Below are 72089 nucleotides of genomic sequence, written 5' to 3'. Positions count from 1 at the left end.
TCCTCAAAAAGAAGCGCTTTTCGGGAGGCAACCCATAATTTTAAGAGTTTGCATTTCCTTTTCCTTTTAATTTCTTTTTATTTTTTGTTTTTAGTTTTTAGTGTTTATTTTTAGTTTAACCACATGATCATTTGTTTCTCTAATCTTCTGATTTTGTGATGTTAATAGAAAAATACATGAAGCAGTAAATGAGCGTAATGGATTAAGAAGTCGTGCATTGTGAATAAGTGTGGGGTTTCCAACATGAAGAAGAGAAGAATTTTGAAGAATTTTACAGAAAGAAAGATCGAGAATGTTTGTAAACATTACGAAGAGTCGATGCATTACTTTGGATCTTATAAAGTGCTCTGAGAAGACACCACAGCATGGCCATCATCACCACGTCGTGGCAATTGATTTTATCGCGACTGCATCCGACCAGACACCACGACGTGGCGTCAATAGACCACGTTGTGACAATTTTAAAATTTACGATCATTACGACCTCAAGCTCTACACTAAGTCATGGCGTTGCTATACCATGTTGTGGCCAAGGTTAAGAACGCTTTTTTTGAAGATGGTTCTTCGGTTTATTTCGATCCGGCACATTTGCATTCACAAGCGAAGAGGCCAGAAGTATTGTTTCTGGTAATTGTATGAGAAGTCCAAGCTATACCGCACAAGTTTAGAATTCGATCTCGCCACTACTACCCAATGGGAGTCTGTTCCAATTCTTCCTATTTTAATTATATATTCTTTAATTGTTTAAGTATGAAATGGGGACATTTCATCATTTTAGTGTGGGGTAGGGAGTTGAATATATGAATGCAAGCTTATTGATTAAAATTTTGAAAAATGACTAGCATTTTTAAAAAATTATTAGAAAGATTTGAAATAAAATTCTAAAATTAAATCTAGTTAAAAAAATTGTTATGTTGAGATATCGGTTGCTACTGTTGTGTGGGACGATCCGATGCGAGTTTCAATGTTTAGTTGAGCCAGTATATGTTATAGTGTATTTGTATCTTCCCTATCCTATTGAAATCATGGAACAAAAACATGACCTTGCTTAGTTTGAGTGAAAAAAAAAAGTGAGAAAAGAAAAAAATAGAAAAAGTATTTAAAAAATAGTTGCAAAAGTTTGGGGGAAACAATAGTCTACAAAAGGTATGAAGATCAAGAAATATCATGAAGAAAAGCTCCAAATTATCGAAGACTTAAGAATAAGGCAATTTGCCAAGTTAGTATTTATTGTATTTTATTTTCTAGGTTATTTTCCATATGTATGGTTGGGGATTTAACCAAAACTTACCTTGAGGTTAAGAAAGATTTATGAGGATATATTTGGAGGGATGCATAAAATGAGTGTTGTTAATAAGTGGGGAAGTGTTTATGAAGATTATGAGTATTTAGGTTTGGGGAAGTTCTTAGAAAAATATATACACAAATACATGCATTGCGGTCTTTGAGTAATGGAGAGGCTCGAAATGGATTGTCGTGTGCGATGTTGGTAGCTAAAGTTTTGATATGATAATAATAAAACCAGTTTTGCTTGAGGGCAAGCAAAAGCCAAATGTGGGGTATTTTGATATGTGTATATTTAACTATGTATTCAATGAATATTTCTAATATTTTTAGCTTCAATTATGTTTATTTTGGGACAAAAGATGCTTATTATGTTTAAAATATTTTTTGTAGCAGCAAAGACTTGCTCGGAATGAAAAGGGAGAAAACGAGGAGTTGGAAGCATGAAATGGGAGCTAAAACAAAAGAAGAAGAAAAGAAGACTGAAGACCATGTCGTGGCGATCTCCAACACGATGTGGTGATAAAAATATTCGCGACCAATTAAATGACTTGGAGGATACGGGATTTACTCGAGGACCACGTCATTGTGGCGATCAACCACGACGTGGTGATCAGATTTTGGAAAATATAAAATCCCGAACATTAGGTCAAATTTAGGTGGATGCAATCGGTTTTCTGAGGAGAATAACGACCAAAAACCCTTAGAAACCCAGAAGAAGATCGAAAATTTAGTGGAGCTCAAAGATTGAAGAAGATTTAGAAGAATTCCACATTGATCTAGTTGGTTTGCTAATTATTACTTATGTCTAGCTTATTTTACATGGATATTATGTGTTTTTTCTGCTACAATGAGAGGCTAAATACCTTTTACTTATGTTTGGTGAAGATGAACTAGATCAATATGTGTTGATTTTGATATTTGGATGATTATATTTGATTTTACTTGTGTTTGACGATTTTAAACCCTAGCATGTTTAATTCTATTTTATATTGCTTATAAATCAGATTTTGTGTGTTAATTGATCATATTAATTGCATGAATTTGTCTTCTAATTGTTTATTATCATTAAATAATTAGATTTAGGATTAATCACATCTTAGATTAAGTAATTAAAGCTAGTAACTTTAATTGTGTTAGAGAGCATAACTAGTCTTAATTTGTGCTTGGTTTCTTAACTTGATCATAGGAAAGTAACTACTACCATTCATAGTCCAATTTGTGCTTATTATCGATTTGGTTTTTAACTTGTGCATGATGATTGCTTGGTAATTCATAAAATGGTAGGCCTAGATATTTGATCATAATAGCTAGAAAATTGGTAATCAATATATTTCATCCACTAGAAATCAACCATACAAGAAGGTGCAATCGGATCTAAGTAGAAGTATTCTTTTAATTCTTGAAGTTAACTTGTTTTCTTTGCTTGTTTTATTGTTAGTTGATATTAAGTTCTTCTGATCGACACCCGACTTACCTGAGTTATAATATAATCTGAGTAGGTGCACTGCCTATAAGTGCATAGTTAGCAAATTAAGTTAGGTGATAAATTTAAAATGAGTAGGTACTATTGTGCACATCAGGCTCCGTACTGCTCGGCAGCCAACTTGGCTCTGAAATCCCGAAAGCGCTCCTCCATCAACTCAATGATACCCTCATTAATCGTCCCGAACATCACCGGGGTCGCATCAAGGATGCCTCTCATAATATCAAACGCAATGAAATCGTGTAGTCCTTCGTCAATTGGTTCGTTGCCAATGCCCAAACTAGGCCCAGATCTTAAACCTCCTGCTCCACCGTCTGTCATCACCATGCTAAAACACAATACATAAACAATCAGAACAAGCACGAATAGGTTCACACTCCCGAAGTTTCTCGAAATTATCAAGGTCTTCCTTGTCTCAGGTATAGATCATGTGCTTTCAGTATTACATGCCCAGTACTATCTTCCACACCTATCTATACCTTCCTTAAGGATTGTCTCAAATCCTCCAAGTCACTTCCCTACTATCAATTACTTCACTCGCACTATAGAGCGCCCTACGCGCATACATTTCCTACTCTTTCTTAGGATTACTTTTTCCACCACCCTCTGCCATCAGCTACAGAAGAGACTCCCTCCAATACCTTCTAACTGCCTCACAAATACAATTACATGCTACCGGCACCAGATAATTTTTTACTGCTAGATCCCACCCTACAACGGTAGGACTCAAATAAGAGATGTGCAATAGGGTTGAACCTAACCTTCGAAAATTATCTAATCCCTACAACATGTAATTTAATGTATTCGCTCAATAATTAACTGGCACTAGTGGAGTCCCTAGAAGCACAAAGCAAGCAGCATTCGAGCATTGACTTCTAAACCAGTACACTGCCTAATCGGGCCACTCTTTCCAATCATCTGAAATCTATACTAGCATACAATTCTAAAGGCTCATACATCCGGCATACAAAGGTGTCTCTCCTAGCATCCTATCATGTGATTTTGAGCAGGTCATTTGTCCTAATCTAGCATGCTATACACATATACATATACTAAACAAAAAACATGTATGAGTATTTTGGGAAAAAATTACTTGAGATCGAATGATTGCACGCATCACACCCCCTTTTATTTATAAAAATCTATTTAGAAAATTTATTTTCTTTTGAAAATATTACCAATTCTTAAATTTGAGTTCAGACACACCCGAGAGTGTGCCTGAATCCCTCAAACCAAGGTTCTGATACCAACTTGTAACATCCCAAAAATACTATGTAAAGGTTTTATTTTCACAACTATCAAAAACATCATGCATTCATTCCAAAATCCATCAAGATGTGATAATGTATAAAATAGTCATCATAATACAAATCATAGCATAAAATACGGAATACTGGTGTATGCAGTGTGATCATGTTGGGCCCTTCCCTTTCGAACCAGAAGTACCTGAAACCATAAACACAAAACTGTAAGTACAAAGCTTAGTGAGTTTCCCCAAAATACCTCATACATAACAGCCAGAAACTAAATTGGGTCTATTTCAACCCCCCCCCCCCTTTGAGTCCATTTTACCTCCTTCGGTATCATTCAACCGGTGTTGGGTCTATTTCACCCCCAGAGTCTATTTCAACTCCTTCGGTATCTTTGAATCGGTATTGGGTCTATTTCACCCCATGAGTGTATTTCAACTCCTTCAGTATCTTTCAACCGGTATTGGGTCTATTTCACCCCCTACAACTAAGCATATATAAACATCAGCAAGAGTCATAAAGACAACAAGTGTATACAGGAATATTAGCAAGTGTCACAAACATAACTATCATCCTACAAACATAATCCAGTGGGTTGGCATTGGTGCCTTTGACCCACGAGTACAGTGAAGAGACTCACCTCTCAGTCGATACTCAGTTGTAACCACTCTCACTGTCGAAATATAGGTGCTACACCCCACCTAGACAATAATACAAGGCACACCCTCAATCCACTATCCAAAAACTAAGAATTGGCCAAAAGTCGACTCAGGTCAAAAATCAACGGTCAAATATAAAGTCAACGACATCAGCACTCCTCCACGTCGTGGCCTTTCTTGGCCCTGTCGTGGGCACAAAATGACAAGACAGTCGACTGGCCTCTGGTCTCCACGTCGTGGCGACCTAGTACCATGTCGTAGGGACCATCCTAAATGGCTTATTTGAGTTAAGTTGGTCTTAGCTCATTATCAAGGGCTCAAAAGCCCAGATCTACTCATTTCCAACATCTTGATGGATAAAGTTTCCAACTTTATCCATTAAGATAATATCTCAAAACCTAGGTTCTAGAGACCATTTAAGATGTACAACCTATCCATTAAGTCCTTAATCACATGAGATGCAAGTCTAAACTTTCCAGAAGCTTTTAAGGGTCCTATAGATCTCTAAAAATGTAAAGTTTGTTGACATGAATGCCTCATGCATGTCCTTACTCAAATTTATGTCAAAAGAGTATAAAGGGGCCCAAAATCTCATGCAAGATTTGCAAAGCACAACAAATTCTCAAATCTATGAGATATAAGGTCCTTGGGACCCCTAAGATTCATAAAGTTGCAAACTTTATCTCTTTTCTCCACTCAAAATCCATTGAAAGAGTTTATTAAGCAAAATCACTCTATATCTATAAGGAAAAAGTTAAAATACTAGATCAAGATCCATACAAATGGTCCAACAAGATGCCTTCGGAGGTTGGGGAGTTTTGCTTGATGGTCTCTTGCACAAAATCTTCCTCTACTTCCTTCAAAAATCCCCAAAAGCTAGCAAATGAGCTCCAAAAGTTTCAAAGAAGATAAGGGTTAGGGTTTCTGAGGGTTTGAGAGTGATGGAGGTTAAGGATGAATAAACCCTAGCCTCCTCGTTCCTTTAAATAGGGCGCAAAGCTCGGAAATTAGGGTTTAAATAAAAATAGTTGTCACGTCGTGGAACATATGGCCATGTCGTGGCGGGTCCTTTTAAATCCTCGATCATTGAAAACATCGTCCTGTCGTGGTGAGGTCTCACAACACCGTGGCCACCCAGAATGAAGACTTACAATATGATGGTTTAGTGCATACTTGAAATGGGTGTCACACCAAACCCTAGTTTGTGGTCCTTGAGACTTATTTAATGCCTCTAACTTCTAAGGTTTCATCATTTGGCAGCCCCTATTCTTTAGAAAATCATAGCCTCTATCCTCTATTCATGAAGCTTTTTCTGCCTTGAGAGAAAAGTTTGAAAAAGACGAAGATGATGATGAAGATGATGAAGAAGGTGTATTTTGTGTAAGGAAGCAATATCCAGTGAAGTTCCAACCTTCTTGTCACTTTTTATGCTTTGTAAGTAATAATGCTTCTTCCGTTTTGTATATCATTCATGGATCTAGTATGTAGAAGTGTTTTGGGGCATTTTGGTCAAGTTTGGTCCCTTTTGCTTAGATTTTGGAAAACTATAGACTTTTGAGTTGTTGAATGGTCGTTTCTAGACTTGATGGGATGAAATGAGAGTAAGCTTGAAATCTCTTAGAACCATGCCATTTTTAGGCTCACTTTAGATCTAGGGTTTGTGTTAATGACTTGTAGATAAGTTGGAAACTCAATGCATTAAGATCCTTAGTATATGGTTTTTCGAAAGTTTGAGCCCTTTTCTTTAAGGATTAAGCACTTATCAAAAGAGATGAAGTTAGCAATGCTACATTGTGCATGTAGCTACCCTACACATTATCATGACTATTTTGTCTTTCAGTGGACACGGTGCATCTTGTGAAGTTCATGGCGCGGCTGGCCATTGACTATTGACTGTTGACATTTTTACCAGTTTGACTTTTGGTTAAACATTGATATATCTGATTATTAGATTGAGGTTTGGCCTCTGTTTGGTATTAGGTGGTTCATGCTAGCCATTTTGTTGTGTAGACTGATGTGGAGTTGTGATTTCTTGATTCAAGTGATATTTCCCACTATATCTTAGAGGTGATAGTATTATTTTAGTATAAATGTATGCTTGGAGTAGTATAGTCTTTTTTATGTTGATTGATAGTCGTATGATATGTTCTTATGACTGGTACGCAATGATGGTTGATCGGAGAAAGGTTGTGAGTCTACAAGCGATCACTGATCGGCAAAAGGTTGTGAGTCTATAGGTGATGACAGACTGACGATAGACTGTAAGTCTATAAGTGATGACGGATCGGTGATAGACTGTGAGTCTAGCATATCGATGAAAGGTCGTGAGTCATCAGGTGGTATGTGTTGTATGTGTTGCATTGTATGTGTAATGAAATGTATGGTATACTAGAAAACTCATTAAGTTTTGTGCTTACATTTCAAAATTAAATATTTTATGATTTTTCCACCGACAGAGAGTTAATGTACAGGCATCAGGATTTATATGTTTTGGATTTCCGCAAACTTTGATTTATGTTTTTGACTTGAGAGTTGGTGTTTGAAACAATTTGATACGTATGATCTTTTTATGAATATTGTTTTGAGTTGTTTACTAATATTTTAAAAAGAAATAATCAGTGGTGTTAAAATTGCAATACAAAGACTAAAAGTGTTAAAAGGACAACCACGAGGACCAAAATTTTAACTTACTCTTGAGTTTATAAATAGTTCACTCCAAATATATCGTTTACTATTCATAAAGTTAGGATTAAATATCAATTATAAATGTATATATCACTTCTTATCCATTTCATTCAAATAATGAAATGTTGCGATATTAGTATATATGTTATTAAATGAGATAACATTTACTATATAATTACACTTAATTAATTAATTAATTGTAAATATAAATTAGTTAAATTGCTTAACAATAATTTATGAAAAATGAGTATAGAAAGGGATGTAATTTAAATTATATTTCAAAAAATAAAATTATATATTTCTTTTTAAATTGATTATTGTATCTTTTAATTCGATTATTTCAAAAAATAAAATTATATATTTTACTTTTTAAATTGATTATTGTATGTTTTAATACGATTAGAAACCGTTTGAAATTTAAAAAATAAAAAATAAAAATAAAAAAAGTTTGATTACTATTCATACATTCTTTTACAATATAGTATAATAAATTTGCATATTGAAAATTTTTTAAGAATACATTCATTCTTTTGGATAATTGTGTTGATTATTATATGTGTATTCTTTAAAATATGATATTTTACAATATATTGGAAATTTTTTAAGAATACTTTCATTGTTTTCGTTTATTGTCACTTCTATTTTGAAATTAACTATCTTCCAAAAATATCTTAGTTTCTTCGTATTGTCAACCCAGTCGTGTACACAACTACTCCTCGAGACTCTTGGATATTTAAATGAAGTTCTAAGTAGAATATATATATATATATATATATATATATATATATATATATATATATATATATATATATATCCTCTCTAATAAATGAAGGTTTTTTTTGTCACATGTCATCTTCTCCTTCATTTTGACACTTGTCATTTTGTGAGAGTTTTAGAATTTTTATTTTCCACTTGTCATTTTTTAGGGATTTCCATTTTCTTAAAATAAAATTTCATAAAATTGCAATGGGTTTTATAAGGAAATAAAATCATCCTATTGATCTTCTCTAATAAATGAATGTTTTTTTTGCCACATGTCATATTTTCCTTCATTTTGGCACTTGTCATTTTGTGAGAGTTTTAGAATTTTTATTTTCCACTTGTCATTTTTTAGGGATTTCCATTTTCTTAAAATAAAATTTCATAAAATTGCAATGGGTTTTATAAGGAAATAAAATCATCATATTGATTTGATAATAAATTCTCATAAATCCTCCAAATGATTTAATTTCTTTTGCAAATGTTCCAAAAGATTACATTCTGTTATGTAAATTATTACTTTATAAAATATTTCATGTTTATATATTGATATTAAAGTTTTATTTTTAATAAACACGTGTAATACACGGGTCTCACACCTAGTATATATATATACTAGGTGTGAGACCCATGTATTACATGGGTTTAATTAAAATATATATATATATATATATATATATATATATATATATATATATATATGAAATTTTAACAATTTGAAAATGTTTGAATTTATAAGAAAAATTAGAAAAGTTTTGAATTATTAAAATTAATGAGGCTTTAATGTATTGAATATATTACATATATAAACCCTTTCTAATAAATACCTTACATATATATTACCTTACAAATTTAATGTGGAATTTTAATTTAATAAAATGAAAAATACAATAAAATGACAAGTGGAAAATAGAAAATTCAAAAATTCTAGAAAATGTCATGTGTCCAAATGAAGGAGAAGAGGACATGTGGCAAAAGTTCTTTATTTATTAGGGAGGATATATATATATATATATATATATATATATATATATATATATATATATATATATATATATATATATTCCATTCGGTTCTTAAAAAACCTATAATTTTTCACTTATAATCTCTATTATGTGCTTCAATATAGATTGAGCTCCAACCTCTCATATTCAATTTAATGCTATTAACCTCTTATTTAATCCCCATTTTGGATGCCCTTGAAACAAAGTTACTCTTTTTTTTGTTTATATTGGTAAACCATTGATATGTATATATAGTTTTTTAAATTATTCAGTTAATAAATTTTTAAACCAAGGGAGTACTGAGAATTTGTTTAGAACGGTATTTTAATGATGGCAGTGTTCGTGACTATTGATATGCATATATAGTTTTTAAAATTATTCGGTTAATAAATTTTTAAACCAAGGGAGTACTGAGAATTTGTTTAAAACAGTATTTTAAAGATGGCTGTGTTCGTGACTATTTTTCATTTGGCAGTAATATAATCGAAAAGTTATATAAGAGATTTATACTTTTGTAACACAGTATCTCAGTCGCTAAGTCATAATTCTTGTAGTGCCCATTTTGATCCCAACACATAAAATTCACTATTTCTAGCATTTGCTTTTCCAAGGTACAATCAAAACATCTAAGGTAGATGGGACATGAATGACCACCCCATGTGATATGTTATCATATTGCTTGTTGTCGACATTATTCTATATTCCATTCCTCCATTATCGATTAGGCACTGTAACCAACAGTCGCAGGATTCCATTGCCCCATGTTAAACGAACTACATGTTGCTTTTGAAGCTTCATCCATGGCTTCCTTCGTAACACCATTGTTACACATGTTGGCAAATGTTCTTGAATGTTTCAAGCCATATTGTGTCAACGATCCGCAGTGTGTCTCGAATGTTCGAATCTGAATCAATCAAATTTTTCTAAAAGTTAACAACCAACGAAAAACAATTAGCAAAATGAATGCGAAAAATATCAAGTTTCTTTGTCACCATCGATTTAAGACACTCCCAATCGTCCACAAGGACAGATCCTGCAGGTCTGACTGATCCGTGGTCTTGGTCACCTAACTTGCCTTTGATCGTTTCGACACTACTGTCCAAATGCGCCCTATGCGTTGTTATTTCTTTGATGTTCTTGAGTAGTTCAATCTTCTCTTGTGGTTCTCCTGTCGATTTCTCATACTGTAGAATACGATATTATATATATGTCAATTTGTTAATAGAAAATGCATAAGTTCAAGTGTCGATCGTGTGTTTTTCTTTAATTAAGTGTACATACCGTTTGCCACATTGAATAAAGATCTGCAGCTCTTTGGTCGACAACACCCATGGAGCCTAGAGATATGATTGAATTCGCAGTGGTGTTCCACGTGCTAGAACCTTGATAAGCAGAAACAGTCTCTTTGCTTATGTGTTGTGTACCATATTGCATCACATGCGATCCCTCTTCCGTGTTGTTATTTAAAGTCCTTATCTTTACCTACAAACATTTAATTTATGCAATTTTGCATCCCAAAAATATATCATGAATACTTGTATCTTAACTAAATGAAGGGAACCCCATATATCAATTACCTTCGAATATTGTTGTTCCAAGGTTTCAATCGTCAAGTCTTCTAAGTCGCTAAAAGAACACAGTCGCAAGAATTGTTAATGACCATATCCAACGACATAATATCAAATCCTTGTGACATGCATGCTAAAGTATTACTAAGTAAAGCTACACCGAATGAAAATGTACCTGTCTTCCATCCATGAGATGCTGTATAAGTCACCTAAACATGTTTGGAACTCTGGAGGTGGGGGAGGTGTCATGCTAGGGCAATATGTACCCCAACTACTTTCGTTTGCATTCGATGCAGTTGTCACATAAATATTCATATCTTCAGGCAACAAACCTTCAAAAATACTTCCACTTTCACATGATTCGATATATATCACCTATTTTCAACGCTCAAACGATTAGTTGATCAACATTCAAATGTAAATCAAGAAGAAAATCAAAATGCATCTTATTATATACCATTTTATCGTAGGTACCACTCGCGTTCTTCATTTTCAAAACTTCAATGAAATCATTCGCATATAGGTGAGGCACAGTCGGCATACCTATATATGTTGATTAATTAACCCGGGAATTATGTTGGTAGTTCAAGAACAAAAGCAAAGTGTGATCAAACGCATACCGAGAATTCCAGGGGCGCCATGATCAGAGTAGAAAACAAAGATCTTATCTCCAGGTTTACTCGCTAAAACTTTCCCGCTTCCACCTGTCAATCCCGAAGCATTGCCCAGAAGCACAGCATAAAAATTGGCCACTGTCACGTGTCCTCCAGTGTAATCCTACAAAAGTGTATCAAATTTAGCAACAGAATTATTAAATATTGTCGTTATAACAGTTTGCGACACTTTGCAACGTTATAGTGAGCTAGTTATAAGGGTACCTTTGGGACACCAGCATAAACATCTGAGCCGTTCGGACTGTTAATAATGACACCGGGTCTTGGGTTCATTATGTTACTCGCAATGTCATCGTACATGAACACAATTATATTTTCATCTTTCAATCCACCCTTTTTCAGTATTTGATATGCATGACAAACATCCGCCTGAAATCAATTGCTATTTTCATTACATGTCTCGCTTTTTACAAGTAAAGGTAACTAGTAAATGAAAACTTAAGGAAATTAAACACAAACCTGATGACGATAGTTGTAGTACCCACTTGAACCAGCTACAAGAACAGCCCATTTTGTGCTATTGACATCGTTAGTGGAAGCGAACAGACTACGGGTAGCTTCTGAGAGTTGCACTGTGAGTAGAGTTAGTAGTAACAAGGCAAAATGGAAGGCAGACATGTTGACAGAATGGATTGGATTCGTTCGAATGGTTCATGTATATATACTAGAAATGCTAATGGAATCTCTGTGTATAGATTGGTTACTGGAGCAAGAAATTTCACTTGTCGCTAACTTGTTTGGCATTTCTCATAGACCACGCATTACGTGACAAGAATGCAATAAGAAACATTATATGAAAGAGCGTATGATTTATAATTTATTGACGTTCATTTGTTGCGATGCTAATGATTTATAATTTATTGAAGTCCACATGTTTGATCCGAGAGATAGTACAATTGTAATGGGGTCGTTTTGAACCCAAACACTGTGTCTTATTCATTCGGTGAATGCGAAGAATTTTGTGAGTTTATGTTGTCCTCCATAAGACGGCCATTTTGTATAGTGTACACTGTACAAAAGCAAAAATGGGATAAATAAATGGTTAGTCATGAAAGCAATATGGTTGAAATAGAAAATAGGTGTTGAGAGAAACTTGTCCCCCTATATACTAGAAAGAGAAAAGAAATTGATTTTATATAGTTTTCCTAGTAATTCAAGTCATTCTTATTTATAGAAGGCTCTCCATCTTCAGATATAGAGTGTTAACAAAGTATTTTCTTATGAATCCTCCAATATTGCATTCCACCAAATATCTTTCCTAATAAATAAAGATCTTATTGACACATGTCATCTTCTCCTTTAATTTGCCACATGTAATTTTCTCATAATTTTTGATTTATTTGTTTTCCACATGTAATTTATTTATTGGTTCCATTTTATTTTTAGTGAAAATCATTGACTTAATTAATTCAATTCATTCTTAAAATAAATTATAATAAATTTCATCAAAGTTACGTCTCAACATATTTGTTTTCCTTTTTTATTTTCATTATTTACATAAAAGTAACTTTTTTCAATTTAAACTTATTTTTACATAAATTTGTATTACTTTGTATTCATTTATATACTTATTCATCAAAGCTTTTTATACATAAAAAATTATTACTTTTTAAATTACCTAAGGTTTACAAGTTAATATTTTTTTTAATAAACTCGTGTAATACACGGGTCTCACACCTAGTAAGTATAATACAATACGTACTAAAACGCTAAATACAAAACGGGTACTATACATTGGGCCACACTTATACAAAAATACAAGATCGCACAAATATGAATCCTCCAATATTGCATTCCATCAAATTTAAGTACAGTACAAGACTAATGGGCTAAATACAAAGTGGGCTCACCATACATTGGAGTTTGGACCACATTTAATATAAAAAATACAAGTGCAAAAATATTATACAATTCATACAATATGTCTAACATATAGTTTTGATGTATATTCTAGAACCTTTTATAAATAGATTTGTTCCATATTAACAATTTTAGAGTCGGGTTGGATATAGGGTTTGGTGAAAAATGAAGGAATTGGGTAACAAATATGTTTTGTCGGCCTTTGCTTTAGTTGTTACTAATGGCTACCAAGTTAAGTATTTGTGTTAAGTATTTTCTCATAACTCAATATAAATGATTACAAGGTGCTAAATATGTACAGAAAGGGCCATGGGTTGAATGCTATCTTCATACTAACTATATACATACGAAATACATAAATTACATATTGACTAACATACTCTTCTAGTTTTATCTGGAATAGACTTCTGAAGTTCAAACTCAATTTGAAGTCATATAAGAGGTATGGAGAGGCCCTTAGTGAATATTTTAGTGTATAAAGAACTAAATGGCATGTTGAGAACATGAACAAGGCTCAGCTCAACTTGATCCTGGACAAAACAAATGTCAATCTCGATATGTTTTGCTACGTTCCAAATTTTCAAACAAAATTTTCTTTTCAAAACATAAATGAAACATCCAAAAACCCTTTTCTCATAAAACACAAGTATCAATTTGTTCCAAAACCATATATTCAAATCAGAAATTGTATCAAAATAATAAAAACAACGAAAATCCAAATAATAAAATCATCAACGATGCGCGTACGGTACAATCAAGCTGGACTCTCCCCTTAACAATAGAACCAATTGAAAACATTGAATCAACAACTATAAGCAAAAAGATTAGTGAATTTCAGAATATATCACACGCCACAATACACATACAACGCATATAAACCGGTCTCTCGGATCTCGTGTCGATCCACATACAAACAAGTCTCTTGGCTTTCATTTGATCTATATACATACAAGTCTCTCAACTCTTGTGTTGATCCACATACAAACAAGTCTCTTGGATCACGTGTTGATCCGCATACAAACAAGTCTCTTGGCTCCAATGTCAATTTGCATACAAACAAGTCTCTCAGCTCTTGTGTCGATGCATCTAGTGACACATGGTTCTAGTGCCAATCTATTCATCAATAGTGGGTATTTAGGCTCACAACTATTGTGCTTATCTACCATCAACTCTGAGTAATCTAGGCTCACATCTCTCATGTCGTTCCACCATCAACCCCTCTATATAACATATCCACATACCATACAATCAAGCAACCAAACCTGCATAATAAAAATCTTCCATACATTTACATCCTACCATAGCCAAATACACAATCCCGCAAGAAACAGTCTCACGAACCGCCTAAACACCAAATAGAGGCCAAACCTCAGTGTAAAGATTTAAATCCACCAATTAAACCAAAAGTCAAATTGGTCAAGAGGTCAAGGGTCAAAGTCAAGGTCAACAGCCCCAAAAACCAAATATGTGTGTCACACCAGCATACTAGCGTGCCACATGGAATACGAAAAAATAAACGATCTTCTGAAACAGAAGACACGTCACGCCCATAAACACGCACGTCGCGCCCTAGCTGATATTCACCCATTTCAAAAACCTCTTAAACCCTTTAAGACAAAGGTAATACTTTCATATCTAGTTCCAAACAATGCCTTAAGGGATAAAGTTTCCAAATTTATCCATACACTAGCCACATACCAACTAAAACTCAAACCTTATATCATAAAAGTATCCAATATCGTCATTTCATCAAGCATGGAGTAAAGAGAGCTCTTGCGTGCACTCTCTACTCCACCATAATCTCAGATCTAGACCCAAACACCAATTCCAAGCTTTGGGGTTCTCCAAACTCCACGGAAAAGACACCAAAGGGACCAAAACTCACTAGAAATCTATAAAAACTCATCGCACTCATATATCTATGGGTGAAACCTTAAAAAGCAAGGGTCTTTGACACTTATAAAGGTCCATACGTGTATAGAAGGTTGGAATCTTTAGTCTTCTTGCTTCATTGCACTTACATTCTTGAATCATGTACCAGGAACACTCAAAAATGGACAAAAATTGAATCAAGAAGATAAAGTAAGCTCAAAACATTTGACGGAGACTAGGGCTTCTCTCGTAAGGTCACTCTGGAGATGGAGAGTGGGAAATTGTAACGCCCTAATTTTCACAACAAAATTTTCAATTTTAATTTCATATAAAAGGAACCATTTTTTAAGTAATATCATAAAAACCATTTTTTCCAAAAGTTTACATTCCAAAATCTAAGTATGGTCATGAGAGCAAAATCACAAATTATGGTAGTTGCCAATGTGCGTACAATCACACCTTCACCTTCCGCGATCATCTGAAGTACCTGAAACATTTAATCCACAAATGTAAGTCAAACCTTAGTGATTTCCCCCAAATACCACACACCATAAAATACATACAAGCATGCAAACAATGGCCTTCAGTCCATGACTGGTCCGCCCCACTTTCCTTCAGCATACAGTTAGCTCGCACCTAGCCTTCAGCACATCCTGGCTTGACCGGGTATCTTGGCGTACTATACAAAGACAGACCGTCTAAACACACCACAAGATATGTCGACATATATAACAAACAGATAATCAACAATCCAACAGCACAGACAACTATCTACAGTAGTTTACTTGTCTCACTACTCACTACAACATACAAGGCCTCATACAGCATACTACGCTACATTTGGCAAATCACCAAATGAATGTATAGTTGTATATAATCAAAGGTAGCATAGACAGTCTAACAGGTGATCCTATTCTAAATCCACAACCAAACAAGGAACAGGAAAGAAAGCCTAGATCAAGAGTTCTCAAGCTATCCTACATGACTACATACAACCCCTAGGACACTAAATCTGATGACCACTGACCTACTGCTACTCTAACCAGCATATCACTACCCATTTATATCCATTATACAAGGATATACATTTTAACACATAGTAAAGTGAGACTTACATGAATCGCAGAACCGGAGGAACACATCAACCCACTCCTCTCCTTGCACTTATCTGAACCGCGAATCGACTATCACCGAATAAAGATCAAACCTCAATCAACAACCCAAATCCTTTCAGTTTTACCCCATGTTAACTAGCCAAATTCAATGGTCAACAAGTCAACGGCCACCACATCTTGATCATGTTCGGACAAAACAGTCGACTGCAGAGCACCACCACGTCTAAGAAAACCTTTGGCCACAACGTGGTTTCGATCAGGATGTTATTTCTTCATTAAGAGCTTAATTTGTTCAGATCAAGGCTCATAACTTCAGATATGGTCCTTCTCAATGAATTAATGGATAAAATTTCCAACTTTATCTAATAAGACATCACCATAAAGAAAGATCTTGAATCCTAAGTCCACTAAGCTCTCTAAAGGCTAAGACTTTGTGCATGTGTCCAAGAGAATCCAAGCAAGGAACTTTTTCTCACTTATCAAAAGTCCAAAGGCCTAGAAAGTTGCATAACAAGCTCTGGAGTTCCTCAACTCCAAGAACATCCATGAAAGGGACCAACATAAACCATAATGAGCTTAAACTTGCATCTAGAAGAACAAAAGTCAAGGTATGAAATTTATACCTCAAATAACTCAGAAATATGAAGAAGATGATGGATCTAAGCTAGCTCATTGTTCCCTTGCAAATATAGAGCCCCTTCTTCCTCAAGATTTACTAAAGCCCAAAGAATAAACTCTCTATCAAGCAAACAAGCTCACAATCATGCATGGAGGCTAGGGTTTCGAGTTGGAGGATGGGGTTGAAGAGGATGCCCTAATCCATGAGTTTAAATATAGAAGAAACCCTAATTTTGATGGTTTTGGGCTGCAGCGTTCACCACGCCGTGGTAATCTCTTTACCACGCCGTGATAGCCATTCAGATGCATTTCTCCTTTAAGTGACATGTCAGACCGTGGTCCATAGCCTACCATATTGTGGCATGCCTAGGCCAACAAGCCTATATTGTGATTTAAGCTCAACTTCACTCTAAGCCATAGGTCTTAACGCCAAACCTAAGAACCTTATTCTGTAAGGTCCAAACTCAATCCTTAAAGACCCGGGACCTTTACCAGATCAATTACCGCCTAAACCTTCAATTAAAGACTCTCAAAATGAGATGTTACAATTCTCCCCCACTTAAACCGGATTTCATCATCGAAATCCACCTTAGGATGACGTCACACATGCAAGCCTAGGGGTTGTCTAGATAAATAGGTATATTTCCCAAGGCCTCTAGGGATTTGGCCCAAAGGCCAGACGTGTTGTGCCCTCTTCTAGGCGTGTCATGCCTATGCGCCAAACTCCACAAATTGAAACCCTTCTTGATTCCCTACTTCCCTCCACACATCCTTCCTTCGTTGGACTTTAAATCAATTATTCTTAGGATGAAACCACAATCGGAATCCGGGTGTTACATGTTTTGTACGTTGGAGTTGAACGCGATTAGAGTACATATAGACATCACTTATATTGTCACGGTAGACAATGGTTGCCTTAAAGGTACGACAATGAAGTTTACATGCTTTTTGTAACGACCCATTTTTTTAGAGAAATTTTTCATTTTCAATTAATCACACACATTTCCATAAATCAAGAAATTCCAAAACAATTGTTTCAAATCCATATTCATTACAACTTTATTTTCAAATATTAGAGTGTCCCATAAAATCGCCTGAGAGAGAGTGCACGTCACGCCATCATGCCTTGCCCTTGCCATTGGGCTCAGATGTACCTGAAACAAATCATCAACCTGTAAGAGAAATGCTTAGTGAGTTCCCCAGAGCATACCACACACAATACACATACACTTATCCTATTAGCTAATGGAAGCTACACCCATATCACATAAGCCATGCATACATAAAACATATAAGAATGACATGGGCTACCCCACATGGTCTTCACCTAGGACAGCCATGGGCTACCCCCACATGGTCTTACATCCAATGTCATGGGCTACCCCACATGGTCTTTACCTAGGACAGCCATGGGCTACCCCGCATGGTCTTACATCCAATACCACGGGCTCCCCCCGAGGTCTTCAATGCAAACACACATTCACATGACATACCAAACACATAACGACTAACACATATATCATAATCACATAATGGGCCGGCCTTGGTGCCTTAGACCCATGGGTATGGTGAGAAGACTCACATTTCCAAGGCGGAACTGGCAAACTGAAGTCAGATATATCCCACGCTGCTCCTCCCAAACTGTCTATAATCATTGAGTAAATAACTCAGCATAATCCCATAAATACCCCCAGGGTCAACCCTGGTCAAAATCAGGGTCTATAGTCAAGGTCAACAATCCATATTGACCTTGACTTGATGAGTACAATCAGTCGCTCGCCTGGTCCCTGCTTAACTCATCGACTCGCCGAGTCACCAGATGGACTCATCGAGTTCCTTGATGTTCATGGTCGTAAACCACCAACTGAACACCCTTTACCGTAAACCCTTGGCCGTAAACCCTTGGTCGTAAACCCTTGGCCGTGAACCCTTTCCAGTGGGACTCAGGGTCCCAAACTTCAGATCTATCCTCTACTAGTGCAGATAACATGTAAAGTTGCAAACTTTACGTGCATGCAAGGCCTCTCATGGCCATAATAATCAAAAGAAATTTAAGGATCTTAAGCTGAAAGTGACAGATTGATACCTCAAACGAATGCCCAACACGAAATAGACGCTTGATCTAGTGCTTTTCCTCTTGGTACTTCCTCTTCAAGCTTGGAATTCTCCCTAAAATCCCAAAGATAGCCCCCAAATGCACTCACTTCACACCTTCGAGAGTTTTCGGCCGTAAACGATCTTTTATCGTGATAAGGGAGGCCACAAGGGTTTATAATGATGTTTATATAGGGGCAAACCCCAAAATTTAGGGTTTTCTTTAAACCGCTCGGACTCGCCGAGTCGGACCTTCGACTCGCCAATTCAGTCCCGTCCCGCGTTCCATGATACCATGACCCTACTCGACGAATTGATCTCCCAACTCGCCGAGTCCATGCATAAAACCTTTCCAAATCAAACTAGGTGTTACAAGTCTCCCCCACTTGAACTAGACTTCGTCCTCAAAGTCTACTGACTCAAACAAATCGGGGTAATGTTCTCGCATCTCCTCTTCCAGTTCCCAAGTACATTCGGAACCCTTCCGATGTTGCCATTGCACTTTCACCAGTCTTACTTCCTTATTCTTGAGAACCTTCATCCTCCTATCTAATATGGCAACGTGCTTCTCGATGTAGTTCAAGCTCTCATCCACCTGGATATCACCCAACGAGACAACCGCAGCCTCGTCTGTGACACACTTTCGAAGTTGCGACACATGGAATGTGTTGTGAATCTGGCTAAGCTCCTCTGGCAGATCCAAGCGATATGCCACCTTGCCCACCTGGGGCGTGATCCTGAACGGGCCTATATACCGAGGCCCTGGCTTACCCCTCTTTCGAAACCTGATGATCCCTTTCCATGGTGACACCTTCAGCAACATGAAATCTCCCACCTGAAACTCAAGGTCTGATCGCCGTCGGTCAGCATAGCTTTTCTGACGGCTCTGCGCGACCCGTAACCAGTCGCGCACCTGCTGAGTCAACCCAGTAGTCTTGAGCACCACTTCAGTGCTTCCCATGACCCGGTGTCCAACCTCATCCCATCAAACCAGGGTTCGGCACCTCCGACCATATAACATCTCGAATGGAGCTCGGTCGATACTGGCATGGTAACTGTTATTGTATGAAAACTCTGCTAGTGGAAGATACGTATCCCAACTCCCTCCAAAATCCAACACGCATGCCCGTAGCATATCCTCCAGTGTCTGGATCGTTCTTTCACTCTGACCGTCAGTATGGGGGTGGTACGCCGTGCTAAAATGTAGCTGAGTGTCCAGCTCCTCGTGGAATTTCTTCCAGAACCTAGATGTAAACCGAAAATCGCGGTCAGAAACTACCGACACAGGCACCCCGTGTCTAGCCACCACCTCACGCACGTAAATATCTGCCAACTTCTCTGCAGATATACTTTCGGGTATCGGAATGAAATGGGCACTCTTCGTCAGTCTATCCACAATCACCCATATGGCATCCACACCCCTCGTCGTCCTTGGCAACTTCGTAATGAAGTCCATCGTGATCTCCTCCCACTTCCACATGGGAATGGGTAGCGGTTGGACCTTACCATGAGGTCGTTGATGCTCGGCCTTGACCTTCCTGCAGGTCAAGCATCGCTCTACAAACCAAGCAATTTTCCGCTTCATGCAGGGCCACCAATAACTCAGCCTCAAGTCCCTATACATTTTCGTAGCTCCGGGATGTATAGAGAACTTGGACTTATGCGCTTCCTCTAATATCTTCTGCCTCACTCCCCCGGTCACCGGTACCCACACCCGGCCACACTACGTCAAAAGACCACGGCTATCCTTAACAAACAAAGGATATTGCCCTCGGATTCTCTCTACCTTCTAATACTCTTTCTTCACACCCTCAACCTGAGCCTCTCTGATCATCTCCAACAATGGAGAGATCACCGTCATTCTCAAATACGCATTCCCAATCGGGAAACCCGCCGTCTTACGACTCAAAGCGTCAGCCACTACGTTGGCCTTCCCTGGATGGTAAAGGATCTCGCAGTCATAGTCCTTCAGCACATCCAACCACCTCCTATGTCGCATGTTGAGGTTCTGCTGGTCCATCAGATACTTCAGACTCTTGTGGTCGGTGTAAATGGTACACCGCACTCTGTACAAATAATGCCTCCAAATCTTGAGGGAAAACTCCATTGCCCCCAGTTCCAGATCGTGAGTAGGGTAATTTGCCTCATGCGGCTTCAACTGTCGCGAGGCATATGCTATCACGTGCCCTCTCTGCATCAGTACCGCACCTAACCTTGAGATTGATGCGTCACAGTACACCACCAGATCATCTAATCCCTCTGGTAGAACAAGGATCGGAGCCTCACACAATCTCTGCCTCAAGGTCTCGAAGGCCAACTGCTGATCTGTACCCCACCGAAACGTCACATTCTTCTTGGTCAGACGGGTCAATGGCACTGCAATCTTGGAGAAATCCTGGATAAATCTTCGGTAATAACCCGCTAAACCTAGGAAACTATGAATCTCTGACGTATTCTTCGGTACTTCCTGTTGGATTAATGTCTAAGTCCATAACTATATTTGGTATGTACTTGACCCGACCCGGCATGGTCCATTTGGGTTACACTTCACCGACACAATTTATATGGATATTCTTTTGAGAATAGTATATTTATGATTTATATTAATATATTATAAGTTCTAATATATTAATATATAATCATATTATTTAATTAGTATTGATCAAGAATTAATTTATAATTAATTAAGTGATCAAAAGGAACTAATTAAATATGGACTCTTAGATATATATATGTGTAGTGGGCCAAGTTCATTTAGGTTGGGCTAAGTCTTCATGGATAGTCCATGGAGCTTTAACCCATGGATCCTAGGAAATGAAAGGTAATGGGTATTAGGGTTTAACCCTAATCCTCCACATTATATAAAGGGTCTTATGGTTCATGAAATTATGCTAGTGGCTAGTGTGGATACACTAAAGAGGGCAATAACCGATTTCATAGTGTGAGCCAAGTATCCATATTCTCTAAAGGTTTTCCAAGGTGTTTTGGTGATTTGTGATTCCACTTGAGGCTTCCACACTATTGGGGCTAAGCTCTTAAAGCTTGAAGACATCAAGCTACATCAAAAGGTATGCCATCTAACTAGAACTTTGTAGTATAGGTGCTTCATAATATGCTAGTTAGGATGAAACCTTGGAATATTTAATATTTGCATGTATAATAGAGAAAACATAGATCCAAGGTTTATAGGGTTGCATGTACACCATAGGAGTGTTAGAATGCTCAAAACCCAACAGTGGTATCAGAGCCATGGGTTGTTTTCTGTTATATTGATGCAAATGTTTTATTTTCAAAGTTGAAAAAAAAAGGAAAAAAACATGACGTTTGTCAAATTTTAAGATAATTACTTGTTTTTGTGAAAAACTAATTATTTGTAAAATTTGAATCATTTGCTATATGAGTTGAATTAGGTCAAATTTAGTAAAAGATAAAATGATATGATTATTTTATTAGTTTTAAAAGTTTGATCTAAAGAGTTTTTTGAAACCTCCATAAGTTATGGATATGAAAAGGTTTTTAAAAAAATTGATTCAAAGTTTTTTATGGAGTTACAAAACTTAGTCTTAATGTTTTAAAGAATTCCATAACTTGTTCTTAAGTTATGGAACATGAAAAGTTTCATCATAAAACAAGTATATAACTCCATAAGTTATGGAATCCAAAAGTTTTCAAGAGTTACAAAACTTGCCCTCAAGTTTTGGAATTTGGAAAAAGTTTTTTTATGATAAAAAAAAAGAATTGAATTCTAAAACTCTTGGGTTTATAACTTAAACAATTAATTAAATGGTTTTAATTTTGAATTTAATAATTGGAATTATGATGTTTTTATTGAATAATTCAATTAACTCTTATGGACTTTATTAATAGATAATTAAAGTGTTTAATTAAAAGAGAATTAATAATTCCATAATGACATGGTTTAAATTTAATTAAATTAAGAGTATAGTTTAATTAATAGATTAAACCACCAAGTATTTTAAATGTCTAAAATACACCCTTATACTATTATAATATTAAAAGTTTAATATATTATATGTATAAGAGCAAGTCGTCTTACCATTAGTAGGCCTCATTCACGAAGCCGGTCTATAAGGGGGGTATAAGGTTACTGCCTATATAATGGCAGTTTAATGGGTGTCCACTCTCACCCACCGCTTCCTTGACTGGTGGAGGGTCGTTAGCCGAACAGGTAGGACAAGGACTATAATTCTCCCTTCATTAAAAGTACTAATGATAAATACTAAGTAACTAAACCTTTTATAAATTCCCAATCTTAGTTACTTAAGAAAATGTGAATAAGGTGCTAATCCATGAAATTACACTTTGCACTTTGTTTAAGCTGTTAGTGGAGCATGTGTGGTTAACCGGCACACTAACCTGGACTTAACAAGGTAGGCAAAGGGTAACTTAATGTTTATCATAGTATCGTTGTAGCGTGTGTGGTTAACCGGCACATCGATTGAGGGGTAAATATTAAGGGTACCAAGTATATTTGCATGGTTACTTCACACCTTGTTTTGTGATCCTCGGCATCCCAGTCACAAAACCTGAAGGGCACACTCGAGATTGAAACATGCCATTGAAAAGTTCAATGAATCTCAAAAGAATCTAGGAGTTTCAAAACCAATTAAAACCTAATAATACATTTCGTTTATCTTGGTGAAAATTGGTGAATCGTCATTCACCTAACTTCAAATATTTTATAGCTTGGATTACGGCATCCCTCTTCCAAGTTATAAAATAGTTTGTTGGGTCTTAGCCTTAATATATCATATTGGGTGTTATATTAAGGACTTAAATCAACTTTACGTAAATTTCTCCCATTGTTGATGTCTGGTTTAGACAACAATGATCTTCCCAAACCAAGCTTTCCTAATGAATATGACTTCCCGAGTTTGGCTCATGGAAGTCATACTTCTCTTCCTCCACCTCCTCCAATTATTCTCCCTAACCCACAAGTTCAAGGTCACTCAAGCCCTAATGGCAAGCAAGGTCTATGTGTGATCACATCTTAGAGATGAAGTCACATATTGACAAGCCGGGAGAGTTGGGTGTCAAAGTCTTGAGAAAGTTGGATGTTCAATCACTTTCTAAGTCACATAGTGAGTTCCTTTGGGACTACTATGAAACAGACTATGACATGAACCTTAATGATCATATCTATTTGCTTGGTGCTGCTGAGTCAGCAATGATTTGGAACGATAGTAAAGCAAATTTGATTAGAAGATCAACTTCCCAAAAACTTTATGGACAGTGACAATGGTGACACTGGAAATCCAGAAAAAGCATTCTCTTCCTAATGGAAAGGGATTGACCATAGTCAACCCGGTTGACCAAATGGTAAAGAGAAAGGCTAAGTCTGAGATAGTCCCATTACCAAAGGGTCCATATGTTTATTTTGCCAAAGGAAGGGGCGTTGATTGCAAAGCTGCCAAATTTACCTAAGGATGTTAAAGTCAATAAGTTTGACTCTACATCAGGTAGAGCCCATTATCTAACTCTGTTAAGTTCTATTCTGAGATCCTCATTACATGATGTGACTGGGTCACATGTTGATGTTTTAAGAATCAAAGAATAGAGAGAAATCTTAAAGGAAGTATATGCTGATTCTGATCGCGAAGGTGGATTTCGATCGCATCAGAATTTTGAGCAGTTGCTTAAGAAGTTATGATATATTGCTACGGAATAGATAACAACAATTTTTCATGTGGATTGTAAGGATAAGTTTTTCCGCAAAGTTTTAAAATAAAAGAAAATTGTTTAATTTTGTTTATTTGAAATATCCTTACAATGGTATTTGTGGAAAATTGTTGCTTATATGATTCCACTGACAGCAATATTGGAAAATGGATTTGATTCTTTCATTTGTGGTAGTGTCTAAATTTACCAAATCAGGAAAGTTCCTCATCACCCAAGTTTCAATTGGACCGAAACTTGGAATCATGCAAGTTGAATAGTATGATGAATGAGAACTTTCAAGCATTGGAAAATCAAGACTAATTACTTGTTCACATGGATGTGTGAGTCAAGTGAAGGACTAAAGGGATCGAGTACACATTCTTGTGCACTGGTCATGTCCACCACAAAGCTCGTTAAGACTATTTGATTTACTAAAGTTTAGTAAATATGGTTATACTTACAAGTTTAAGTATAATTCTGAAACATTGGAAAAGTCTCAATGTATGGCAGAACGAATGGGAAGAATCAAATTAGGCAGAAAGATAAAAGTTTCTCAAATCTGAAAAGATGGGAGAGTACTTTAGTATCATGTTTGTGATCATCTTAATGATTTAGAAATCATATCACAATTAGTCCTCTAAAGGTCATCTTAGTGCATTATTATGACTAAGAAGAGGAGTCATGAATTGTTGAAATGGTTAGATCAGGAAGATGAGTCATACTTCGTTCCAAAACAATTATTAGAGTCATACTCCAAGATTGTAACTTGAGTGACATATCTTAAAGAAAGGTTTAAAACACATGTCAAATGTAAGAGTCAAAGTGTCCTACTCTTGTACATTTGAAATTGGTAAGTTGTGATGTTTTGGATAAAACAAAGACCAACTAAGGCCAATTGTGTGAAGTTTTTGTCTTGATAAAGAATCCGCATTATCTCTTGAATATTTGGCAAGATAGTCTTATATGTCAAGAGGATAGTGGGAGTCTTAATGATCCTAAAAAGAATTTCAAGAACTAATCAAGAATAAAACCTGAGGTTCTTCACTAGCACACGACTTGAGGTTTATAACCTATCGTGTTGACATATTCTGTGCCCATTCCAGTTAAAGTTGGCTTAGCATAGGAGTTCTGAAAGTTCTCAATTGGTTGCATAACAGCTTGGAAGCAATGGCAGGCCCTGTACTGCCAGGTGGCAAGAAGTTAAGATTGCATAAGTTCAGTCCATATGAGTTTGGATTTGTTATTATCCTTGTCTTGTGACTATGGTTTTGACGATTCACATGGATAAGAACATATACACCATAAAATCTAAGGGTCATAAGGTTTCTCTCCGATTCATGAAAATGATGGTGAGGAAACACTTCCACCAATTAGATTTGAAGCAGATGGCAAAAGGTCTAAACAATTGAGACTATGATTACGGCATCCCTTTTCATAGTTCTGAAATTGTTTAGACACACATGCATGCTATCTAAGGAAAGGTGTATGATTTTGATAAAGTTTTATCAAAGCATCTCGTATCAGAAATCTGAACTTTGGTAAGAAAGTCAATAAAGTATTGATTTCTAGAAGTCCAGCTGATTTCTGAGTACATGTCAAAGCTAGTGGGAGCATAAGTGTTATGCTAATAATCATCATGTTAGTGGGAGCATGATAATTAATGTTAGTGTTGCAAGTTAGCAATGTTAATTATAGAAAACAAAAGTTTCAATTCGTGAGGCTGCAGGGATTGAAAAAGTTGTTTTGCTATAATTAAGGGAGAGGATATACTTCATTTCAGTTCTAAAGGCTTAGATTGAGACCTTAATCATCCTTAGTCAAGAATATATATATATAAATTTCATGTTGGATTGGTTCAACTTAAGGAAATTCTATATATTGCGTTCTCAAAATTCGATTATGATTACGGCATCCCTCTTCATAGTCAAATTTTGAAAACATGGCAAATAAAAATATTGTAGCAAAAGACTGGTCTAGAATCATGTCTTTATGTGAGACATCATGAATCGTGTACCATTTGCTTTGGGTACAGGATCGATTGCATGTGCTATAATATTTGTCATTTCTAAATTTTTCCAAATGCCCAGAGGCATTAAGAAGGGAAAAGGTCTAGAATTGGATATGACTAAAATGATTAAGCAATTGTCGAGGACAATCTGAGGTTTACCAAAGATTGGTTGCTCAGGGACAGTTGGAAGTATAGTGCTAATTTTGGAAGGACCATATTGACATATTCTGAAAAGAGGCATCTCTTATTCAGAAGTGATAGTTAAAATGAGAATATGGAGTTGTCTCCATAGGTGGAAGTTATATGTGTAAGATTAGAAAACTTAATGCAAGAAGCATGTCCAAAGCAATGTACTTTGAATATGAGACTTAGTTTCCATGGAGTTGATCTCTATTGGAATACCTTATAATGAATGTTGACAAGTCTTTGTGACTTTGTACATATTCATTACAGGAGGGTCAGTGCATATAAGTTTAAAATCTAAACAGATTTCGATAAATGATAGGAATTTGAAATTCTCACATTTTTCGATAAGGATTTGGGAGTGTGAAATTAGAATCATTGAAATTATATTCAATTGGTTTATTTCACAAAGTAAGGATCATAGACAAACATAGAGTGCATACTTGGTGTATGGCAAAGCTATTGTTTAAGAAAAACATAGTGTACATGCTTGGAGCATGGGACAACTAGTGTCTTTAATTCAAGTATAAAGTTGATAAAACCGAAACAATGAATAATGAGTAATCAGTATGCTGATAAATAAAAGTGTTTATTTATATTCATAGGGTTTGATACCATATTTGATTCATTTATTCTTGTGTTTCACTTTGCATGTTTTGACTTCCAGAATAACTAAGTCGCTCTTCCTGAATGATTAAGTTATTCAAACCATCCACAGTCGGTCATATGTTGGAAGTAGATATGAATCAAGACTGTCATGGGTTGGTTTGTAGAGGTCCAAGTTGGTGGACAAAGTGGTGCTACAACACTCATGAGTGCTCATAAGTTCTGAGTATTGGATTCAACCCGCGCTCATTTGAATCACTTCATGGATTTTATCACGAGTGATCATGAGACGATAATATCTTATATTCTTCAAACCTAGAGATATGAGTTGTTACTATGAGTTGGTTATACATTGATTGCATGAAAACGCATTGGTAACTCGATGTTATAAAACGTGCCTTTGTGTATGATTCAACAAGTAGTAGAACAAGCCATATGAGTCGAAGTTTATCCATTCCTTTTACCTTCGGGATAAAAGTGATATCTGTGGGCCCCTCAATGATTTAGCGATGACACATGTGAGTGCTTGGCCAAGCCAGGACTGATTTGATTTGTTCAATCAGTCAGTCATCATAAATCGAAAATCGGGAAACAACAAATGGACAGAGAGAATGATTATAATCCATGTCTCAGTCCATATGATATCTAGAATGGAGGAATATATGATCCCTTATCTAACGGACAAGTCGTTGACAAAGGTCAGAGTTCATTGACAAGATCAGAGTTCGACAGCGGCTTTAAGAGCTACGATTGCCAGTTGGTTTTTGAAGTCATACTCAATAATAGTTTTAGACTTATCCAAGTGGGAGACTGTTGGATTAATGTCTAAGTCCATAACTATATTTGGTATGTACTTGACCCGACCTGGCATGGTCCATTTGGGTTGCACTTCACCGACACAATTTATATGGATAGTCTTTTGAGAATAGTATATTTATGATTTATATTAATATATTATAAGTTCTAATATATTAATATATAATCATATTATTTAATTAGTATTGATCAAGAATTAATTTATAATTAATTAAGTGATCAAAAGGAACTAATTAAATATGGACTCTTAGATATATATATATGTGTGGTGGGCCAAGTTCATTTAGGTTGGGCTAAGTCTTCATGGATAGTCCATGGAGCTTTAACCCATGGATCCTAGGAAATGAAAGGTCATGGGTATTAGGGTTTAACCCTAATCCTCCACACTATATAAAGGGTCTTATGGTTCATGAAATTATGCTAGTGGCTAGTGTGGATACACTAAAGAGGGCAATAACCGATTTCATAGTGTGAGCCAAGTATCCATATTCTCTAAAGGTTTTCCAAGGTGTTTTGGTGATTTGTGATTCCACTTGAGGCTTCCACACTATTGGGGCTAAGCTCTTAAAGCTTGAAGACATCAAGCTACATCAAAAGGTATGTCATCTAACTAGAACTTTGTAGTATAGGTGCTTCATAATATGCTAGTTAGGATGAAACCTTGGAATATTTAATATTTACATGTATAATAGAGAAAACATAGATCCAAGGTTTATAGGGTTGCATGTACACCATAGGAGTGTTAGAATGCTCAAAACCCAACACTTCCCACCGCATCACAGCCTCCACCTTGGCTGGATCAACCGAAATACCTTACTGGTTGATGATATGCCCCAAGAATTGTACCTCTCGCAGCCAGAAATCACACTTGGAGAACTTGGCATACAGCTTCTCCGCCCTTAGGGTTTCCAGCACTTCCCTTAAATGTTGTTCGTGTTGCTCCCTGGTCTTAGAATAGACTAGGATATCATCAATGAAAACGATCACCGACCGATCCAGCATCGGTCTACACACCCTGTTCATAAGATCCATGAACGCTGTTGGGGCATTGGTGAGCCCAAACGGCATCACTTCAAACTCATAATGCCCATACCGAGTCCTGAAAGCCGTCTTCGGTAAATCCTCATCCCGAATCCTCATCTGACGATATCCCGACCGAAGATCAATCTTAGAAAACCAAGACACACCCTGCAGCTGATCGAACAAATCATCGATCCTTGGCAACGGATAACGGTTCTTCACTGTTAGCTTGTTTAGTTCCCTATAATCGATACACATCCTGTGGGATCCATCCTTCTTTTTCACGAAAAGAATTGGTGCTCCCCACGGGGAACTGCTCGGACGAATGAACCCTCGGTCTAACAGCTCCTGAAGCTGTGTAGATAACTCCTGCATCTCAGGTGGTGCTAACCGATATGGTGCATTTTCCATCGGAGCGGCACCCGGCACCAAATCGATGCGAAACTCCATCTGCCTCTCCGGAGGCACTCCTGGTAACTCTTCGGGGAAAACATCCCGAAAGTCCTGAACAACCGGCACACTGCCTACATCCTTCGTGATCTCTACCCTTGTATCCGAGATATAAGCCAAAAATCCTGAACAACCCCGCTGCAGGAACCTCCTAGCCCTTACAGCCGAACAGAGGGTCGGTCTCTGCGAAGCCCTCTCACCATGAATAGCTAGTTCTCCCCCACTTGGGGTTCGAACCCTGACCAACTGGCGCTCGCAATCAAGCATGGCCCCGTTGGCCCCCAACCAGTCCATTCCGACAATTACTTTCAACCCTCGCAACGGTATCGGAACTAGATCAACGCGGAACCTCTCGCCTAACACATTCAGGACACAGCCCTGATATACCCTCGCAGCACTAACGGTGCGATCGTCAGCAATCTCTACCTCAAGCGGGGAATCCAAGGTTCCCGGCGCGTCTCGAAACTTCTTGCTAAGCGCAAGAGATATGAACGATCGGGTAGCACCCGAATCAAACAAGACATGAGCAGACATACCATTGACCAAAAAGTTCCCTATACGAACATGTAGTACACATAAGCGAAACATATATATAGAGTAGAGAAGAATAATTACGTACCAACCACAACGTCTGGCGCTGCCCGTGCCTCCTCGGTGGTCAGCTGGAAGGCGCGGCTCCTCACCGCTGGAGCATCCGCCTTAGCAGGGCGGCTATCTGTGATCCTCATGGTGGCGGGCGCGGGAGCCACTACTGCTCCTCCCCCTCCCTGCAACCTCGGACAATCTATCTTTTTATGGCCAGTCTGGTTGCAGTGGAAACATATCAAGCCCTTCTTGGGGCAATCCCTGCTCACGTGGCCCTGCTGACCACAAGAGTAACATCCCGATATCCCAGTTGTCCGACACTCCCCACTATGAAACCTCCCGCACTTGGCACATCGGCCCCGGCCCTGCTGGCCTCTACCCGAAGAATCAGAGGTCTTAGGCTTCTTAGCCCGAGCCCCTGCTTCATGCACCTGCTCAGTCTTCCGCTTAGTGCGGGAATCCAACTCCATCTCCCTCTCACGGGCCTTCTCCACCATCTCGTTCAGGGTTTTGCACCCTGTAAAGCTCACGAACTCCCGGATATCATCCCTGAGCGTGGAATGATATCGGTTACATCTCATCTCCTCATCGGTAGCATACTGTGGGATCAACAACGCTCGTTCCTGAAACTTGGCAGTGATCTCCGCCACAGTCTTGGTGGTCTGCTGCAAAGCATGAAACTCTCGCATTAGTCGTTGCACCTCAATGGGTGGTGCAAACTCCAAATTAAATCGCCGGACAAACTCGGCCCATGTCATCTCAGCCACCCCGGCTGGTCCCACCTGTCTAGTAACCTCGCCCCACCAATCACGGGCCATGTCTCTCAACATGCAAGAAGCAAACCCGACCTTTGCCACATCCGGACAAGAACTCGTGCGTTGGGTGTTTTTGATATCCGCCACCCAGTGTCGGCTGACAATGGGGTCCATGACCCCGAAAAACTTTGGCGCCCCACACGCCTTGAACTCCCAAAACTAGGGAGTCCGAGCCCCAATCTGGCCCGAAGCAATCTCAGCCATGAATGATCTGAGTCTCTCCTCCATGATCTCCATAATGCCCTCCTTGACCGTCCCAAAGATGACTGGGGTAGCGTCAAGGATGCCCTTTGTAACCTTGACTGCATTGATATCGCGCAGTCTCTCATCAATAGGCTCGGTACCGCTGCCCTATCCAGACCCAGACCCCGATCCCGATCCTGATCCTGATCCCCCTGTCCCGAATCGTGTCACCACCATGCTGAACTAAAATGTCATAAGTCAGGACATCTATAAAGGGGGTCTTCCCACATCGGTCCTCCTTAGAGTGATCAGATCTAGCATTGGCTCGAGCACAGGTCTTGTGCTTTCAGTAGTACGGGCCCAATACTACCTTCCACACCTACCCGTACCTTTCCCCAAGGCTCTACCTGATAACTCCAATTCGTCCCCATAAACCATATACTACCAACCACCGCATAACCCAAATCCTAGGTTGTTCTAAGATTTTCTCTACCCACATCAAACAGACCAATCATAACAGGTTTCCTTTATGCATGCAAATTATACACAGAAAAAGATCAAATAAACTTTCGAATAAAAGATTCTACCCTAGGACCACAACCAAACAAGGAACAGGAAATAAGGCCAAATCAATCATTCTGAGGCTATAAGCTCCTAACCGTATACAATTTTAAAAGCATACACATAGAAAATCTCATATGATCATCAAGCTCAAATATCAGCATAACATGACTAATACATTGGGAACTACTTACTTGGCTCGGCCGATCGCGCGCGTTGCACTCTCTTCTTTTCATTTCTTAAAAGTTTTTAACTTTTATTTTGAAAACAGTTTATCATTTCCTTAGTTTGAGTCCTGACACACCCGGGAGTGTGCCCGAATCCCTCAAATTTTCAGAGACTATTTTCATTTTTAATTAATCAAACACATTTCCATAAATCAAGAAATTCCAAAACAATTGTTTCAAATCCATATTCATTACAACTTTATTTTCAAATATCAGAGTGTCCCATAAAATCGCATGAGAGAGAGTGCACGCCGCACCATCATTCCTTGCCCTTGCCCTTGGGCTTAGATGTACCTGAAACAAATCATCAACCTGTAAGCGAAATGCTTAGTGAGTTCCCCAGAGCATACCACACACAATACACATACACTTATCATGTTAGCTAATGGAAGCTACACCCATATCACATAAGCCATGCATGCATAAAACCTGTAAGAATTCCATGGGCTACCCCACATGGTCTTCACCTAGGACAGCCATGGGCTACCCCACATGGTCTTACATCCAATTCCATGGGCTACCCCACATGGTCTTTACCTAGGACAGCCATGGGCTACCCGCATGGTCTTACATCCAATACCACAGGCTCCCCCCGAGGTCTTCCATGCAAACACACATTCACATGACATACCAAACACATAACGACTAACACATATATCATAATCACATAATGGGCCGGTGTCACACCCCAAAACCGGAACGGCGGAAACGTTCGGGGGTGGAGGACGTCATGTTTAGTATCACAAGTCATGCATCATAGTAAGCAAAGTAATAAACAACCATTTCATTAGAAAGAAAGTGTTTACAAAGTATGTGATTCACATTACATAGACTACAAAGTAAATAACAAAAAGACATGAAGCTATTATGCTCCATCTTCTGAATCCCAGTGCGCGTACCTGTCTACTCGTCTCCTGAGAATACAAGTTATTTTGAAAGAGTAGATCAGCATTTAAGCTGGTGAGTTCATAAAATATTAGTGATGTAAGTAAGTTGTAAGAAAGTTGTAGTAAGTTGTAAGTTCTTTTAGAAAAGTTTGTATGTTCCTCCAGAAAATTCTATATTTCCTGCTTTGATGAAAGATAAGTAAAAATGACTCTACAATCCTTTCTATGTGTACTAAATGGATACAAGTTATATAAAACCCAGAGTAAACAAACAATCGGTTATGTGTATCCGCCCTAAGCCCACAACCAAACAAGGAACAGGAAATTAGGCGGAAGGCACACATCCCATTGGTTGTTAGATCCTTGTTGTATATAACCCTGGTGTATTCACTTGGTACTCACGGAGTTAACTGTAATAGTTCCTTTATATTTGATGAAAATATTCTTTAAGAAAACCATTATTTCTTTTAGTAAAAATGGTAACCACAATGGTTCCTTCTATAATCACTTAGTTTATACTAGTTATATATAATCTAGTATCGAACAGATAGTTAATTGTGTGAATCTGGCCTAAGCCCACAACCAAACAAGGAACAGGAAATGAGGCGGAAATCACACATCCAACTACCTATCGGGTATTAATTATATATAACCTTGATGTATAAACTAAGGTATTATAGAATTAACCACCTAAGGTCCTTTAAGTTATACCGGTTTAATAAAATGGATTAAACCCTTACTGGTAAGTTTCTAGTTTTGTATACTAAATGTTCTATTTGAAAAGTATGTTTTGTACTAGAAAACAGTGCATTTGAATTAGTGTCCTATGATCTGGCCCATACCTGGTACCCCTTATGATTACTTGGTGTATAATTAGATCCTGTTTTGTTCTTCTGCTATAGAATTTAGTATGTTCTTTCTGTTATAGTGTATAGTATGTCTCTCTGTTGTATTGTATCTTCCTCCCTATTTCTCTTTATAGTATGTTCTCTATGTTATCGTGTATTGTATCCACATCCCTGTTTCTCTTTATAATATGTTCTCTATGTTATAGTGTATTGTATCTACCTCCCAGTTTCTCTTTATAGTATGTTCTAGTATCTAGTATAAACTGAACCCCTAAACTATACATATTTAAGTTTACTAGTATGTTTAGTTGAACTGTTACTGAAAATACTCATTTATCTACTAAGTTATGATTGTACTTTCAAAACGGAGTTTTATAAACTATAAAGTAACATAACTTAAAAAGAGTTTTTGAAATGTTTTGATCACTTATAAAAGACATAAGCAATCTTTTGAAAGATGATTATAACAAACATTTACACAACTATCATTGTTTTCAACATGTATCCCCCCCCCCCTTAAAAGCATTTAAAACAGTTTAAAATATTGATTATAGGGGTATGAACTCACCTTACGTGGGTGATTCAAACGAATATGCGCCTAAGGATGAGAAGTTCCACGAATGAAGTCCCGAGACACAAACGAGTCCTAAATGACATATAATGTCATATATTGGCATGAATATAGTGTTTAGAAGCAACCACATGCAAGGAAACACCTTTAGGGACTAGGAAACACTTGGACCAAGTGTTAGAATCACATGTGATTCATCTAAGGGGAGTGTACGACCACTAAATGGAGTGTGCGGCCACGGGTGTACGGCCATGGAGTGTACGGCCGTAAACTCATGGTAACAAGTGCACATAAGGGTCTTTTAATGATAGGGAAGCTTGTGGGACTATTGCTCATCAAGTGTTGAAGCTAGGTTTGCACTTTGGAGGCCCTTTAGGGGTGTTTTGAGGGGTGTACGGCCACACATGGGTGTACGGCTGTACACTCCTTATGATCTTGAGTTTTGGTCGTTTTTAGGGTGTTAAACTAGTGTTCCTAACATGTACTAAGCATAGGGAAGGAGTACTTACGATTTGGAGGCTCAAGAGGGTTCACAATCACCAAGAACAAGTGTGTGTTCTTGGTGTTCTTGGTGAAATGGATGAAGATTTGAAGATCTACCCAAAAGATGATTTGCAATGGATGAAATCAAAGGGTGTTACTAGGTTAAGAAGAATAACAACAAATCAAAACGGAAGAAAGGCTTACATTCTTGAAGATCAGGTGAAAAGCTTGATGATAGTTGAGAGAAAACTCGAGTTCTTGACTTGGAAACTGAAGAAATGACTTACGAATGAAGGGATATCACTCATATGGAGGGGGTGTACGGCCAACATGGGTGTACGGCCGCACACACACATGTGTACGGCCGTACACTCATGTGTACGGCCATACACTCCCTCTAATGGAGTGTTCGGCTCGATTTCAACGCGAAGAACTTACGCAACTCAATCCTATACCCAATGCTTGAATGTAATGAGCTTTGAACCCTTAAACGGACTCTAAACAAGGCTAAAAGATAGCATAAACGAGTCTGACACTCGATTGGATTGAATGGCTGAACTTACAAGGCAAAGATTTTCGGGTTGTCACATCATCCCCCCGTTAGATGGAATTTCGTCCCGAAATTAGCTTTCTTAGCAAAACTACTGGGGTTGCGCTCCTCTGATTTGCAGAATACCCACTCGTAGACCTGGCAACTTTGCCCTACTGTTCATGATAGGATTCATACTCGGTCCATCTATCATTACCTCGTGTATACAAGTCGTATATAATTAAGATTAGTTAGACGGTCGGATGTGCGACTGTGCCCCAGGTCCACAACCAAATAAGGAACATGAGATAGGGCGGAAGCACACATACTAAATCTGCGTAATCATAATCATATACCACCCTCGCGTATACACTAAATAGTGATAGGTGGGCTGTATTCGGCCTTAGCCTCTGTGCTCGAACTTGGTCTGCTGGACGAGTGGTATTTCGTGAAGGTCTGCTGAACATACGGCGGCAAGGCTTCAGAATGCAAAGTACTCTTTGCATGAGTACTTCGGGGTTTATAGAACGAGAGACAAAACTGAGGTCTAGGTCGGACTGTCGTTACGAATGACGAAGGTTTCGTGAATTTGACGATCAAGGCGATAGAAACATATGAACTTAGTATCGTGAGGACCACGCCAACTCATGACGAATGATAGAAACGGACTCTTTACTGAACAAAGTTTGGCCGATTTGAAAGAAACGTATGTTATACGATGATGTACTCCTAGTGTGTTCGACAATGTACTCTTTGTAAACGTTCTAGTGCTTTCTGTTTTCCCCCTTATGTTAACACTTCTACGTATCGTACCGCGATGAGCGAGTACATACTGTGAAAATGCTTTGCTAACTAGTGTCGATACTTTATACTACGATCCTCCTCGGTACCACTATGATCGCCTGGAATATACAAGTTATGAATAATTAAGATGAATTAGACAGTCGACTGAGTAACTCTGCCTCAAATCCACAACCAAACAAGGAACAGGAATTAAGGCGGAATCACTCACTCTAAGTCTGCAAAATCTTAGCTATGCACAACCCTGATGTACATACTAAGCCATCATAGCTTCTCTGAACGTATCTTTTAGTTCTCTTGAATATTGTGACTTGTTTCAATAAGTGAGTTATTATAATTACTTTTAAGTGTTTTCCCCAAGTTTTAATCTTATATATATAAATTAATTTTTAAAGTAATTCTTATTTTAATTCGAAAACGTATCGCTGCTCCCTGGCGACTTCGGGGTTGATTCTCCTGCGGTGATCATCAGAATTCGTCCATCTGCTCCTGAGTTCTTTGTTATCGGGCAGTCCCTCTGGTAGTGTCCAGTCTCACCACAGCCATAGCAGGCTTGGTCTTCTTCAACTCCGGGGACTTGGGAGATTGGTTGAGCCGGTGCCCTGCAGAAACGGACCGTGTGTCCCTTTCTGTGGCAGTTCAGGCACTGCATTTCCCGGCATACTCCGGTGTGGTGATAGTTGCACTTTCCACACTTCGGGAGGGTTCCAGCATACCGACTGGCAGGTGCTGGAGTAGCAGGCGTTGTAGCGGCGTACATAGTACTCGTTTGTTGCTCTTGCGGGGGTTCCTGTGTTGTTCGCTTCTTCTTCCTCTTATTCCCCGACTTCCGTTTATAGTCCTCTCCCTTTGATGGCTTGGGAACGGGGACTTCTACACCATGGCGGACTCCATGGTCAATGAGCCGCTGAGCCAGTCGTTTGGCACTATCGAATGTGGCTGGGTTAGAAGACAGCACATCTCCTTGGATCGGGGCAGTTAGACCCCAGATGTATCTTTCTATCTTCTTGCTCTCCGGGGTAACCATCCCGGGGCATAGTGCTGCCAGGGCACTAAACCTGTCAGTGTAGGCCACTATGTCTGAGTCGACCATAGTGTGCTCCCACAGTTCTTGTTCCAGCTTTTAAACTTCGCCCATCGGGCGGTATTCTTCCAGCATTAACTCTTTTAGGTTCTCCCAACCTATTGAGTTAGCCACTGATAGGGTCAGTGACTTAACATGGCTATTCCACCATGTTAGGGCTCTGTCGGAGAAGGTGCAGGCAGCAAACTTTACTTTGCTCCCTTCTGAGCACGAACAGATTTCGAAGACCGAATCTGTTTTCTTGAACCATCGCATCAGAGCGATGATTCCACCATTTCCATTAAAGGAATTTGGTTTGCAGTTCATAAAGTCCTTATACGAACACTCCCTTGGGTGTCCGTGCATAACTCCGGGGTTGGTTAAGTGGGTACCGCTACCAGATCCGAAGGTACCACTTTCGCCGAAGTGAGCTAGAGCATTTGCCACTGCGGAGGATATCGCTGCTTGGAGAGCAGCAGGATCGAATTGTGGCGTTGGAGTTGGATTTATCGGAGTAGTGCGTCAGTTTGATCTGCGAGGAGGAATCTTTGCTAAAAGAATACAAAGATGAGATGGAATAAGTCTATAGCAGTGGATATAAGCCGAAAGCTGAAAGACAAGGTTATCCTAGTTCTGAGTGTATCGGGTCCTGACTTCCACAGGGTTCTGGAAACAATTCATAAAAGAGTCTATACCGAATAAACTTTATGAATTAGATATGGCTATCCTCGAATGAATATATGTGACCTGAATAACTGTTACCAGTTGCATGTAAAGAAAATAATCCTAACACATAATGTGAGCAGTGTCTCCATTAACTCATTAAGTTATACAAGATTATTATTTATTAGTGTGACGCATAAGACGTTTTGGTTACTTCGGTTGATCCTTTTTTGAAAGCTTCTCCTGAACCTGCTCTTGTTCCTCCTTGACTCTTTTGTTGTCTACTATGAGGAAGTGGTTACACCTATCTGGGTTTGACGTGCGAGAATGGAAGTGTCTAAAGAATCTATGAGATTTAAGTGAAACATTATGGGGTGATCCTTACAGAGTCCTCCTATAATTGCACAATGTATACAGGTTGTATATAACTTAAGATTAAATAGACCTTCGAATAAGTGATCCTACTCCAAAACCACAACCAAACAAGGAACAGGTAGTGAAGCGTAGATCACAAATTCTAAGTCTATAAAATCTCAATTATATATAACCTTGGGAGTATACATTGCAAGATTATAGACCTATCCGTAAGGGTCTTTTAAGTTATCACATAAGTTATTTATATAGTGCCTAAAATACTCCTATAGTATTTTAATGTAATGTATTTGGTATGTTTTAAACTTGTTATCTTGTTATAGTATCATAAAATACTCCCATAGTATCTTATCTTTATGTTCTGATCTAGAATTCCCTTGAATAGAGTTAGGTAAGTTTTAAGACTGTTGCAACACCACATCACTCCCAAACACATGTCGGTCACGTCTCGAATGAATATAGTTGATCAGGCTATATTAATCCTAGCTATGATTACATAACTGTCCAGGTTTGACCGTAGTGTTCAACCTTTAAATACTTATGTTATGTTCTTCTTGTAACACTTGTTCTAGTATTTATATATGTATAAGCACGTATGTATACTTTTATAAGGTATCGTTTATATATTTAAAATATATTATTATCCAGAGCACTTCAGCCCCATTGTATTTATAGTTGTATATCTTTTCTCGGTTGATATACTTAGTTCACTATAAACAATGCTCTGCTACCAATCTGTCACACCCCAAAACCGGAACGGCGGAAACGTTCGGGGGTGGAGGACGTCATGTTTAGTATCACAAGTCATGCATCATAGTAAGCAAAGTAATAAACAACCATTTCATTAGAAAGAAAGTGTTTACAAAGTATGTGATTCACATAACATAGACTACAAAGTAAATAACAAAAGACATGAAGCTATTATGCTCCATCTTCTGAATCCCAGTGCGAGTACCTGTCTACTGGTCTCCTGAGAATACAAGTTATTTTGAAAGAGTAGATCAGCATTTAAGCTGGTGAGTTCATAAAATTTTAGTGATGTAAGTAAGTTGTAAGAAAGTTGTAGTAAGTTGTAAGTTCTTTTAGAAAAGTTTGCATGTTCCTCCAGAAAATCCTATATTTCATGTTTTGATGAAAGATAAGTAAAAATGACTCTACAATCCTTTCTATGAGTACTAAATGGATACAAGTTATATAAAACCCAGAGTAAACAAACAATCGGTTATGTGTATCCGCCCTAAGCCCACAACCAAACAAGGAACAGGAAATTAGGCGGAAGGCACACATCCCATTGGTTGTTAGATCCTTGTTGTATATAACCCTGGTGTATTCACTTGGTACTCACGGAGTTAACTGTAATAGTTCCTTTATATTTGATGAAAAGATTCTTTAAGAAAACCATTATTTCTTTTAGTAAAAATGGTAACCACAATGGTTCCTTCTATAATCACTTAGTTTATACTAGTTATATATAATCTAGTATCGAACAGATAGTTAATTGTGTGAAACTGCCCTAAGCCCACAACCAAACAAGGAACAGGAAATGAGGCGGAAAGCACACATCCAACTACCTATCGGGTATTAATTATATATAACCCTAATGTATAAACTAAGGTATTATAGAATTAACCACCTAAGGTCCTTTAAGTTATACCAGTTTAATAAAATGGATTAAACCCTTACTGGTAAGTTTCTAGTTTTGTATACTAAATGTTCTATTTGAAAAGTATGTTTTGTACTAGAAAACAGTGCATTTGAATTAGTGTCCTATGATCTGGCCCATACCTGGTACCCCTTATGATTACTTGGTGTATACGGAACATATATATAGCCAAGATCGGATAGATAGTAGACTGGGTGAATCTGCTCTAAGCCCACAACCAAACAAGGAACAGGAAATGAAGCGGAAAGCACACATCCTACTACCTGTCAGATCCGATTAATATATATTCCTGATGTATAAACTAAGGAATCGTAAAGTTTGCATTATAGGCCCCCTATCTACTGAATGTACTAGACTCGACTGTTTAGTTTGTAGTTGAAAAGATGTAAGTTTTCCCTAGTTTATAACTATCTTAACTCGAAAATAGTTTGCATTAACTTTCAAGTGAAACTGTCACAATATGAAAGTAATGGGAAAATGTAAGTACTCAGTTGTCTTTTGAATTGACATACTGACGTATTGATTACCTTAAAACAAGTTTGTTTTATTTAAGGTCATAATGTGATGAGTAGTACCCATACTATACGCTCTCCCTGCAAAAGATTATGGGGACCAAACGCGACTTCCGCAAACAAATTGCTAGGCCGTGTAAATTCACATTAAAGTTATATGATCATGTATACCCAATTTACTATCACCTTTTGTTTAGAACAATGAGTTAGTGATTATTGGTATAATTAGATCCTGTTTTGTTCTTCTGCTATAGAATTTAGTATGTTCTTTCTGTTATAGTGTATAGTATGTCTCTCTGTTGTATTGTATCTTCCTCCCTATTTCTCTTTATAGTATGTTCTCTATGTTATCGTGTATTGTATCCACCTCCCTGTTTCTCTTTATAATATGTTCTCTATGTTATAGTGTATTGTATCTACCTCCCAGTTTCTCTTTATAGTATGTTCTAGTATCTAGTATAAACTGAACCCCTAAACTATACATATTTAAGTTTACTAGTATGTTTAGTTGAACTGTTACTGAAAATACTCATTTATCTACTAAGTTATGATTGTACTTTCAAAACGGAGTTTTATAAACTATAAAGTAACATAACTTAAAAAGAGTTTTTGAAATGTTTTGATCACTTATAAAAGACATAAGCAATCTTTTGAAAGATGATTATAACAAACATTTACACAACTATCATTGTTTTCAACATGTATCCCCCCCCCCTTAAAAGCATTTAAAATAGTTTAAAATATTGATTATAGGGGTATGAACTCACCTTACGTGGGTGATTCAAACGAATATGCGCCTAAGGATGAGAAGTTCCACGAATGAAGTCCCGAGACACAAACGAGTCCTAAATGACATATAATGTCATATATTGGCATGAATATAGTGTTTAGAAGCAACCACATGCAAGGAAACACCTTTAGGGACTAGGAAACACTTGGACCAAGTGTTAGAATCACATGTGATTCATCTAAGGGGAGTGTACGACCACTAAATGGAGTGTGCGGCCACGGGTGTACGGCCATGGAGTGTACGGCCGTAAACTCATGGTAACAAGTGCACATAAGGGTCTTTTAATGATAGGGAAGCTTGTGGGACTATTGCTCATCAAGTGTTGAAGCTAGGTTTGCACTTTGGAGGCCCTTTAGGGGTGTTTTGAGGGGTGTACGGCCACACATGGGTGTACGGCTGTACACTCCTTATGATCTTGAGTTTTGGTCGTTTTTAGGGTGTTAAACTAGTGTTCCTAACATGTACTAAGCATAGGGAAGGAGTACTTACGATTTGGAGGCTCAAGAGGGTTCACAATCACCAAGAACAAGTGTGTGTTCTTGGTGTTCTTGGTGAAATGGATGAAGATTTGAAGATCTACCCAAAAGATGATTTGCAATGGATGAAATCAAAGGGTGTTACTAGGTTAAGAAGAATAACAACAAATCAAAACGGAAGAAAGGCTTACATTCTTGAAGATCGGGTGAAAAGCTTGATGATAGTTGAGAGAAAACTCGAGTTCTTGACTTGGAAACTGAAGAAATGACTTACGAATGAAGGGATATCACTCATATGGAGGGGGTATACGGCCAACATGGGTGTACGGCCGCACACACACATGTGTACGGCCGTACACTCATGTGTACGGCCATACACTCCCTCTAATGGAGTGTTCGGCTCGATTTCAACGCGAAGAACTTACACAACTCAATCCTATACCCAATGCTTGAATGTAATGAGCTTTGAACCCTTAAACGGACTCTAAACAAGGCTAAAAGATAGCAGAAACGAGTCTGACACTCGGTTGGATTGAATGGCTGAACTTACAAGGCAAAGATTTTCGGGTTGTCACATCATCCCCCCGTTAGATGGAATTTCGTCCCGAAATTAGCTTTCTTAGCAAAACTACTGGGGTTGCGCTCCTCTGATTTGCAGAATACCCACTCGTAGACCTGGCAACTTTGCCCTACTGTTCATGATAGGATTCATACTCGGACCATCTATCATTACCTCGTGTATACAAGTCGTATATAATTAAGATTAGTTAGACGGTCGGATGTGTGACTGTGCCCCAGGTCCACAACCAAATAAGGAACATGAGATAGGGCGGAAGCACACATACTAAATCTGCGTAATCATAATCATATACCACCCTCGCGTATACACTAAATAGTGATAGGTGGGCTGTATTCGGCCTTAGCCTCTGTGCTCGAACTTGGTCTGCTGGACGAGTGGTATTTCGTGAAGGTCTGCTGAACATACGGCGGCAAGGCTTCAGAATGCAAAGTACTCTTTGCATGAGTACTTCGGGGTTTATAGAACGAGAGACAAAACTGAGGTCTAGGTCGGACTGTCGTTACGAATGACGAAGGTTTCGTGAATTTGACGATCAAGGCGATAGAAACATATGAACTTAGTATGGTGAGGACCACGCCAACTCATGACGAATGATAGAAACGGACTCTTTACTGAACAAAGTTTGTCCGATTTGAAAGAAACGTATGTTATACGATGATGTACTCCTAGTGTGTTCGACAATGTACTCTTTGTAAACGTTCTAGTGCTTTCTGTTTTCCCCCTTATGTTAACACTTCTACGTATCGTACCGCGATGAGCGAGTACATACTGTGAAAGTGCTTTGCTAACTAGTGTCGATACTTTATACTACGATCCTCCTCGGTACCACTATGATCGCCTGGAATATACAAGTTATGAATAATTAAGATGAAATAGACAGTCGACTGAGTAACTCTGCCTCAAATCCACAACCAAACAAGGAACAGGAATTAAGGCGGAATCACTCACTCTAAGTCTACAAAATCTTAGCTATGCACAACCCTGATGTACATACTAAGCCATCATAGCTTCTCTGAACGTATCTTTTAGTTCTCTTAAATACTGTGACTTGTTTCAATAAGTGAGTTATTATAATTACTTTTAAGTGTTTTCCCCAAGTTTTAATCTTATATATATAAATTAATTTTTAAAGTAATTCTTATTTTAATTCGAAAACGTATCGCTGCTCCCTGGCGACTTCGGGGTTGATTCTCCTGCGGTGATCATCAGAATTCGTCCATCTGCTCCTGAGTTCTTTGTTATCGGGCAGTCCCTCTGGTAAACTAGTGTTCCTAACATGTACTATGCATAGGGAAGGAGTACTTACGATTTGGAGGCTCAAGAGGGTTCACAATCACCAAGAACAAGTGTGTGTTCTTGGTGTTCTTGGTGAAATGGATGAAGATTTGAATATCTACCCAAAAGATGATTTGCAATGGATGAAATCAAATGGTGTTACTAGGTTAAGAAGAATAACAACAAATCAAAACGGAAGAAAGGCTTACATTCTTGAAGATCGGGTGAAAAGCTTGATGATAGTTGAGAGAAAACTCGAGTTCTTGACTTGGAAACTGAAGAAATGACTCAGGAATGAAGGGATATCACTCTTATGGAGGGGATGTACGGCCAACATGGGTGTACGGCCGCACACACACATGTGTACGGCCGTACACTCATGTGTACGGCCGTACACTCCCTCTAATGGAGTGTTCGGCTCGATTTCAACGCGAAGAACTTACGCAACTCAATCCTATACCCAATGCTTATATGTACTGAGCGTTGAACCCTTAAACGGACTCTAAATAAGGCTAAAAGATAGCAGAAACGAGTCTGACACTCGGTTGGATTGAATGGCTGAACTTACAAGGCAAAGATTTTCGGGTTGTCACAGCCGGCCTTGGTGCCTTAGACCCATGGGTATGGTGAGAAGACTCACATTTCCAAGGCGGAACTGGCACACTGAAGTCAGATATATCCCACGCTGCTCCTCCCAAACTGCCTATAATCATTGAGTAAATAACTCAGCATAATCCCATAAATACCCCCAGGGTCAACCTTGGTCAAAATCAGGGTCTATAGTCAAGGTCAACAGTCCATATTGACCTTGACTTGACGAGTACAATCAGTCACTCGTCGGGTCCCTGCTTAACTCATCGACTCGCCGAGTCACCAGAGGGACTCGTCGAGTTCCTTGATGTTCACGGCCGTAAACCACCAACTGAACACCCTTTATCGTAAACCCTTGGCCGTAAACCCTTGGTCGTGAACCCTTTCCAGTGGGACTCGGGGTCCCAAACTTCAGATCTATCCTCTACTAGTGCAGTTAACACGTAAAGTTGCAAACTTTACATGCATGCAAGGCCTCTCATGGCCATAATACTTAAAAGAAATTTAAGGATCTTAAGCTGAAAGTGACAGATTGATACCTCAAACGAACGCCCAACACGAAATAGACGCTTGATGTAGTGCTTTTCCTCTTGGTACTTCCTCTTCAAGCTTGGAATTCTCCCCAAAATCCCAAAGATAGCCCCCAAATGCACTCACTTCACACCTTCGAGAGTTTGCGGCCGTAAACGGTCTTTTATCGTGATAAGGGAGGCCACAAGGGTTTATAATGATGTTTATATAGGGGCAAACCCCAAAATTTAGGGTTTTCTTTAAACCGCTCGGACTCGTCGAGTCGGTCCCGTCCCGCGTTCCATGATACCACGACCCTACTCGACGAGTTGATCTCCCAACTCGCCGAGTCCATGCATAAAACCTTTCCAAATCAAACCAGGTGTTACACTTTTCAACCTCAGTAGTAGACTATGAAATAACACTTACTACTATGAAATAACACCTTAGTGTTTCGATGAACAAGAGATAAGGTTGTCGGCGAGAAAGATATAGTACCTTGAACTGGAACGTTAGGTGGAATGGAAGGCCATCCCCCTATTCATCATAAGAGTATTCTATGAGAACCGTAGGCAAGGAGACATGAAGCTAAACATTGTCACTAATGCATAATGTGTTTTTAAGGGCATGAAGGTGTGACTCGCAAGGATCGTCTATGTAAGTACATATATTAGACCTCAAAAGAGATGTATGGACAAGTGAAGGTAAGATATAGCAATGCATGGGAAATGATAATATAAATTAAGATCTACCAATTGAGGACTAGTTGAGTCTGGCTTGTAGATAGATTTGACATGTATTGGGCAAGGTTTGCAGTTTAGCATATGAGCATGCTCGAGTATCTCAGTGGAACACTTCTACTGACAAAGGAACAGGTTATGGGAGGTTCGTACTACTAAGATCCCCAAAAATAATTCAGAGCGCCAAGGTTTGTCATAGCAAACTAAAGACCTAGAAGAGAGATAAATTGTTGAAGACATAGACGCAGGGGATGATCTCATCCGTATACTATAGAAGATAAGGTGTATATTGACAAGAGAGGTATATGAAGATGGACGAGTTTATTCCATAAGTAAAATGTCAAGGAGTAAGGTGAAGTCTCTTTTAATAGGTCGTATATCTCTCTTGAAAGGAAGTTTGGTCACTTTTGGAGTCTATTATTTCTCCATAGTTAGTTCTTAATTTGTTGGATAGATTATGTTGTCAACTATTTGGGGAACAGGAGATTGGCAACGTGAAACGTGTTGGATCAAGTAGCACAAAGTCATAGCTTTAAAGGAAGAAAGTGGATTAGGTATTGGTTATAGCTTATTTCCAACCAATCACGCTATATTGTATAACTAGACTATGGAGATTCCTTTTTGAGCCATATCCCCTTTGGTCCTAGGTTATTAAGTTAATTCACACTATTTATGGATGTATTGGTTCCAAGTTTTATTTTTCTAACGATGTTAGTATAAATATAAATAATATGAATTTAACACCTAGCTGAAATTGTGACCAACAATCATCGATAAAGAAATCCTGATTATTTGTTTGCATACACTTAACTGTTTCAATCATAAGCAAAAAGTTAAAAACATAACATCAAAAAAAACCAACTAGACCCAAAAATCCAAAACAAAAATCATCATGATTCACTGAAACCATTCAGACCAATTAACGTGTTTTTTGTATTCATCTCATTTGCACAATCCCAGCACTTATCAGCTTCTGAATCTTGTTCATCACTGAAGGATTCTTCATGTGATCTTGTGCTGCTTTTGGATTCTCTTGAAGATCCTTAAGCACCTGCCCAAATAAAAACCAAACCCCAAGTCAACACAAAGTCAAACCATCAAAAACTAACTAAAATTTATGACAATTTAAAAAAAAAAAAAAAAAAAATAAAAAAAAAAAGGTGTATACCTGTGCCATCACTGGATCAGTAAGAATGTTCTGAATTTCCGGATCTTGCATAGCCTTTGCCTGTAACACAAGAGTTATTTACAGTTTCAGTACCTTGAGAAATACCAATTGACCAATAATAGTCATTCTTATGGATTTAACTAAAATAACAGAAAGTAACCACACATTTTTCTTTTCAACCATTTATTTTGCAAAATTGTTTCATTTTTTCGAAAAGTAAATTTGCCAATTCCTTCATATTTTAAAGGATATGAATAGAATTTTGTGAACTTACTTCACATTTTTGAACAATCAAATTCGTTTTTTAATTCAAATTTTTGACAAAATAGGGGATTTATAAAGGGAAATTCACATAAAAACCCATATTTTTTTTCAAATAAAAACAGTTTTTACCCAAAAACCACTTTTAGGTGCTTTATAAACCGAACTTTTTAGATTTTTTTTCTACTTTTAGAAGTATAAATTAGTAAAAATAAACATTTATACTTCTAAAAAGGTATTTAAGTTCTAAGAAATATATTAATACTTCTAAAAACAATTTTTTACATTTTAAACAGTATAAATAGACAAAAACAACATATATGAAGAAACAGCATTTGTATTTAAAAAAAACATAAATATGATATTTAATCAAACGATTTATAAAAACTTTTTTTTGTGTATAAATACATTTTTCGTGCATAAACACACATAATATGAAAATAAAAATACTTAGGGTAACCTCAAAACCTATGATAAGAGGTAAAAAGGGTAAAGGTCGAATAAATCTTGAAAAATTCCAGTTATAATGCACCTAAAAGTAATTTTAGACTAAAATCATAATTTTTTTTAAAAGACTTGAGGGTTTTTATGTCCCTTTCCCATTTATAATATAAATTTATTAATTCAACTAAATGGTTGCTAATTTAGATAACCCAAGGACTAAAAATGTTAAGAAACAGTAAAATAGTGACAAAAACTACAGAAAAAAATATTCCTATTGGACCATATCGTAAAGAATGATATAACACAGGGACCAAAACTGTAAATAAGAAACAAACCTGTCTCTCTTTTAGCTCATCAGGTGTGAGATCTCCACGGCTAGCTCTGTTAATTTGTTGAACACAGCTGAAAGTAACAATAATCATTCAAAGGTAAATAAATAGGAACAAAACAAATAAATAAATAAAAATTGTGATTATTTATTTATTTGTATATAAATAAATAAGTAAATAAATAAATACCTCCTGACACCCTCTAGCAACTCTGGGTTTTTAGGATCATGTTTTAATCCCTCTTCATATGTCTCTAAAGCTTTATCAAATTCCTTCATGAAAAACTGAATTGCACCTTTCCTTGTATACCCCTTTGAGAATTTTGGATCAATTTCAATGCATTTTTCTGCATCTTTTAGACCTTCTGGCATTGCTCCAAGTTTTGTGTAACAAGCAGCCCTGTTACTATATGCCTATAAAATGGAAATTATTTACATTTCTTTACCAAAAATATTCAATTTGTCAAAAGAAATTAGCAAATGTTTCACAAGTTTCAAGTTATATATTGGTAAGAAGAGTATAAACCCTGGAAATTCATCCAAAAGAAACCATTACCTTTGCATCTTTGGGATTTCTTCTCAAAGCTTCTGTGTAGTGCTTAATAGCATCTGGATATTTCTGCTCTTTGAAGCATTCATTTCCTAATATAGATGTGTAAGAAATTGATTTGGTGAACAAAATAGGTTAATAGCAGGAGAATTGTGTTTCTTTAGGGATAAAACTAAAGTATATTGTATAACAAGCTGACCTTTTTCACGTTCTTTTTCAGCAAGTTCAGGATCATAATACTCTTGTTGTTCTAGTTCTTTCTTTGCTCTTTCTGCATCATTGAGTTTCTTCAATGTATCAGGGTTACGATGTTCTGTAAGAGCTTTTTGGAAGGTTTCGATTGCAGGATCATAATCTTTGGAGACTTTGGCCATTTTAACCAAAGCAGTTCCTTTTCTTGTTAATGCCCTTGCAACCATTTTGTAATCTGAACGAAGCTCTCTTCCTCTCTCCACTGCCTTTTCACAATCTTTGATGCATTCATCATACTGTAAGATTATAATGACTCAAGAGTTATACTGAAGTGGTTGTAGAATACCAATGTTATAATCAGTTAATCTATTTAGAATATGAACTCCTATAAGGAATCCTATGATAGATAATCAAGAAGCCTACATATGAAACCCTACAATAGTCAAAAACACAGCTGCCTGTACCCAAAGGCTAATGTTTAACAAGACAAAACAACCACAAAGTGGGTGTCCATGAAGATACAACAAAACACTATTCCATCATGTGAAGGATGGGGTATGTCAAAAACACGTGGGTAACACTTTATTGAAATTCTAATCCAAATTAAACTGCTAATGAAAATTCCCTATATGGATTTTCTGAAGACATTTTTTATTTTGATGTGAGTTCTAATTAAATTGATGTGTTTCCACAAAGCTTCTCAACTTTGTCATTGTTGAGGAACAGCTTGGGTTAATTGATTGTTAGCATAGAACACTGCTAGTTCAATCAATATAGAACTAGGCTACAAGCATTCATACCACATAAATTCAAAGTTCCAAACTTCAGCTTTCAGGCATATCTAGTTGATGTTTTCATAAGAAATTTATTGTTATGTTGACGATGAACTAGATGTTAACTAGATAAAAACATGTGCATACCTTTGCCATTTCCAAGTACACTGCAGCGCGATTTGTAAGGAACGAAATATCGGCATCATCCAGTTCAATGGCCTTTGAATAATGTGCGATCGCTGTCTCAAAATCTTTCTTCTTGTAGGCAGCATTACCGGCCTCTTTCTCCTTTTGCGCCTGTGCTTTCTTCTCTTTAATCTCCTTCTCCTCGTCGTTTACTTCCATCGGTTCTGGCTCAGGTTCCGGCTCACGCTTCTTCTCCTTCACCGACTCTGTTTCATCAGCAGGACGTTTCCTCTCCTTAGGTGGAGAATCCGGCATCTCCATATCATCTCCAGGCATATGAGTTTGCATCTTAATGTTCAACAACACACTAAGCGCTTGCATAACTCTCTGATCCTTCAAGTACAAATTCAAATTGCTAGGGTTTTTCTGAAGATCCTTCATCATGTTAACAAAATCGGGCTGTTGCATATACAATCGTGTAGCCGGATCAGCCGTTAGCTTCGCCCACATATCCGGTCCAAACGCATCTCCAAACAGGTTATTCGGCGGTGCGCGTGACCGAGAAGAGGCTGACGCAGCCGCCTGAGCTGACTGAGCGTCCGCGAGTCCAGATTTCAAAGTTTCATTATTAGGATCAACTTCAAGCCCTCTCTTATAAGCCGAAACTGCATCATCAAATTGATGCAAGCCATGATGAGCCGCGCCGAGACGTGAGTAGCCTTTAGACCAGTCGGGTTTCAGATCGACAGTCTTTTGAGCATCAGTGAGAGCTTCGGAATATTGATTCAGGGAGGCATAAGCGGCAGATCGGTTGGAATAAAGGACGTGGTTGGTAGGGGCGAGGTTGATGGCGTCAGTGAAGTGACGGATAGCTTCATTATAGTTTCCGGCAGAGAAAGCAGCGTTACCTTTGGCCTTGGCTTCGTCGGCCATGTCTTAACGTCGACGGCGGTGTATGATGAGTGTTTGTAATTTGCTCTCGTCGGAAAACTTGACTTCGATTTAGCCGATTAAGATAGAGAAATTAGGGTTTTTATAAGCTAACCAGAGAGGTCGATGAAGAGAAGTTCTGGATGGTTCTAGCCACCATCATTAGATAATAAATATATATAATTAAATAAAAATAACACTAAGCTACGAATTCCGTACGTATTGTAGTTTAATTTTTATTTTAAATTATATTATTTTGATAGACAATTAAACTATGGGGGGGTGGGGGGGGGGGAGGGTTTGCAAAAATAGTTTTTTACCTGGAAATTGGTAGCGAAAAGTGGGTAGCTGGTAGCGGGTGATCGGTAACAAGAAGTTGTAGCTTTAGAGCATGTTCGACACGGAGCGTTTGAGAGCTTCTAGCTTCTAGCGTTTGACAAAACGTTCCATTTTGAACAAAAAGTCTCGTTCGGCACTACAAGCTTCTAGCGTTTAGTTTTAAGAAAACTCTTCAAATCCAAATTCTACTTCATGTAGCATTTAACAAAAGCTACAAGCTATCCGCCACCCGCTACCAGCTAATTTTGCCGAACACGCCCTTAGTATTTTGGTAAAAGTAGCTAGAAGCTTTTTGAAATATGTAAAATTACATTAAAGGACAATTATTTAAATATATATATATATATATATATATATATATATATATATATATATATATATAAGTATATTTCTAAGGATAATTATGAAATTGATTTCAAAAGCTCAATTTTTTGTTAAACGCTATGGGCATGTTCGGCATGGAGCTTTTGGAAGCGTTTGAGAGCTTCTAGCTTCTAGCGTTTGACAAAACGCTCCGTTTTTAACAGAAAGTCTTGTTTGGCACTACAAGTTTCTAGCGTTTAGTTTAAACAAAACGCTTCAAATCCAAATGCTACTTCATGTAGCGTTTAACAAAACGCTACAAGCTACCCGCCACCCGCTACAAGCTACCTGCTAACAGCTAATTTTGCCGAACACGCCCTATATGAAGTAGCTTTTAGATTTGGAGCGTTTTGTTTAAACTAAAAGCTAAATACTCGTATTGTCAAACGGAGCTTTCTGTTTAAACTAAAGTGTTTTGTCAAAAGCTAAAAGCTAGAAGCTCTCAAATGTTCGTATTACCAAAAGTCAACCCAGGTCAACAAGTCAACGGTCAGCATCACCATCAGTTGACCCTCATGTCATGACCAGCCCATGGTCACGTCGTGAGAAACACACTCGGCCCAATTAGGGATGAGTATAGGCGGGTACCCTCCTCATTTTGCGAGAACCGGAATTGGAAACGGAACCGGCGGTTCCTAGAAAGTTAGAACCGGAACCGGTCTAGGCGGTTCTTACTTTTGGAACCAATCCCGGAACCAGCGGTTCCGGTTCCAGGACCATATAACCCGGTTACATCAATATTTGTTTACTTTTGTCAATAAAAACCGCAATTTAGTTCGGTCTAAATCGAATCAATTTGAACCAACGACAGATAAAATCAGATAAATATATTCTAAACCGGTCTAAAAAATACTACACACATTTTTTTGAATATCAAACTACAACAAGATGCTTTAGTAATGTTAAGGCTTTAAGGTAGATACATTGTTTATTTTATATTTTCCGATCGTGTATTATAAACCGGTTACGGCGGGTACCCAACGGATAGCGGTTCCGAAAAAATGAGAACCGGAACCACTTAAGGCGGTTCCATAACTTTAGGAGCCGGAACCGGAACCGCTTAAGGCAGTTTCGGTTCTGGAACTGGCAGTTCCGGTTCCGAAAGCGGGTACCCGGTTGCAATGCTCATCCCTATGCCCAATCCCAAACTTGATCACGATCCAACTCAGCCAACTTAGTATCGACCAAATATATCATCACGTCATGATGATCATGCCATCACGTCGTGACATTTATCAGTCCAAAACAATCGAGAAATCCCTCGTCGTCACGTCGTGACGAGGAAGCTGTAGCGTCGTGAAGACGGGCTTTCTCAGCTTAATGGATTCAGCTCTCAATCCATTAAGTCATCCATCTAATCCTTCCAGAAGGTTTTCTAACGTCCATTACCACCTAAAGATTATTGCTTTTCAGTCATGCATGTCCATTGTGAATCTAAAGCTCACATTAGGTTAGAAATGGAGAAACATCACCAAGGATCTCATGCATAGGCTCAATATACTAGCAAAATCCATATCTAAGCCATATGATATACAAAGGACCTCAAGAATCCATAAAGTTGCCAACTTTATGGAATCTCACCATTTCAACTTGCTCAAACTTGAAAATAAATGAACAAAAGCTTAGATCTAGTAGCCTAGAGTAATAAAGTTTGGGTCTTAAACACTTACAAAGGTCCAGAGATGCCCAAATGAAGTCCCAAAGTTTCCAAATATGCTCACAACACTACCAAGGCCTTCTTTTCCCTTCAAAAGCAACCAAAAACACCAAGGTGAGCTCAAAAATGGAGAAGAATGATTAGGGTTTCTTCAAGAGGGCTTTGGAAGTGATGGAGGTTGACGGTAAAGGATATCATGTCCCCTCACTTCCTTTAAATTGGGTCCATGTCCGAAAATTAGGGTTTTTCCCTCATCGGGTTTCACGTCGTGATCATCATAGTGTCACGTCGTGACACTTAAATGACACTCCCAAGGTAGCATTATTCACTTAGAGATCCTTTTGGATAGATCATTTGAGATTATCAGTTAGGATTAAGGAGTGAAAATAATGGGAATGGGTAATCGGATTAATTGATTGATATGAAGCATATGATTATAACAAATTAAATATTATGGGTTGAAAATCCATGTGTACTCACCAGGTTTCCCAACCTGACCCACTCAGTTTATTTGAATCGCAGGTAATTAAATAAAAATACATGGATAATAATGTATGTATCTGTTGAGAGATTCAAGGAGATGTACATTGTTAGTATGTTGAGACTTTGTAAATCTCCGTTTATGCTTATGTTTCTTGTATCAGTTATGGCATCCCCAACATTAATAAATAAATGGAAACATTTCTTCGGAAATACTTTTACGGGACCAAATTCCGCATTAATGAATAAACTTTGTATTAAATAAGCATAAATAAAAGGTTTTAAATTAACCGTTAAAATGGGGATGTCACACATTGCACCTTCACCAAGCCCATTACCTTGTTGTGTAAGGTCTTCATCTTCCTGTCGAGAATCGCAATCGGTCTCTCTACATAATTCAAGCGCTCATCAACCTGAATTTTGTCCAAGGTCACCACTACAAAATCATCAACCAAACATTTCCGTAATTGAGAGACATGGAAAGTGTTATGGATCTGACTAAGCTCATCAGGGAGATCCAACCGATATGCAACCTTGCCCAATGAGGTGATAATCATAAAGGGACCAATATACCTGGGGCCCAACTTTCCCCACTTTCGAAACCGGATGACACCTTTCCAATGTGACATCTTCAGAAGCACAAAATCTCAGACCTGAAACTCGAGGTCTAAACGTCAACGATCAGCATAACTCTTATGGCGACTATGTGTGGTCTGCAGTTGATTGCACTTGTTGTATCAACTCAGTGGTCTTGAGTACTACCTCAATAGTCCCCATAACTAGATGCCCGACCTCATCCCAAAAAAATTGGGGTCCGACACTTCCTCCCGTAAAGCATCTCGAATAAAATTCATAGCGATCTCTTCCCACTTCCACATGAGAATTGGTGACGACTACATTTTTTTGTGGGGTCTCTGATGTTCAGCCTTGAATTTCTGGAAAGTCAAGCACCGGTCCCCAAACCTGATGGATTTTATAGTTTACAAAACAATGTGCTTGCGGAATTTCACTTAACGCTAAGAGCACATGCAACCTAAAGGATCTATGTCTCACACTTTGAATGCAACATACTATGAATAACAAAACTAACATAAACCCTAATGAAACCCTAGTATAATCAAAATACAATAACTAGGATTAACATACCTTTGATTTGTTGTAGCAAACAAATCACTTCAATCCCTTATATTCGTTGGTCTTGGAAAGCTTAGCACCAAAAGGATGATGCCTCTAATGGCTCACACCCAAAACCAGAAACGCTAGAATGAGGAGGAGAGAAGAGATATGAGGGAAATTTCGTTCATATGCTTATATGTAATGTCATGAACAAAATTTGCAAGCCAAAGGGTCCTATTTATAGTTTAGGTAACTTGTAGGCAAAGCAAGATTTGAATTGATTAAATAATAGATTTAATCCTAATTCAAATACTTTCATTTTATGCAACCAGGAGGCTTCCAAAAACCCTAAAAGAGCTCCCAAAACCGTCCATGCTTGGATGGTTCTAGAATTGCCTCTTTTGTTCAATTATTGAACAATTACAATTCACCCCTTGCACCTTTAATAAATTCCAATCAATCCCGAATTAATTCCAGATTAATTCTAATTCATAATTAATCAATTCTAAATGATTTCACATTAATTTATTAATCATATAAATTAACAAATCAATTATTTAACATTTGGTCTCATATTAATTTATTAATCACATAATAAATGAACAAATCAATTGTCTATTTCCATTTAATATATTAACCATATAATATTAACAGATCATTTATTATAATTTATTAATCATATAATAAACTAATAAATTTATATTTTCTTTACAAATGTCATTCTAATCAAGTTCTAGTTATGAGGGCAATCCAAAAAGGACTTTTTCTACTAATTACAAGAATATACCAATTTAGTTATGAGCTTAGACAATTTAATACAACAGTCTACTACTTGGATAAGTCTATAACTACAATTGCATGTGTAACCTTGAACCAAACAGCAACGTGTGCTTTCCAAAGCCACCGTCGAACTCTGATTAAAATCAAATGTTGGCCTTAAGATAAGTGATAAGCTATTTCTTCGTTCTACAAGATACCGTATGAACAAAGTCATGGATTAAATGATTAACCTCATGTTCATTTGTTTTGTTTCCCGATTTCCTGATTTGTGATCAAATTCAGACTACAAAATCGAGCACATCAATTTAGTCCGAACTAGGCCTAGTTCTTCTAGATCAACTCAAATCACCGAGGGACCCACAGTATCGCTTTTCACATTAAGGAAAAAGGGACAATTAAACTTTGAATATATAATCATTTATTTTACTCACCAAATCATGCATGAAATTACACTTTATAACACCCTGTTTTGAGATGTGTTGGAGTAAACCAATGCATAACTGATTTTCAAAATATGACTTATATATCTTTGTTTGAAGAATATTAGATATTATCATCTTAGAATTACTTGTGATTGAATCCATGAAGTAATCTCTAAGTGTGGTTCCATCTAATACTTAAATTCTTATTTCCATGTACTCATGAACATTGTAGCAGTATGTAATGTCCAATCCCTATGGAAAATCTAGAATCGATTCATGACAACCTTAATTCACTACTTCCTTCCAAAAGTATGAATGACTGTAGAATTTTGAATAATATTTAAATTACTCAGGGAAGTGAAACATGCAAAATGAAACACAATAATAAATTAATTAACTATGGTATCATACCTCTTAAATATAAATAAATCTTTATTATTTAATCACCATAACAATTACGAACTTATTCATTGTATAATGTTTCGAGTAATCAAATATCCACTTGAATAAAATAACATCAGTCATGCCATGTTATAAACATACATATTATGCCTCTCGATGGTCCTTCCTTTATGAATATATCGACTGGACATTACTCCAATGATGTTCATTTCACAATTCCAAATTCTTATCGTTATCTAAGATGTAGTGAAATTTCATCTTTACATGCATTGTCTTTTTGTGATTTCGAGGTTCTAAAGTCACAGAGACCGAAACTTCAATATTACAGAATGTTCCATCCCTCATATCTAAAGTCTTCTATGTATTTAAAGGGGTGGTTCCATGTTTTAGGGTATTTTTCTATCCTCCATCATATCTAAAGCCCCTTGAGAGAAACCCTAGCCTCCCTTTCACCACTTTGAGCTTCCTATCTCCTCTTTCATCCATTTGTGATCTTTTTGATGCCTTGAAGAAGAAGAATGTGTTCTTGGTGCATAGATCAAACAAACAAGTTCCCTCACCACATTGCAGCATATATTATGGACTCTTGTAAGTCCCTTAGTTCCAATCTTTATGAGTTATGCTTTTAGATCTAGGCTTTTTTTCATTTTCTCCATGTTTTTGAGAGTTTGAGTGGATGGATTTCATTAATTTGGCAACTTTATTGATCCTTGAGGTCCCTTTGAGGTTTAGTGTTCAAGAGCTGAGATTTGGTTGGGTTTTGGCTCACGCGTAGGATTTTTAACCTCATTTTCACCATTGTTATGACCTAGCTTGGGGAAAGACATGCATGACTATATAGCAATGACTTTTATGAATCATTTGGTGTAATAAAGCCTTCTAGATGAGATCAGTGTGTGGCTTAATGGATTAAGGGGTTAATCCATTAAGTTGTCCAGGATCAGTTCCCACGACGTGACTATATACTCACCACGTCATGGCGTATTAGGTTCTCGCGACTGTTTTTTTCGTAGATTGCCACATCATGACAAATGATGGTCCACGACATGGTAGCCAACAAATTTGTCTATTGGGTTGTTGAAATTGACCGTTGACCATTGATTTTTTGACCAGTTTGACTTTTGGTCAAACTTTGAGAGGTGTTGAGCTATAGTTTGAGGTTTAGCTTGTGATTGGTTTAGAAGGTTCATGTAGCTGATTCTATGGGACTTTGAGTAGTGGACTTCAGGTCTTCGGTTAGGTTAGGATTTTCATTATATTACCTATGTTATAGTCAGGTGCATGTTAGACTAGCTGGATCTTATTTTTTGATTGTTGGTATGTGTGTTTTGAGTTGCTGATAATCCCGAGACTACTGATAATCCATAGGGTTGCTGATAACCCCTAGGGCTGTTGTGAGCCCATATTATTGTTGATAGTCCTCAAGACTGCTGATAATCTCAAGGTTCCTGATAACTCACAACTGTTTATTATGTTGTGTTGTATGTGATATATTGGGGAACTCACTAAGCTTTGTGCTTACAGTTGTGGATTAAATTTTTTTTTCAGGTACTTATCGGATTGTGAAGGCGGGACTACACACAAACATCAACAATTTTAAGATTCGAGATTCCACATTGTCTTCTTATAACTCTAATTTTTGAATTATGGTTTATGAATAAGTGGTTTGACCTGAATGTAACTTTAATAAAAATGGTTGTTTATTATATTTTAAAAATGAAAATTTTATTTTGGAATTTGGGATGTTACATATTATAAGGATGTCATTCATATGATCTAAGGATCAAGAGGTATGTAATCTATCCTCTCTTTCGTTGATTATAAAGTATGTTGCTAAAACTAGTAAAACCTAGATCCTTGGATGCATAAATCTTTTGATTATTTCGCTACCTTCTTGATATGTATTTGATGCTATAGAAACCCAACACAATGGAGCAGTGAAGGATTTATTAACAGATACAAAACATAGGCAATGTGCTAGACATATACTAGCTAACATCAAAAAGAGATTTTTATGGGTTTTTGAAACCATTTTGTAATGCCCGGTTCCTGGTATGTATTTAATTCAAAATTTTATACATTTTTGTATAGAAACTCGACGAGTTGGAGGCCCCAAACTCGTCGAGTAGGAATGGATTGGGACGCGGGTTATGAAGTCTACTCGACGAGTTGGGAAGCCTTAACTCGACGAGTAGGACTGGCAGAATGAAACCCTAATTTTCAGGGTTTTGCACCCTATTTAAACACCTTAACCCCCGTAAGATGGCCTCATTTGCAGCCTCCATTGTTCCAAACCCTAGCCATGAAACCCTAATTCACTTTTGAGAGTCTTGAGCCATTTTTGTGCATTTTTTGTGATTTTGAAGAAGAATATACTTGAAGAAGAAGCAAGGACGTGTAGGAGGAGAGTAGATCCAGAAGTTGAGCTTCATTTTTGGTTCATCGAAGGTATAAAGCTCCTATCTTGTCTATAGTATGCTTAGATCTAGTTTTAGGGCATTTTATCCATATTTTGGTCCAAGAATGTTAGCTTTTGGGACTTAGACATCCTTTGTCGGAAAACCCTCAGATCTAGGGTCTTTAGGATACTTCATGGAATAAAGGTGCCAAATTTATGGCTATGGAAGTCCCATGCAACTTATGGATCATCTTTTTGGCCTTTTGAGCCAAGTAGGCTATGCATGCATGTAAAGATAGGAACTTTACGTGGCCAAACTGTCCCTAGAGTCCAGATCTATGACCCATTGGCTTATCTTGAAGTTTTTGTTGGGTTTTCTATGCATCAAATACACTCTAAAACTAGGCAGCGGAAAAATCGAAACAACGATATACCTAAGTGTACATGCATCCTATGGATCTATGGCTTCATGCTAATTACATCAACCCTAGGAAACTAAAACATAAGTAAGAAAACATATCTCTTATGTAGCCCTTGATCTCCATGCTTGAGATCTCGAACCTCCATGAAGTTGCTTGGATGAAAGGACCCAAACCAGAATCCCTCTAATGGTATAACACCCAATGACACCAAAGAGTGGAATAAAAATAACTAGGAGAAGGGTCAATTTCACAAACCCAAAAGGGTTAGAAATCGTCCCTAAGAGGGGGAGGAAGAAGGGTTGGCGAAACTTCAAGCCAAGGTGCAAGGAGGAATGAAATCCTTAAGGCCCTATTTATAGCGTTGGATGCCTCCTAGGTTTAGTACTCCTTCTCATGTGGGATGGAGGCATAACCACGAAATTTCACTCCTTTCCCATGTGGGATGGAGTGATTTTCATCCAACTCTAATTCCATAAGGTTCTGGAACATTCCTGATTAATCAACTATCGATTAATGAACATTCAACCCTTTAATTAATTAAAATGTTAATTAATTCCCATAATACATTTCCAAAATATATTTCCAATTAGTTTCTAATTAATTATTAACCATAATAATTAATAAACCAATTTCTCCTTTATTTATTCTACTCAATTTGGGTCTTGAGGGCAACCCAAAAGGACCCTGGTATTATTAGAAATATGACCAATAGTTAATGACCTTGGACACTATTCCAACAGTCTCCCACTTGGACAAGTCATCAACTATATGAGGACTAATACTTCTCCAATAATCAACAGAGAGTTAGTCATCCAATGCAACTACCAAACTCTTGATCTAATCAAGATTCAGCCCTTAGATAAGTGATCAACTATCCCTTCGTTCAATGATATCTTTATGAATTCGAGACATGGATAATGGTCAATCTCAAGAATTCAAGATTATGTTTCCCAATATAGATTTGTGACGACTGCATCTGACTACTAAATCGAACACATCAATTCTAGTCAGGGCTCGGCCAAGCACTTTAGATGTCAGCACCAAATCATCGAGGGGCCCATAGATATCGCTTCTCCTATTAAGGCAGAAGGAACGAATAAACTTCAACTACATAGTTTTTGTCTATTTCATCATGTCACACATGGACATACCCTTTATAACTACCAGTTATGGTTAGCGTTGGAGTAGACCAATGCATAACAGAATCATAGAGCAAAACCCCACATGTATCTAGGTTTGAAGAATAGAAGATATTATCATCTTAGAATTACTTGTGACTGAATCTATGAAGTAATCTATAAGCGTGGGTTGGACCAATACTTAAATCTCTATTAAGCACTCATGAGTGTTAGCACAATCACTATGCTATGTCTAATCAATATGGACAATCCACCAATACTCATGACAATCTTGAATCACTACTTACTTCCAAGAGTATGACCGACTGTGGACGTTTGAGTAAATTAATACTCAGGAAGTGGGTTCCAAACATGCAAAAGTGAGAACGCAATGATAAGTTAATTGAAATGACCGAACTCCATCATATATTAAGATCACCACTTAATAATCGCCAAATCAAATTAAACTTATACCGCTTAAAGTTCTCGGGTTTTTAAAACGAACCAAACTAAGAGTTTTTAAGCCAATTCACTTGCAAATCTAATGCCTCTCGACTTTGTCTGACTGTCAGACTTGGTCAATGACATCGACTTATGGAATGGATCGAAAAGATTATCTTTCGATATGAATCATTGACTATGATGTCTTTACATTTGACTCACTATCAAATGTGTTGGTACTTACTGAGTATGTTTCATGTGAGCTCGTGTGACTTGGGATCCATACTCGAGGTAAGTTCACCCAAAGTCACAAGAAACTTCATAAGGACCATCAATGATTGAATTTCAACAAAGATGTCACTAATGAATCTCTTTCAGTCACATTGTCCACTTTTCAATTTAACCAACTGCAATATACTCTAAGTATGTTAAATCCACTATGGTGTATTACTTGGCACTCTTTCAAGCTAATATATCACCATTCAGTAAAAGCACGAATTCCGACTACGAACGGAATTGCCTTTATTAGTGCGGAACTTAGCATCAATGTAACTCTTACAATGATCTCTTCCATACTATCAAGATCATCTCTTCTGTCCTCCAAGGACATTTAAGAATGTTCTTGATCTTGATTCATTGATTCTTACCAAATTGATCTAATCCAACTTGTCATGCATAAGTCATACGAGTCATAAGATTTGGTATATGTTATGTCATATATGATCGATCCCATAGCATAAGGATGTGGGACACGACTCATAACCTCTAGTAGAACTAGGACATTAGCATCGCTCAATGTTATGTCATATTATGCACGAACCTTTCCAAGTTCTGCATGTTGAGTTTCCTCAACATTCCATGTACTTTGGCTTAATCCAATGAATCACTTTGATCTATCTCCATAGATCCTTATTATGTACGTGTGTTGTATCTCCCATGTATATCATAGCGAAGCAATTCCTATACAAAGCCAAGCTTTTTACACTTGCTTAGAATATAGTTTCCTATGAATCGTACATAATCTATGTACAATACAAGGGTGGCTTCAGTGCTCCCACTAGCACTGACATATATATGGCATATCTATGTTTCTCGAAATTCAAACTCCTTGAGCATTCTCATTGAAACAAAGAATCCAATTACTCCCACTAGCTTTGACATATATATGGCTTATCTTTATTTCTCGAAATTTAAACTCCTTGAACTTTCTCATTGAAATAATGATCCATCTTGCGAGATGCTTATTTCAGTCCATAAATGAACTTGTTAAGCTTACACATCCTTCAAAACCTATTCTGGTTTAATTATGTGTTTGTTCCAATCTATGATTGTCTCTACTTGAAGATCCACTTGCACTTAAGGGCTAAGGTCAAGTGCTTGATCTACCAAATTACAACATACATGGATTAAATCTCGCTTTCCATTTCCTCCTTCTATGTTGTAGCCTTTTAGTGCCTACCATAGCTTCCGATAGCTGGTACACTCTGATTGCTATCTACCAGTGACTCAAATACCTTAGCAATATAAACTCTTATATAACTAGGTCCATGACGTCTTCTATCAGATCGATAAGGAAAAATGGAAATATGTCAGTTTCCTTAATAGCTCTTTCAATTCCAAATTGAATGCTATGTCCAACTTTAGGCTCTTCGTTGGTTGACTCTTGAATCTTATCAATATCAATGTGGCACCCACTAGCCCTTTTGGAAATCAGCTCCCTCTCTTGAAAGACTGCCCTTTGAGCAACATACACTTTGTTCTCAAAAGGTTGTTAAACAATTATCTAAAATGCTTGATGGGCTCTCCAACGAGATAACACATCTTTAATCAAAGTCCTAGATCGTCGATTGCTTCACGACAAGCGTAAGCCTCATAATCGTAGACTTCCATATTCACATACCATAGAGTGTTTCAAGAACCTACTTAGTTGGCACAAGACCAAAGGACTTCTTGTGACATTATTCATGGTACAATCCACGAATTGTTAGCAAACACAGCGCGGCTCATCTAGTACAAAATCAATGAACGGTTTGTTTCTCTATCCAACTAACACTTCCCAGTGGTAGTGTTTTGGGCGGATATAGATCTTGAAACTCTTTGACGATCACTTAGATGATCGATAAAGTTTGGACTGAGATTCTCACTATGAGTGTCTCATCCTATTGCCCAATTGATTCTTAACTTCACTTTATGAGAGCTCTAAACACCTGAAAGGTTCCAGACTCACATTCATACGAAGTTGGTCTTACCAAGTATCGCGGTTGATCTGAACGGTCAATTAGTGCAAACTAATTCCAACAGATATTGACATCACCTAGTGATGTGTTCATCATCTATCTTGATAAACAAGATTTACATTTATCATAAGACTCGAGGTCAAATGATATCCAAAATCCGATCCAACTGGATACTTGGTAATGCATTTCTCATTTATGTATCCAAGACTATGATTCCACAATTACATTTCACCCAAAACTTTGGATGTATTTGAATCAGTACATATTGTGGTCAATCTTAACGATCAATTATGTAAACTAATTTCAACAGATATTCACAATAATACACCTTATTCAAATATTTGAATCAACTTTGAAATATTGCTACTATACTAGTTTCATAGGTTTCATGACTCTCTTTTAACATGTTAGAATGCTCCACATTTAAATAAGTCATAACTATCTCATGAATCATGGTATAAACAATTTCAATTATAATACCATAGACTAAACATTTGAAGAGAATTGTCCTTTGATCCCATGAATGTAGCAAGGGCTTGGCATTCATGATCAAATTATATTCTCCATGTTTCAATCTTCTTACTTCATTTTTAGTGACTGCACATTCTTGTAAATGTCAGCACTAATCCTTAGTAAAATACTTAAGGTTTAGAAGTAATGTTTCGATGGCATTATAAATCCATATATTTGATTGAATACCAAACATGGAAGAACTGGTTATCTTTTGATCCAATGGAAAGTAGCACGGGCTCGTGATCCATGATCAAATTTAACTTCTTCATGTTCCAGTCCTTTCACCTCAAATATACATTTGGGCAAGTTTGCTTTCTTAGTCCTTTTCTTGTTATGGAAACTAATAGCTATCAGAACATGTATCGGAATAAGTCTTCCTTTGTCCTAGGTATTATGGCCTAGATTAGATATACCAATACTAATCGCCTTTTAAACCATGGGCAATTGGCTTTCTTCTTCTTGACACTTCTGTTCATGATAGTAAAATATGGGAGTGTTTTGAAGTATGAGTTTCTATGATATGTTATTTTCCAAAAGGAAACTTCAACATGCAACACAACTCCTTCATGGTCATTCCAAGTTGTTCATATCAAAATCAAAATGAATTGATCATATGTACATGTCAGCTAGTTGACTAACCCTAGTTAACTTCTAACTGAAGGAAATTCCATTTTACTTCAATATGTTAATTTACAACGTACATTTGATAATTGCTCTTTCTAACAATTTAGAATGCAATGTTTGAAGTAACCTAGGAAGAGCTTTAACAAAGGCATGATCTTTCCTTTCGTTTAAGAGAAATATTCCCAAACTACAAATTTGACAAGATTGATCATCCTCATAGCTAATCCTTTCAAAAGTTTTATAGCAGTAGATTTTAGTGGATAAGGTTATAGATACCATTCAATAAAATTCCATTATAGTTTGTTTTACTTATCCTTAGAAAAATAATCACCCTAAATAAAATTATTTTAGAAGACTAGGATCCATATTTGGCTCCATGATGTGTAAAGGGATGCCGTAAACACACCATAAAGTTATTTAGGTAGGCAAATCCCTTTGCCAATTTCGATCACCACGAAATTCCTAGATCTTTGAGATTCATTGACTATCAATGGCATGTTAACCTCGGATTATGTTCATCTCAAATTCAATGACGGGGTCGCCGCGGATCACTGAACAGATGGTGAATCGACCATACAAAATCGCATGGTTCCCGGCTCAAGTTACGCTTGAGATTCGCGAGTTCCACATCATTCTCTACCTATACTCTCAAATTGATGTGTCGGTTAACCACGCGAGCTCCATCAACAAGTTATAAAGAGAAGTGCAACTTTTATGGATAACATAAGATTCACATTAAATAGACTGAGAATTAACCTTGCAAAATCGCATGGCCCCCGGCTCAAGTTACGCTTGAGATTCGCGAGTTCCATATCATTCTCAACTATACTCTAGATTGATGTGCCGGTTAACCACACGAGCTCCACCAACAGAATATAAAGAGAATGTGCAATTTTCATGGATAATATGAACTCACATTCTATTAATAAAATGGGATTTTGTTTTATACTTGTATTTAGAATACTTTTAGATTGACAATTATCACTATCAAACCCTTTCGGTAACTCCATTCTCAAAATGCAATAGGGCGGTGAGGGTGGTAAGCGCGAAGCATATTAAAAACCGACCTTATTAGGAATCAAAGAGACCTCCTTAAACCCCTACATTAGAACGGATGAGCCTAGTCGAGGTAAGACTGAAAATGTCAATATTTAAACACGCGAGGGCGCATGATGTAACTTTCTTATACATATAATAGACACAATTCTAATATATATAAATACAAGGGGTAAATTTAAAACTCTTTAAATTTAGTTGTCTACTATTAATTCTAATTAATTGCGAGGACGCAATGTAACAATTAATAAATCATGAGGGGTTAATATTCAAATTTATAAATCCATATTATAAATAATATTAAATATTTAAATTAACTATTTAAATAACAAATAAATATTCAAATTCAAATAAACACATTTAAATAATATATATCAATTAATACATATTCAAATTCAAATAAACATATTTAAATAATATGTATCCATTATCAAACAAATATTCAAATTCAAATAAACACATTTAAATAATATTTATCAACTTTCCAGATTCAAAAACAATTTAAATTAGGTATTTATCCATATTTTATAAAGCTTCATATTCGAAAAACGGCAAAAATCTGAAACCCTAATTTTTGCCAAGCTCACGTCGTGACCTCCTTGTTCACGTCGTGAGCTACGACTAGGGTTTTTATCAATTACGAATATTTCATCTAATCTTCTTACATTCAGTTTCAAACAAGTTTTTACAGAAAATATGGACCTAGGGTGAAAGTAACCATGAACCAATGGCTCTGATACCACTGTTAGGTTTTCTATGCATCAAATACACTCTAAAACTAGGCAGCGGCAAAATCGAAACAACGATATACCTAAGTGTACATGCATCCTATGGATCTATGGCTTCATGCTAATTACATCAACCCTAGAAAACTAAAACATAAGTAAGAAAACATACCTCTTATGTAGCCCTTGATCTCCATGCTTGAGATCTCGAACCTCCATGAAGTTGCTTGGATGAAAGGACCCAAACCAGAATCCCTCTAATGGTATAACACCCAATGACACCAAAGAGTGGAATAAAAATAACTAGGAGAAGGGTCAATTTCACAAACCCAAAGGGGTTAGAAATCGTCCCTAAGAGGGGGAGGAAGAAGGGTTGGCGAAACTTCAAGCCAAGGTGCAAGGAGGAATGAAATCCTTAAGGCCCTATTTATAGCCTTGGATGCCTCCTAGGTTTAGTACTCCTTCCCATGTGGGATGGAGGCATAACCACAGAATTTCACTCCTTTACCATGTGGGATGGAGTGATTTTCATCCAACCCTAATTCCATAAGGTTCTGGAACATTCCTGATTAATCAATTATCGATTAATGAACATTCAACCCTTTAATTAATTAAAATGTTAATTAATTCCCATAATACATTTCCAATTAGTTTCTACTTAATTATTAACCATAATAATTAATAAACCAATTTCTCCTTTATTTATTCTACTCAATTTGGGTCTTGAGGGCAACCCAAAAGGACCCTGCTATTATTAGAAATATGACCAATAGTTAATGACCTTGGACACTATTCCAACAGTTTTGAGGGCTTTTGGAGTTGAATCTAAGCCATTTTGAGTTAGGGTTAGAGCTCATTTCTTCTAGGATGGGTCTTAACGGGTAAAGTTAGAAACTTTACCCTCCTAGACGTGTATTCGACTCAGATCTGGAATATGGGACTTATATTTGAAGGATAATGGCTTAATACTTTAAGAAAGCTTAACAGACTGAAGAAGTCGACGAGTTCATAGAGGAACTCGGCGAGTTGGGTTGAAATGTCTCGATTCTGTAAAAGGAAGGACTCGACGAGTTCAAGGACGGACTCGACGAGCTGAGTGGGAAAGTATTGATTTTGTTGATTGGGAGGAACTCGACGAGTTATGAAAGAACCCGACGAGTGAGATCGCGATTTCAAGGTTTTATGATTTATGGAAGTCGGCGAGTTGATGGACCAACCCGGCGAGTTAAGTCAACCCATAATGTTAACTTTGACCAGAGTGTTGACTTTGACTTTAACTTTGACCAAAGTTGACCCTTAAGGGGTTATGAGTATGAAAAGGGTAATTAAAGGGAATATTTTATGTGTAGGAGTTTGAGTGGGGTTGATTTCAGAGTCGAGGACTGTTCAACTACTTTACAGCATTTGACGTGAGTTACCTTCCAGTAGGAGTGGGTCGAAGGCACCAATGCCGGCCCACTAGTAGTTGATTATAGTTGAGATGATTGTCTTTGTGATAATTGTCTGGTATGACACTATATGTTATGCTTTATGTGCTAGTATGATATGTATTATGTGATAGTGATAGGAGGGGTGGAATAGACCTCGTTACCGGTCGAAAGGACCGAAGGGGTAAGCCAACACCGAAATATGCTAGGCAGTATGTGACTTATATGATTATGTATTAGGATGATATGTGGTAGTAGTAGGGGTGAAATAGTCTCCGTTACCGGTTGAAAGAGACCGAAGGGGTAGGCCAGCACCCAGATATGCTAGGCAATTACCGGTTGAAAGAGACCGAGAGGGTAGGCCAGCACCCTGATATGCTAGGCAGTTACCGGTTGAAAGAGACCGAAGGGGTAGGCCAACACCCAAATATGCTAGGCAGTATGTTATTGTATGGTATGTGGTATGATGGGGGAACTCACTAAGCTTTGTGCTTACAGTTTTCAGTTTTGGTTTCAGGTACTTCCTCTTCGAAGGGAAAGGAGTCGACATGATTGCAGCGCATCACACCAGGATTTTCGCACATGAGATCTTTGGGATTTATACTATGATATTGTTTTATTATGACATGTTTTGACTATTGATACTTTGGTTTTGATACGAGTTGATACTATGGTTGTTTTCAGACAAATGGTTTTATAATTAATATATTAAAAATGAAATTTTTAGTCATGAATTTTTGGGATGTTACACATTTTCTGGAAAGCAAGTAAATCGACAACAAAACCTCTTTCCAATGCAGCAATGAAGAAAAATTCAAATGTCCAACCTTGCAGCATATGCCCAACTCATGAAAAGGGGCCCCAAAACATGGTCTAAAGCTTTCTTTCAAACTGGAAAGGGGTTATGATTATATTGAGAATGGCGTGTCTATAAGTTTTAATAATGTAATTATTGAAACAAGGAAGAAGCCCATAATCACCATGTTAGGGAAAATTAGGGTGTCTATACGGGAGAAAATGCTTAACTTGATTTTGAAAGGTTGTAAATGGGATGTTCACTAAGTTTGTCTAGCTATTAGACATAATCTAAATGAATTGAAAGTCCAACAAAGGTAATTTTCTATAATTATATTCATTGTTGATATTAATGATTAGTAAATAATTGTTTGATTTTATGTTTATGTACTAGCAAGTTCTGCCTAGTGGCCTTAATCAGTTTGAGACAAGAAATTTAGGAGACTTGTATGTAGTTGATTTGGATAAAAAAAACTTGCACATGTAGGTTGTGGACTCTCAATGGATATGGTTGTATGCACTATGTGGCAACCATATCATATTTAAACATAAATGTTGAGGCATCTATTGATCCACTCTTCCTTGCTACCTTCTACAAGAATCCTTACAAGTATCTCATATATGGTATGAATGGAAGCTCAATGTAACCACTGGCAAAGCCAGATCGAAATGTCATGGATAGCACATGTAATTTTCGGGGTAGTACACCGAAAAAAGTGCACTACAAGAAAAAAAAATTCACAAAAAATTTTCACTGCGCCTGAAAATTTGAGGGGTACCGCGGGCTACCCCGGGCACCTACATAGATCCTTCCATGAATGTAACCCACAACATATTATATTCCTCCATTGCCCTAATAAAAATGATAATGTCACAGAGGCCCACCATTAATAGGAAAATACATGCTTCATAGAGGATCGGGAGACACACAATTTTCAAAAGCATGCAAAAGAATTCTATGTGGTTTATGTAATTAGGTGACATACAACAAATCAACTTGTAAGATAGTGGAAAGACCCTCAAAATTAAAATAAACAAAAAGACAAAAGGTCAGAGAACATAAGAAAGGTCAGCACGAAGGGAAGTGATAGGTTGAATGAGGATCAAATGAATGGAAAATAGAAGTCCCAAGTAAGCTCCAGCTTAAACAAACCAATGCAAAAAAGATTAGAGAATATACTGAAGAAGAAGTTGGTAGAAAGGGTTGAAGGAAGGAATGTGGAAGGCAATACTTTAACAAAATAATGAAGTTAGATTATGTTTTATGGTGTATGTTTGTTTGTGGTCAAATTTTGTTTGTGGTGTATGTTTAAGTTGTTATTATCCCAAACTTGTGTACTTTAATCGAGTATTATGTGTTTTCAATTAAATTACTTGGACATGGTTTATGTGAAATATATTTAAATATGAAAGTGGCAATTGGGACAAGTATTACCACATGTGTTGCATATTTTTAGAAGCTTAAGATTAGAACCGGGGACAAATGGTACGGTTTTTTAGTTGAAGTAGATAAAATGACATGTAGTCCATAATTTTACCTATTAAATTGTCATGTGAGCTAGAATTTGATTCAATAATTGTCATGTGCTCCACACCTTCGAAATCAACATCCATGTTCCCTTACCATAACTATAATCCAACATAACCCATTCTTTGATTAATTCATTCGATTGTTATACATTAAAGTGTTCATTATCAAAGGGTTACAATGTTATCCACCCCACAAAAAAACCAGGACAAATGAAACCTAAACACAACATTAGCTTCCATTATCCATCATCCAAATATGTAATTCAAAACCATAACATTCAAATCATCTCAAAAAGCAACTTCAATAAAACAAACACAAAAACACCACGAATTAAATATCACAAAGATGATTTGTGTAATATGTTGTTAATCGATAGTTGTATTTGTAATATGTTGTTACTTGAACCAAAAAGAAATTGAAAGCATATGTAAATGTTGTTACTTGAACCCAATATATATTCGGATTGTCAATCGACAGTTGTATTTGATTATATGAAGAACACATTACAAAGTAGTAATATGTTGAAACTATTCGTGTGAATCTCACCTGATTAATTAGCTGTAGAGTAAGGTGCGAGGAAGTCAATATATTTTTTTCCTCCAGGATCCCAAATACCAAATGTTATTTATAGTTGACCCCTTTTCCAAGAGAAAATACAACAGGGACCGGACGATAACCGAATAAATCATGAAATGTTGATAGTTATCCTAAAAGATAACAAAACCAAATGCATGAATTCCAATTTGTTACATAAGAATAGACAAAAGGTGGAAACAAATACTCAATTTCAAAAGGGAACAACTCTGAACCCGGTATCAAAATAATAGAACATCAAAACATAAACATGAAGAAGATGAACGTAAGCACCGATATAATAAGTAAGGAGACAAAGTATGCAACACCTCTTACTAATAACATAGAACTTAAAATCGATCATCTCTTCACAATCCATCAAATAAACAACAGGGTAAGTGAAGGATTTCAAAATTGAATACATAACTATCACCTCTCAATTTGGATACGTAATGTTTGTTTTACTTTTTGATAAGTATCAGTATTTTTTTCATAATGACTAATTTTTTAATCGAAAGATCAAAGTTGGCATAGAATAAAATGTAGACACCAAAGAGATTAAAAACACATGTATTACAATTTACACTAACGAGCTACACCATTGATTTAAACTAAATCGACCATAAATCTAATGATTCAACCGTGTAAAGATAGTTTGTAAAAGGGAATTTAAGTATCCATTAAGATTACCCCATTGGGGTTTATTGCGAGCCGATCGTGAGGAAAGTAACATTAAAAAAATGAGAATTATGTGATCTTTTGTGAACTGGTTTGCTGCCACGCCCTTGTCTCGTTTTAGATTGCAAAGGATCCCATGCCCACTTGTCTATATTTATTAATATTTATTAGAAGAAATCAATTACATTTTCTTTAAAAAACTAAATTTTGTTAATAAATCAACTTTATCTTTAATAAAAAGTAAAATAAAATATATCAAATATTTTATTGGTTTTTCTCTACAAAATAAGACCAATATTGATATAGTTTTGTAAATATAAAAAATTAATATAAAATAGATTGGATTTGTTGCTAATGAATGTAAAAGATTGAATTGGGTTGGATGTACACGTGGAAAAAAGATAAATTAGTTTTTTATAAAAAAATTGGGTTCGATTTGATTGTTAATGGGGTAATCTAAGCTCATCTTTACATCATCAATATACAAAAAAAAATAAAAAAAAATGAAAGGAACCCCTTTATGATAGTACCCTTCTTGAATCTTAAATTACAAAAAAGTGAAAACAATTACAATTATTATTAAATTACAATAATACCCTTTCTTGAATCTTAAATTACAGTAATACACTCCTATAAACATTAAATCGCGAATCTCATCCAATCAATACAAACAAACATGATAAAATCCATAAAAGGAACACCTTTATTCTTGAGCTGTGTCGAAAACACAAGAGATGGCCGCTGCAACCGCAGTTACTATAGCACTTAAAACCACTTTCTCAGCAATGCGCTTTAAAAATCCATTTTTCTTCTTCTTCTTCTTCCCGGCAGCAGCAACATCGTCCTCTGAACTGCCGGTGACATCAACCTTTTGTTGAAATTTCGAGATTTTGTGGGAAATCACGAGTTCGCCTTTCACCTCACCCGACGAATTAAGTCTTCACAGGATAATGGATTTTGTCGACATCACCATGGAGGAGTTCGTCAATCGGCAGACGTAAGCACCCTACAGATATGTCATAATCGGCCCCGGGGAGGAAGATCTGGAATTGGAGAGGACACTCTGAATACGCGGGTTTGATGTCGAAGCCCGCGAGATAATCCCACACCCAGGTATGAGTGGTATCGTCTTTAACGGCGACATTTGTTTCGTCGACGGCCTTCTTAAGCACATTGCCGGATAGAGAGATTTCAACGTAAGAACTCATAGACCTGCTGTGAGTAAATCCGGTTGCATGATGGAGGATCAAATCTAATTTGCTAGATTCCATGATACCGGAGATTTTAACGTAATGAATGGGGCTCGATTTCTATCTCGAAGGAAATTCAGTGTAGAAGAATGTGGATGATTTCTAATTTAGGGTCATTGCTTAGCTTAGTTATATATGCAATATTTCTGATTGTCGCAAATTAAAAGTCTCAAATGGAATTTCCATAACACGAGTCATCTATCAATAAACAAGTCATCTCTCAAGATACGTCCACTGTCTTTAAAGCGTTACATCAATATTTTTCTTTAACATTTAGATATATTCAAATACACCCTTAATTTTATATATTTTTTATTTTTACCTATTTATCATATCCTTTAACTTATATAAATATTTCAGAATATACCCTCAATATTGTATAACTTTTACTTCAACCCTTATGGGTGGCAGGCGCTTCACTTATTTTTGCGATGACGGGTATAAATTGAGCAAGCTAAATCGCTTTTTGGTTTGCCCTAATTTCCTGGCTTCTTTCCCGTCTACTTATGTCACTGCTCTTCCAAGAGAATATTCCGATCACTCCCCGATCAATCT

The 72089-nt window shown here is 37.2% G+C and overlaps 2 protein-coding genes across 2 annotated transcripts; both read right to left on the bottom strand.

Annotated features, from left to right (window-relative positions):
• Positions 1–9632: 9632 nt before the first annotated feature.
• On the bottom strand, positions 9633–12011 carry LOC145119323 (vacuolar-processing enzyme-like). Its single transcript, XM_079054962.1, has 9 exons — positions 11829–12011; positions 11574–11738; positions 11316–11472; positions 11153–11238; positions 10871–11070; positions 10705–10753; positions 10409–10609; positions 10120–10311; positions 9633–10031 (listed from the first exon to the last, which is right to left on the bottom strand). Exons 1-9 carry the CDS (start codon positions 11985–11987, stop codon positions 9849–9851), a joined length of 1392 nt encoding a protein of 463 aa, XP_078911088.1. The 5' UTR covers positions 11988–12011; the 3' UTR covers positions 9633–9848.
• Positions 12012–46169: 34158 nt separating this feature from the next.
• On the bottom strand, positions 46170–50341 carry HOP2 (stress-inducible protein). The gene is made up of 7 exons (XM_079054813.1): positions 49279–50341; positions 48366–48654; positions 48173–48258; positions 47807–48030; positions 47624–47690; positions 46584–46643; positions 46170–46466 (listed from the first exon to the last, which is right to left on the bottom strand). Exons 1-7 carry the CDS (start codon positions 50188–50190, stop codon positions 46353–46355), a joined length of 1752 nt encoding a protein of 583 aa, XP_078910939.1. The 5' UTR covers positions 50191–50341; the 3' UTR covers positions 46170–46352.
• Between the last annotated feature and the right edge of the window lie 21748 nt (positions 50342–72089).

The sequence above is a fragment of the Lactuca virosa genome, chromosome 6, assembly GCF_052849685.1.
Source record: "Lactuca virosa cultivar CGN04683 chromosome 6, Lactuca_virosa_CGN04683_v6, whole genome shotgun sequence".
Taxonomy (NCBI): domain Eukaryota; kingdom Viridiplantae; phylum Streptophyta; class Magnoliopsida; order Asterales; family Asteraceae; genus Lactuca; species Lactuca virosa.
Note: the sequence above shows the minus strand (reverse complement) of the source record. Positions and strands in the feature narration are given on the sequence as shown.

Bases quoted from the DNA above. Each gene is read 5' to 3' on its own strand.
- HOP2 (XM_079054813.1), bottom strand. From the start codon at position 50,190: ATGGCCGACGAAGCCAAGGCCAAAGGTAACGCTGCTTTCTCTGCCGGA. The intron at 48,031-48,172 runs GTAATGGTTTCT...TCCATTTTATAG, and splicing joins GAAATCCCAAAGATGCAAAG to GCATATAGTAACAGGGCTGC. The intron at 46,644-47,623 runs GTTTGTTTCTTA...CTTGTGTTACAG, and splicing joins ATGAGCTAAAAGAGAGACAG to GCAAAGGCTATGCAAGATCC.
- LOC145119323 (XM_079054962.1), bottom strand. From the start codon at position 11,987: ATGTCTGCCTTCCATTTTGCCTTGTTACTACTAACTCTACTCACAGTG. The intron at 11,071-11,152 runs GTATATAATAAG...CGTTGAAAATAG, and splicing joins GTGGTACCTACGATAAAATG to GTGATATATATCGAATCATG. The intron at 10,312-10,408 runs GTATGTACACTT...CGTATTCTACAG, and splicing joins TTTATTCAATGTGGCAAACG to TATGAGAAATCGACAGGAGA.